Source organism: Onychomys torridus, chromosome 10 (genome assembly GCF_903995425.1).
Source record: "Onychomys torridus chromosome 10, mOncTor1.1, whole genome shotgun sequence".
Lineage (NCBI taxonomy): Eukaryota > Metazoa > Chordata > Mammalia > Rodentia > Cricetidae > Onychomys > Onychomys torridus.
The window spans coordinates 13,851,970-13,912,917 of NC_050452.1; the positions used below are offsets into that span (position 1 = coordinate 13,851,970).

A 60,948-nucleotide genomic window follows, 5' to 3' on the forward strand; every position below is an offset into this window, starting at 1 on the left:
CAACAACAAAATACCTTCTGCAACAACTCATTTCTAGAGACAGACATCATGGTCTTCAGCATGTCATCCACAGCACCCAGGGAGCTCTCCAGGGCTGATAAAGATTCATGAATTTCTACGGGATAGTCCTCATTCATTTCTTCACCTGCCATTTCAACAACTGAAAAAAGAAGTTCTCAGAATTCATACTGGAGACAGAACTTTAGAAAGAAAATAAAAAGTACATTTACTTTTGAGTAAGGTTAGCAAGTGAATCTTGGCAGGCAAGTCTTGAACAGCTACCATCCAGCACCTTTTCCTAAAAGGCGCCTCTTTCCTGGGAAGGAGGAAAAAATCCACCCAGGCCATATCAAGCCCTTGAGATTTTCAAAGCTCTGAAAACATGATTCTAATACAATATATCAATAAGCAAAACCCATGTTCACTCAGATTCAGTGGCACGTGCACTTGGGAAGTGGAGCAAGAGGATGAGGAGATCCAGGTCACCCTCAGCTACAGGTTAAGTTCAAGGCCAGTCTTGCCATCTCAGAAATAAAAATAAATGGGGAAACAAAGCTATATTTTTTAAAAGCATTCTGTTGAAGGCAAATTTATTTAAAGCTGAAAGTCTGATAAACAAATCCTCTAACGTCTGCTGAAGAAATCAACAAAGTGAGTTTCTCTGAAAATTTATTTTATTTAGCTTTTTAAAACTTAGGTGTCAGCCAGGCGGTGGTGGCGCATGCCTTTAATATGCCAGCACTCAGGAGGCAGAAACAGGCAGATCTTTGTGAGTTCGAGGCCAGCCTGGTCTACAGAGCGAGATCCAGGAAAGGTGCAAAGCTACACAGAGAAATCCTGTCTCGAAAAACCAAAACAAACAAACAAAAACTTAGGTGTCATTCTGACAGTTCATTGTACTAAACTTAAAAAACAAATCCTAGATATGAAAAATCTTTATCAACTATCACTAAAATTACTTTTCAAGTTCAAATTTATATGTGTTTATATCCTTAAGCATCTTAATAACAGCTGAATACCAGATTGGTCTGGGGGGGTGGTACCAGGTTGGTTGGGGGGGGGGCACCAGGTTGGTTGGGGGTGGTACCAGGTTGGTTTGGGGGGCAGTACCAGGTTGGTTTAGGGGGGTACCAGTTTGGTTTGGAGGGTGGTACCAGGTTGATTTAGGGGGATAGTACAAGGTTGGTTGTGGGGGGTGACAGCAGGTTGGTTTTGGAGAGGTGGTTCCAGGTTGGTTTGGGGGGTGGCACCAGGTTGGTTGGGGGGTGGTACCAGGTTGGTTGGGGGGGTACCAGGTTGGTTGGGGGGGTACCAGGTTGGTTGGGGGGTGGTACCAGGTTGGTTGGGGGGTGGTACCAGGTTGGTTGGGGGGGTACCAGGTTGGTTGGGTGGCACCAGGTTGGTTGGGGGGGTACCAGGTTGGTTGGGGGGGTGCCAGGTTGGTTGGGGTGGCACCAGGTTGGTTGGGGGGTACCAGGTTGGTTGGGGGGGTGGCACCAGGTTGGTTGGGGGGGTGGCACCAGGTTGGTTGGGGGTACCAGGTTGGTTGGGGGGGTGGCACCAGGTTGGTTGGGGGATGGTACCAGGTTGGTTTGGGGGGGTGGCACCAGGTTGGTGGGGGGGGGTACCAGGTTGGTGGGAGGGGGGTGGAAGCAGACCCTTTAGCTTTCAATGCTGCCTGCTGGAACGCTGACTCTGTTTCCCTGGGGAAATATAAAAAAATCACTAAATCTCTCTGGGCTTCCAATTTTTCATTCATGAAATAATCTAGTTGGTCTAATGATCTGTAAAGTTCATTATCAAAATTATGGATAATTGTGTTGCATATGGAAATGGTATTACAGACATATGATGTCTGTTATTTAAGGACACAAACTGAAGTACATGGTAATTAAAAACATGAAATTACTTTTTAAAAAAGCAGCCTTCATAAATTGAAGAGCACAACAAGGATTTGTGTGGATTATTACAGTGAAGTCAGACAGCAGGCCATCACACACTGAGTCCGGAACAGATTCAGCTGTGCACTGCAGGATGAAGAGAAGTGAGCCAGAGGAGGTGAGCCTGGAACATTCACACAGCTAGCACAGACAGAGGGACAGGCTGGAGGTGCTCACCACACCTGCACAGCTGCTCAACACCACTCACAAATCTGCCACTGTCAACAAAGGCTCGCATTTCACAACATGTGACCATACACAGAATGTCTTTAAGACACTCTAATTTCAGTGGGTAGGACAGGGCAGCTGCTTGGGAACTGAACCAAGGGCCTTAACAATGCTAAGTACACACCCTTCCTCTAAGCTACACCTCCAACCTCAAAATATCACAATTCCTTCTATATTTACCTGATTCTTTAAAATGTATCCATGTGAAAACATACAGATCAATTCTAAATATAATACTAAGGAAACATACCTGACACATAGATCAGGTCTAAGTCCAAATAAAATACTAAAGAAATAACCTGAGCACAACAGGAAACAGAGCCTCTGCGAATCAATTTAAAAACAAGCAGCAATTATACACCACCCCAAAGAAAGTAGACAAAGAAGAAGGCAGGGAGTCTTCACCGCAGTGCCCTAACTAGGTACTGATGTTCAGCCACCCTGAGCCCTGCAATGGCTCCTTACCCCTTCAGGACAAACAGGAAAGCAACTTCAAAGTCTGGCCCTCTCGTCCTTCAGCTCAGAAGAATCTAGATGACTAATAACCAAAGAAAACTACTCAACTTCACCAAGGAAACCACGGAAAACAAGATGTCATTTTTCATGTGTCAAACAGCATCTAATGTAAGCTAAAGTGGCCACCAACAGGCCCTTTTCACCATTAGCAGTTTGATTTAATTAAGCATCTTTTGGATCTGATACTCCATTTCAAAACCATATATGTATGTTCCTTGGCCCAGTAAATTTACTTCTCAGAAATGTACATTTAATTTACATGAAACAAAATGTTAATGTGCATCCACTACAGTATTTCTCAAAACCTTAAAACAACGAACAATATGCATGCCTACTAATAGACTGACTAAATAAATGATGCTGTATCATCCAATAAAGCACTGCGCAGTAGTGAAAAAGCACTGAAGTCCAGTTCAGAAAGAGTTCCAAGGTAAGTCAGGAATGAAAACTGAAAAGCAGCATAAACAATATATCCCACTTACTCCTTTACTTAAGAAACTAGTGTCCATAAGGTGCTTAGTGGTGAGTGCAGATAAAACCACATAATCAAATAATCACAGAAACACAAAGTTACAATAACACGGGGGGATAGCAGACATAACAAGACCTGAGGAAAGCAAACCCGTGTTCAAGAAAGCACCCTTGAGAGTGGAGTCAAGGAGACAAAACCAGCAGAGGACCGTGACAGGAAGGGAGTCTTCACCGCAGTGCCCGAACTAGATATTGATGTTCAGCCTCCCTGAGCCTTGCAATGAGTCCTTACCCTTTCAGGACAAACAGGAAAGCAACTTCAAAGTCTGGCCATCTCGTCCTTCAGCCTTAATTCCTATCTTCCCCTCACACTACCACAATTCCCGAGCTAGACCAGTCATCCAAGACAGAATCAGCTGTGGATCCCAGGAAAGAACGCTTGCTAAAGTACCCTTCAAACAACTGACAGTCAGGGGAGGGGGTGTCTGAGAGGTGTGGAGAGATGGATGGGGATGAGGATGATTAAAATGTACTGGGTGCAAGTATGAAATTCTCAAAGGATTAATGAATATATTAGAAAACACAACTGACTGGGAGAGGTGGCAGGGCGAGAAGGGAAGAGATCAGCAAGTAAAACAATGAAAGTTCTCTGCAGGAGAGGTATCCTCTGGCTTAGGTCTTAACAGGGCCACTCTGGCTGCTGTACAGGACAGAGGAAATCTAGGAGACTATGGAGGTGTTGAACTAGTGTAGATGAAATAACAGCACCAGCTATCTACTTAACTAGGCAGAAGGAACTGAAGGTGGAGAACAGCAGTCCAGTTTGGATTGGATTTTGTAGGAAAAGGTAGCAGAATCCACTTATGGGCTGTTGGTGGGTTGTGAGACTAGGGTAAAACAACCAGAAGAGTGGAGATGCTAAGACGAATGACTCACATGGTGGTGCACACTTAGAATCCCAGCACTTGGAAATCTGAGGAAAGAGGATCCTGAGTTCAATGCCAGCTAGACTAGGTAGTGAGACCTGTTATAAAAAAAAAATCTCCCCTAAATCAAGATGGGCAAGCTTGTGGGAATAGAACAGTATTCAGATGTCTGTCCAAATCAAAGTATTGAGTGGGAAGCTAAGTATAAGGAGTCTAGGGTTGAGGGGAGTAGTCAATGAACAGATGGTATTTAAAGTCATTAAAGGAATAAATGAACAGAAAAACGAAGTTGGTACAAGGCCAGAGTATGAGGTGATGAATATCTCATGTAACTTATTTAAGAAGTACACTCCATATTATGTAATTTACCCTCAAGATCACAAGACTCACTTGAATCTATGCCAATAGTGCTCATCATCATGAGCACCATAACACACATCATTAACGTGCACGCATGCACAGACACAGACACAGACACACAGACACACACACACACACACACACACACAAACTGGGACCCAAGTTTGGAGAATCTTATCATGTCTCAGTTTGGACTTACAGATATTAGAAGTTACTACATGAATTCAGGAGAAAAATATATGGTGATGTATATTTGGAACCTGTTTCCATTGCTAAAGCAATTAGTTCCACATAGTTACATTAGTGAGAGAAGGAAAATCCAACATGTACTTGACTGATGTTTGGAACAAGAGCGCTATTTGCAGGTTGAGTACCATAATTCTACTCCTATAATTATGTTTTATACAGCAGTGCCTTAGAAAATAATGGTGAAACATATATAGAAGTTCTCAATAAATGCTACTGTCTCGGTCATACAGTGATTCTGCCAGTGTTAGCTGTAATTTTCAATAAAATCCAAAAAATATATAAGGCTTCCTTTTCATGACCTCTAAAAACACATCACAGGAGTTAGATAAATGGCTAAGTGGATAAAGCACCTATCCCCGCCCCAAGCCTGAGGGCTGGAATTCAGATCTCCTGCGCCCTCATAAATGTGGGGCAGGTATGGAGGGGGCCCAACACTCAGAAGGCAGAAACAGGGCTCACCTAGCAGCTTAGCTAGACTAGCTGAAGTCAGTCAGTCTCAGGTTCACTAAGAGCCTTGTGGAGTGCCACTCAATGAACAAAGTGGACAACGATGGAGGAAAACATCACACACAAATACACAATCAAAAACTCCAGGAATAAAAAAATCACATGAATTACAAGGCTGAAGAGATGGCTCAGCAGTTAAGAGCACTTGTTTATCTTCCAGAGAATCCAAGTTTGGTTTCCAGCTCCATGGGATCATACACATCAATGAATAGAAAGTTTTTAAACACAATAAGGAAATAGCTTAAGACTGGGGTCACGCTGGAAACAAATTCTATTCAATGCTTACTTCAGTGAGTTCAAAATTAAAGTTAAAAGCAGCAAAAACTACCTTCTCCAAAGCATAGAACTTGTTGATTGCAATTAAAGAAATGATAATAATAAGGTTGTGATGGAGATTAAGTAAGTAATATTGGTAAAACTCTTAAAGCTGCACTCTATTAATACTCAAAACATTAGCTAATAATATTAGTTATTGCTTTATGAAAATGAAAATAACCAAGTTTAATCCAATGTAGAATATATATATATATATATATATATATATATATATATATTATATATATGATTAAATGCTTGGAAACAGTAGCTACTGTTATATGCATAGCAATTTAAAAAGTTAAAAGCAATTAAGAGAAAACTGTATCACTATAGGTATTGGAAAGCATCTACAACATCTCTGATTTGAGGTATCCATTTCTATTACTTTTTTTAAAAGGACTGTTCACACTGTCATCTTATCTTGTAACAAAACAATGCAGCCTGTCGATGCTACCAACCACGAGTAGTGTTCTAAAGTTTAGAAAGGCCTAATTAGTTATTTATAAATAAAAAGTGTATGGTTGATATTTGGTTCTGGGCTGGAGAGATGGCTCAGAAGTTAAGAGCGCCAACTGCTCTTCCAAAGGTCCTGAGTTCAATTCCCAGCACCCACATGGTGGCTCACAGCCATCTGTAATGAGATCTGGTGCCCTCTTCTGCGTACATAATAAATAAATAAATAAATCTTTAAATTAAAAAAAAAAAGATATTTGGTTCTGTGTACTCTTAGCCCAAACAGGTTAATAACTAAACCACAAACATCACACCTGGGCAAATACACCTTTTCCAAGCCAAAAATAAACTGTAGCCAACAAATTTTAAGTCATTAAACCTTTCTTCTAACAGAAATTTGAGTCACGCTGGACTTCTCCCAGACTATAAAGAAAAATTACTTTCTTGACATAATCAACTACAGCAGAAAGTTCTTGGCCAGGCACGGTGGCGGACGCCTTTAATCCCAGCACTTGCGAGTCAGAGAGAGGCGGGACTGAGTTCGAGGCCAGCCTGGACTACAGAGAGACTTCGGACCACCCAGGGCTACACAGAGAAACCCAGTGTCAAAAAGAGAAAAATAAAATTAAGCCGTTCTCTCAAGTGAGCTAACACCGTGCCACCGTAAGCATTCCGATCTTGGGCAGACAGTAAACACTGCGTGGGGGGAAAAAAATCACTCTTTCCACCTTCTCCGTTTAGATTTGAAATTAGCCAGAAACCGATGGCGTTGGGTTTTCAACCCTTAACGGGAAACGTTAACAATCGAAGCAAAAAAGGCAGGACTGAGAGAGCGAGAAACCAGGGTCCAAAGCAAGGCAGGGCCTGAGAGCCGCGCGGACAGGCTCAGCGGACTGCCGGGGCCACGCCAGCGGCGCCGGGGCACGCTGCCTCCTCCCAGTCGGCCACAGGACGGACGCGATCCCGGGGCGCGGGAAGGGGACCGTTAGAGGAGCACGACAATCGCCGGGACCCAGCTTTGCACTATACCTCAGCACCGTGGACGCTCGTCTCCCGGAAGGAGGTCGCACGGTGATGACGCCATGACACTGCCTCCGCCTGCCGCGCGTGCGTGGCTCCGGGTCTGGCGCGTGCGTAGTTCAGGCCCCTGGCTCGCCCCGCCTCCGTCCCGTCGGGAAGCTGAGCGAAGGTTCTAAGTGCTTCTCGCCGGGTGGGAAGTGAGAGGGAGGAGTAGATTAGGCTTCGGCTCTCACCTACCCCAGATGCTAGTTGATGTTCCCGACAGCTTTGTTCAGGTATTTCGCATGACAGAAACTGGGTCCAGAGCTCAGATTAAGCTTTTTGACGAGCTTCCAGATGCCTGGACAATGAAAATACAATTTAAAAAAAAAGTTAATGAGGGTGCGGACATATGCAAAGTACAAGCCCAGATCTTGTTCTTTTGTTTCTGTCTTTGAACGGGTCTCATGTAATATGAATCCGCAACACTTCACGTGTGCTGGGGTTACAGGCTGTGCCACCATTCCTGACTATGCTGAATAGTTTTACGTCAATCACACAAGCTAAAGTGACCTGAGAGCAGGGAACCTCAATTAGTCACCACTCCCTCCTTACCCCAACCATGGCCAACTGCGTGCCCAAAAGGAAAACGTCTCACCCTCCTCCTTTCTGCCCTGTAACTATTCCATGATGCATGAATCTATTTAATCTCATCAATAAAAAACAGGAGTCAAATATCAGGGTAGTGACCTGAAAGATCAGAGAAGCAAAGGAGCAGCCACTAGGACTTCTTATCTCTCTGGATCCTCTGACCGAATAGGGACCGAGAGATCCTGTCTCTACAAGCTTTATATATATTCCTCTCACCACCTCCCAAATTCTTGGATTAAAGGTGTGAGCCACCACCTGGCATCTATGGTTAAATAGTGGCTAGCTCCGCCCTCTGGTCGCCAGGCAAGCTTTATTTGACAGAACACAAACAAAATATTACGCAATTGCAGCTTGTAAGTGGACAGCAAGCTTGGATTTCTACACAAACCTCCTATGCAGGATTTTCCCATGTTTTCTTCCTACTGACATTACAATTATAGAATCCCACTGCACACAACTGATACTCAATTCATACATACTGACCGCATGAGTTCAATATCCAAACTATTTTTTTTTAAGATTTATTTAGTTTGTATGCAGTATTCTGCCTGCATGTGTCCCTGAAGGCCAGAAGAGGACACCAGATCTTATTACAGATGGTTGTGAGTCACACCATGTGGTTGCTGGGAATTGAACTCAGGACCTTTGGAAGAGCAGTGGGTGCTCTTAACCACTGAGCCATCTCTCCAGCCTCTCTAAACTAATCTATAACCTGTTCGTGTCATGTCACTAGTGTTGTAGCAAATGAGAAACTAGAGAGAAAGTTTCTAAATTTCATTCTCAATTTCTAGAACACCATTAACACAGATCAACAATTAATAAATGAGACCTCATGAAACTGAAATGCTTCGGTATGGCAAAGCACACTATCATTCGGATAAGCAGAAGCCTTCAGAATTGGAAAAGATTTTTAACAACTTCACATCTGATAGAGGGATAATGTTCAAAATATAAAAAGAAATCAAAAACTAGAGATCAAGAAAGCAAATAACCCAATTAAAACATTAGGTAGAGATCTAAAAAAAATTACCAAAGGAGGAAACTCAAATGGCTGAGAAATGCTTAAATGTTCAACATTTTTAGCCATCAGGATTCAAAACAAAACTACTTTGAGATTTCATCTTATACTCATCAGAATAACTATGATCAATAATATAGTGACAGCTCATGCTGCAAGGATGTGAAGTAAGGAGAACACTCATCCATTGCTGGTGGGAGTGCACACTTGTACAGCCACTATGGAAACCAGTGTGGCAGTTCCTCAGGAAAAAAAAAATGAGAATTGATATACCTCAAGATCTAGCTATACCATTTCTATTAATTAGGGTTCTCTATAGTAACAAAATTAATAGAGTGAATACATATATGGGATTTATTAGAATGACTTACAGGCTGTGGTCCAGCTAATCCAACAATGGTTGCCTATGAATGGAATATCCAAGAATCCAGTAGTTGTTCAATCCAGGAGGCTGGATGTCTCCCCTGGTTGTCAGTATACACTAGAACCCCAAAGAAGTGGGCTCTAATGCCAGTGGGCTTGCAATTGAGAGCAAGAACAAGCAGGCAAAGAAAAGAACTGTCTTCTATGTCCTTTTATAGGCTGCCAGCAGAAGGTGTGATCCAGGTTAAAGGCGGATCTTCACACCTCAAAAGATCTAGATTCAAGGTTTATCTTCCCAACCTTAAATGATCCCAATTAGAAGTGGGTCTTCCCATTTTGAATGATTAAATTAAGAAAAAAACCAACTGGGTGTGGTGGCACATTCCTTTAATCCCAGCACTTGGGAGGCAGAGGCAGGCAGATCTCTGAGTTTGAGGCCAGCCTGCAGAGTGTGTTTCAAGACAGTCAGGGATACTCAGAGAAACTCTGTCTTGAAAATAAAGTAAAAGATTTTTTAAAAAATAAAAGAAATGTGGTACATTTGCACAAAGAAGTATTACTTAGCTGTTAAAAAATGAAATCATGGAATTTGCAGGTAAATGATACTAGAGAAAAATTATCATAAGTGAGGTATCTCAAGCCCAGAAAGACACACATGGTATGTGTTTCCTTATATGTGGACATTGGCTGTAAAGTCAAGGATAACCAAGCTACAGTCCGTAAAACCACAGAGGGTAGGTAAACAGTAAGGGACTAAGGAGGACAGATAGATCTTTTTAGGAAAGGAAAATAGAACAGATAGTTATGGGTGGGTATTAGGGGCTGGAATGGGAGGGTCAAGAGGGGAGGGGGAGAGAAGAGGGGAAGGAGTGAGGGAATACAGGGAGAGATATCCAAAGTTAAGGGCCATTTGAGGAGATGTATGGAAACCTAATACAGAAGATTCCTAAAATACACACACACACACACACACACACACACACACACACACACACACATACACACACAGTGATCTAAATGAAATCATCAAATAATAGAGAGACAGAATCCCAGCTGACCATCTCTTGTGACCAAATGAGTTTCCAGTACCAAGATTGGATTACATCTAATTGAGTTGTTGGCCAAAGGAATCTCATGGGAATCCCTAAACAACTCAGGCTGTTGCCAAGACTATAGCTTTCTCTCCACAAATTGATGGCAAGGCCTCATTGCTGAAAATGATATCTACACAACTCGTTGGACATCAAGCTGGTGCCTACATAGAGCCTTCACTCCTATGTTGTAGTGTCTTTGGTACAGAAAGGCATTCTGCACACTACCAAAAGGAAATGTTAAACACAAACCCAGCCACAAACCCTTGGATCAACAAGGGTGTCCTGGCCGCAAGACACGTTAATGCAATGGTGGCACAAAGTTCATGCAAGGAACCAACTAATTTCTGGTTTGACTTAAGGCCCACCCATGAGAAGGAACCCATATCTGACACTGCTTGGATGACCAAGAACCTGAGGCTATACAGCCCAGGGACCTATGATAAAACCAAATACTACTGGTCTTTAAAAAAAAAAAAAGTAGCAAGCCAGTCGGTGATGGTGCTAGCCTTTAATCCCAGCACTCAGGAGGCAGAGGCAGGTGGATTTCTGTGAGTTTGAGGCCAGCTATCATCATGGAATGTGTGTGTGTGTTGGTGGGGGGAGGGCAGAATGCTTTTAAGATCCATAGGCAGTGGATGACCGCAATGAAATAATGTTGTCTGCATATGAAAGGCAGTTGCATATGAGTTTACAGTGACTGTGATCAAATGCACATTTCTTTTTCAAGATCAAGCAAGATAAATCCCAGCATGGGAGAAAGAAAGGTCAGGAAATTGCACCCATAGTTAGGGAGCTATGGGCAACTGATGGCTGTGGGAAGGGGAGAGTCCATTTTCTTCAGGTATATGGCCCTTAAGACATTGCCCATGCTCCAGTAGATGGCCTATACTCAATCACATATGGGCAGCACCAACTGGGCTCTGTGGATTTACAAATAAATGTAGCAAGTCTTTCTCTGTCCCACCCGCATTCTCTCTGAAAATCCTGCCTAGCTATTGGCCATTTAGCTTTTTATTAAACTAATCACAGTGACATACTTCACACAGTGTAAAGGAATTTTCCACAGCAAATAAAAGCACAAGAAATTGTGAGGAACAGAAATGAGGGGCAAGAAGGGTGGAATGGGGAGTGGATTTCATCAAAACATTATATGCATGTATGAAGTTCTTTTTTATTTATTTACTTTTAAAACTTTTTAAGTGTTCTTTTTTTGTTTTTATTTGTATAAGTGTTTTGCTTGCATGTTTGTGTACCACATGCATGCCTGATGCCCACAAAAGCTGGGAGAGGGCATCAGTTCCCCTGGATCTAGAGTTACAGGCAGTTGTGAGCTGCCAGGTGGGTACTGGGAATCAAACCCAGGTCCTTTGCAAGAGCAGCAAGTGCTTTTAACTTCATGTATAACATTTTAAACAACAAAAAGAAAAATAATCATTAAAAATAAATATTTTTTACTGCAAAGAAATTGGTTTTAGGGCCTGAGAAGATTGTCCATTTGGTAATATGCTTGCAGACAAAATAAGGACCTGAGTTTCGATACCAGGCACCTGCATGAAACATGTGGCACAGTGGCTCATCCCTGTAATCTCAACACAGGAATGGAGATGGGATCCTCGGGGTTTGCTGATCAGCCATTCTAGTCAATCAGTGAACTCTGGATTCTCTGAGAGTTCTTACTTCTAAAAATAAGAGGTAGGAGGGCTGCCATACTTCTTTTAAAGATCTCATGGGATGGTTCCTACCTAACAACATCCAAAAGCAAAACAAGAAACCATTTGTTGACATCATGAAATAAATATATGTATTAATTAGCACAAACCCTTCTATTTCAAGTGGGTCTATACTATCTTTGCAAATCTGCCATTTCCGTGTCAAGACCACTCTGAATTAACTGAACTGATGCTAAAGAAGAAAAACTGAAAATCCTTATTCCTTATTCCAGGAGATGAAGGTTGCATGTCACCAGCAGTGTGAGCAATGTGCGAGATGCAGCTACATACGCTGTGCCTGAGACTGTAAAATCAGGATGTGTCACCCAACATTACAATGACAAAATGAGAAACTTTTATTTCTGTCAAGGGAACTGTTTTAAAGGGAAATGATGAGTGTGGAAGTACACCAGAAACTGAGAGTACAATGGAGTGGCAGGTATAATGGGACTCACCGGCCCTTAGCCACTGTGTGTTGCTTAGGAATATATGGACTTGTCTTGCTTTGATACTCTTCATGTTAGAAACATTGAGTAAGTCCTCAAAACATGAATATAATTTTCAGGGTTTTTTTATTATTGCAAACAATCCCAATGTTCTCTAAAGTGTGTAAATATGTGATATTTCCAAGACATGGATGGCAGACTGTTTTACAAAACCCTCAGAAGGTACTGAGTATGCCTAAGGGAATCAGGGGCACCCCTTCACTCTAGGTTTTAGTTTCTCTTTAAGCATCCCGTGCCCATGAAAACTCCCCAAGAGCATAAGTGTTTTGTACATGAACCATGACCCTAAAAGAAATCGAGTGGCCAGTGCTGCTGGTGGAAGGGAAGAGGCCGCACAGACGTTTAGTTAAGTGACTGCTTTTAGCATGAAAGCAACTTGTAGGTGAATCTGAAAGTATGGTTTAGACCCCCATGTTGACTTGGACCTAAGATTCATGATAAGTGAGTTCAATTACTTAGAAAGCTTTTATAATTCTAGCGAATACAAAATTTTACTAAATGACATATAACTGTACAATAAAATTGCATATCAATTACTGCTGTAGATATCACTCTGTATAAATAAAGTGCTGATTGGCCAGTACCCACGCAGGAAGGATAGGGTAGGCGAGACAAGGAAGAGGAGGAGGCTGGGAACAGGAAGGCTGGAGGAGACAATGCCAGCCACTGCCATGAGAAGCAACATGTAAAGACAACCGGTAAGCCACAAGCCATGTGGCAAAGTATAGACTAACAGAAATGGGCTAAATATAAGAGTAAGAGCTAGACAATGGTAGGCCTGAGCTAATGGCCAAGCAGTTTAAATAATATAAATGTCTATGTGTTTATTTTACAAGTAGATTGTCGGACTAACAGGGCTTGGTGGCACCTGGAGAGAAGCTCTCCAACTACAAATTACTCTTGAATCCTTCTAAAACATTGTATGTGTCTTATTCAGTTTCCCACCCCACAAATTAGCTTTTTTTCTAGTCCTCACACAAGTGGATTTAGTTCTATATTATCAGTAAGGCTAAAAGGCTAATGTTGGATGGAAGGACTACATTTCTCAGTAATATTTTCCTACACTTTATGCTATAAGGTAGACCATGTATTTTGTAAACTCAAGAATATGAAAACATTTTCACATGTATTCTCTCTCTCTCTCTCTCTCTCTCTCTCTCTCTCTCTCTCTCTCTCTCCTCCCCTGGACAGGGTATTTCTATATAGCCCTAGTTGTCCTGGAACTCTATATTGACCTACTGGCCTTGAACTCATAGAGATCCACCTGATTCTGCTTCCTGACTGCTGAGTTTTAAAGGCATGTGCTTGGATGTTTTAGATTTCTGGGTCTCCCTCTGCCTTGCAGAGGGTCTTTTCTTCTGTATGTCTGCAGCATGCATGCATTTCCTCACCCTCCACAAACACCTTTCTTCAGTTGCTAGATTAATAAATGGCACCTGTATTCATTACAAGGCCCAGTCATAGTGAATCCCCCCACATTTAGGTAACAATACATGTTCAGCTCTTTCAATGACTGTCTTTCACCATGTGACAGATCCTCCCAAGAGGCAGAATGTGTTTTGCAAACCTTTGACTCTGAGTGTGACTACTTGAAATCACAGCGGATAGGGTCCAGGCTTATGAATCAGGGTTGATGTTTTGGGCTGCTATCTTCACCATGAGTAGGACAGGTCCCACTAGTACATTGTGCCAGAGTGGGAAACATGGAAAAGAGTCCAGCTGTCCCCATCTATATCAGCCCAAACTAACAGCTGACTCATAGCCCATCCCCCTAGCTAAATTTGTGAGCCCAGCCACAATGAAGAGGTAGTCCAACTTAGAGAAACATTCTTTCTGAGAAATATACAGATTGTCCTTGACTTATTAAGGAGTTTTGTCCTAATAAAACTAAGTTAATATCCACAATTCAAAAGCCAACCCTCTATCCGTGGGATGTATTAGCCTGCTCAGCCTCAGTAACAGAGGACCATAAAGGGGACGGTTTAAACAACAGAAACTTTTCCCCATACTTTTAGATACTTTCTCCTTTAGAAGTTTAAAGGGGCTGCTGGAGACACTATTTTCTCCCACTTCATGGAACCACCATCCTTTCTATGGGAAAGCCAGGCTGAGTGTAAAGAAAAGCACCGTTCATCTTTTGTTTGACTGAATCATAATCATATCGTAAACTTTGCAAGATCTTAATTAAGGAATGAGAAGCATAGGGTGCTTATGAGGCTTTTGTGACAGACCTGGTGTGCCCAGGGAGAGTTACAAGAGTGAGATCAAGTGCTTCCAGATTGCTCCTGCCTGGGTGTTAATGGCTCAATTAGACAGGCCTCCCAGGAGACTGTTCTTGTTGCACTTATGAGTATTTAACAATTGTTTTGTTTGAGGGAATTGTCCCAGGCTGGGTGCTCTGAAGCCGAAGGATTCTAAAATTAAACACAGGAATATCTGGGAAAGCTTGCCTGGAGATCAGGAACTAGCCACTAGTTAACCATAGAGGTGGTACACACCTTTAATCCTAGCACTTGGGAGGAGGAAGCAGGAAGATCAGGAGTTCAAGGCCACCCTGGGCTACGTGAGATTGATCCAGTCTAAAAGAGAAACAGAGCCCTTCAGTGATTGTGCACGCCTTTAATCCTAGCACTCGGGAGGCTCAAGCCTTTGATCCCAACATTTGGGAGGCTCAAGCCTTTGATCCCAGCACTAGGGAGGTGGAGACAGGATCTAGAGCCCATTCAGTCTGAGGATTCATAGACAGGATGTCCCATTTGGTCTGAAATTCCATAGAGGTAAGAAGTCTCTAGTGGCTGCTGCTCTGCTGCTCTGATCTATCAGCTTTCACCCTCAATATCTGACTCTGGGTTTTATTGAATAAGACTAATTCGGGTCACGCTTCAGACCACAAAGCAGCAATGCCATGTTTTCAACAGCTGTCCTCAGAAGCTTTGTAGTTAGAGAACTGATTATGACAGAACTTGCCAAGGAGGGCCAGGGTCTCACATCACTATTCCAGTGACATTTGTTTCTACCCATCTTTGCTTCTTAAAACACTGACTAAAGTCCAGACAACCACCTGTAGGTGAATGGAGAGCAACCATAGTAGTAGTAGTAGTAGTAGTAGTAGTAGTAGTAGTAGTAGTAGTAAATAAAGCAGCAGGAAATGTAGGTTCATCATCACATAGTTTTAAAAATAAACCTCCTTAATCCCAGCACTTGGGAGGCAGAGCCAGGCGGATCTCTGTGAGTTCAAGGCCAGCCTGGGCTACAGAGTGAGATCCAGGACAGGCACCAAAACAACACAGAGGAAAAACCCTGTATCAAGCCCCCCCCCCCCCCCCCGCAAAGAAAATAGTGTATTCTGGAACGCAGATCGTTTTGATTATATGTATGCATGTGTGCCTACATAGGGATGTATTCATGTAAGTGCAGCTGTCTGATGAGATCAGGAAGGGTGTCTGATCTCTGGGGGCTGGAGTTATAAGTAGTTGTGAGCAGCCCAACATGAATGCTGAAAACTGAACTCAGGTTCTCTGCGACACCAGAGAACGTGTTCATAACCACCAGCCATCTCTCCAGTGCTGATTTTTTTTTTTTAAGATTTATTTATTATATACAGTGTTCTGTCTGCATGTATCCCTGCAGGACAGAAGAGGGCGCCAGATCTCATCACAGATGATTGTGAGCCACCATGTGGTTGCTGGGAATTGAACTTGGGACCTCTGGAAGAGCAGCCAGCGCTATTAAAACTGCGAGCCATCTCTCCAGCCACCAGCCCTAAATTTTTTAACATCCGCTTATTAATTTATTTTATTATGTATGTGTGTTGGTGTAACATGTGTCAAAATGTGACTGTGGGGATCAAAGAGAACGTGTGACAGACGGTTCTCTGCTTCTACCATAAGAATCCTAAGGATTGAACTTGGGTTGTCTGGTCTGAGCCATCCCACAAGCCCTAAGTTCCAGTCTCTAAAATGAGAGTTAGGAAAATAAGAAAAGTCCTCAACAACTTCCATGTTAAGTTTGATAAAGAAAGTAATTACTAACAAGAGTGGGAATCTTGGACTCTCAGACTCCTTGCATTCCAACCCATGTTCTATTAACAGCTTTATGGTCTTGATTGAATCATTTAAACTCTTAATCATCTCTATTCCCTGACCTCTAAAATCCTGACAATATCATTACATGCCTTTGAGGCCCTTCTGAGGATTAGGATTAAGTGTCCATGAAAACGTGCTTAGCACATTTCTCAGGGTGTAGTCTTTCTATATGTCTGTGGCTTTGTTTGATGTGACACAGAGTGGTGTAATGCTATACAGCTCAGACCGGCCCAGAACTCGTGATCTTTTGCTTCTGCCTCCCAAGTTTGAGAATTATAGGCATGCATCACAGTGCCCTGCTTGTGTATATTTTTTAAACATGTATAAACATGAAGCAATGATCCTACAGAGACAGAGTATTATGGTCTTGATCTTAAATGTCCCACCGAAGTTCATGAGTTAAAAGGCTTAGTTCCAGCTGATGATACCATTAGAAACTACTGGAAGCAGAGAGATGACTCAGAGGTTAAGAGCACTGACTGCTCTTCCAGAGGTCCTGAGTTCAATTCCCAGCACCCACATGGTGGCTCACAACCATCTGTAATGAGATCTGGCGCCCCCTTCTGGCCTGCAGGGACACATGCAAACAGAACACTGTATACATAATAAATAAATAAGAAAAAAAGAAAGAAAGAGAGAAAGAAAGAAAGAAAGAGAGAGAGAGAGAGAGAGAGAGAGAGAGAGAGAGAGAAAGAAAGAAAGGAAGGAAGGAAGGAAGGAAGGAAGGAAGGAAGGAAGGAAGGAAGGAAGAATCTATTGGAAGCTTTATGGGGTGGGACCTAGCTGAAGGAAAGAAGTCAATGTTGGAAGTCTTGCGGTAAAGTTCTCCCGAGATGAGACAGACACACTGTCACTGAATCAGCATCAGGACACACAAGCAGCCTTACTCCATTCCTGTGTCCTCAGTGTCTAGTTTAGTCAGTCTTCTATTGCTGTGAAGAGACACATGACTAGGGTAACTCTTACAAAAGAAAGCCCGTAATTGGGATGGCTTACAGTTTCAGAGGTTTAATCCATTGTCATCACTGTGGCACACAGGCAGACATAGTGCTGGAGAAGTAGATGAGAGTTCTACAACCAGATCTGCAGGCAGGAGAGAGAGAGGGCACACACATTACTGGACCTGGCTTGGGCTTTTTTTTTTTTTTTTTTTTTTTTAATTTTTTGGAGCTGAGGATCGAACCCAGGGCCTTGCGCTTGCTAGGCAAGCACTCTACCACTGAGCTAAATCCCCAACCCTGTCTTGGGCTTTTGAAAGCTCAAAACCCAGTGACACACTTCTTCCAACAAGACCATACCGCCTGTGGTGGTTTGAATAAGAATTGCCCCCTATAGGCTCATAAATTTGAATGCTTGGTCACCAGCGAGTGGCACTATTAGGAAGTGTGGCCTTCTTGGAGTAGATGTGACATCTGATGCCACTTTCTAGCTGTATCGGGCAATGGTATTCACAGACACATGCACATACTTAGAAATTTTAAAAATTTTGTATTAAGTTTTTTAAAAATCAAAAAACTGAAAGTCAATAGTTGTCATTTAACTATATTTCAAATTTGTTCTGTATCTCAAAAATTCCATATTTTCTCTTTACATTTGTACTTCATTATAGTGATCCCATATTGTAGGAGTCACTTACTTTGGTTTGTAAATTACTGAAAACACTGTTCTTAGTTTTGTTCAACCTTTCCAGTAGGATCATTATTACTTATAGGAAAGATGAAAGAAACACAGAAACACGAAATGAAAATCATCCATGAGCTAAGTTATCAGAACTGGGAGGATCATGTCTTTAGGAAGCTGCTTTCCTGGTGCCAAGGCTTCAGGCTGCTCTTGCCGTGAGCATTGAGTTTCCTGGAGACATTTGCACTCTGGATGCCTCCACCTTTTAGAGGTTCCTGTTAAACTATCCTGTATAGCCATAGCACCTCCCCAACATTAACCTTTGGGGACACATGTCTGAACCATAATTATCTTTATGGAAGAGATTCTTTTTATTTTTTTATTTATCTATTTATTTTTATTTTTCAAGACAGGATTTCTCTATGTAGCTTTGTGCCTTTCCTGGAACTCGCTTTGGAGACCAGGCTGGCCTCGAACTCACAAAGATCCGCCTGGCTCTGCCTCCCGAGTGCTGGGATTAAAGGCGTGGGCCACCACCAGCTTGGAAGAGATTCTTATTAAGTCTCTCTAGAGAAAGGCCAACAATTTTCCCCTGACTTGACACCTCTGTGGCATGTTCAGCTTCAGTAACCTAAACAGAAGAAAAAAAAAAAAAATGAACGAGAAGCATGTCCTTTCTCCTGTTTACAACTTCACTGAGCAGACCCGGAAGTTTCATTCAGGCTCCAAGTGCTTCCGTAGACTACTGGAGCCTTCCTTAATCTGCCTGCTTAGAGCTGTGTACTGTGATAGCTTGGGAGTCCAGGGTCCCCTTCGCTGGGCAGGCAGAGCTTTAGGCCAGAGCACTGTTCCAGAGTCTTGCTTCAGTCAGGGGTGGGTCTAACCAGGAGTTAACAGGATCCAAATCTCCCTATTACAAGGACAGACACTCTGAGTGTGAATGATATCTCCTACCAGATAAGGGATCAGCAGACCAGACACCTCCTTATCTGTGGGTGGAGAGAGCCAGCGCACTGCTCCTGTTGCTACCTGGCTTATTCACTCCCCTTCTTGCCAGTCAGCTGGCTTTGCTTGTGCACTTTTCTCAGGTTCTACCTACCTGAATCAAGAGGTTCCTGGTTCTCAGAGGGCTAAAGCACACCTCAAAACAATGCAGACCTTCTGAGAGGTCGTGAGATTCAGATCCAGGGTCTGTCTGCAGACATGAACTGGAAGCAGTGTCTCTGAGATATCTTCCAGAGCTGACATCCAACTGGCTACGAACAGCTGAGGTGTGATAAAGAAGGAACAGTGAAGAAGACATGGTACAGATAGATGTGAGTGTCTTCAGCCTCCTGTGGGAGGGAGAACTGTGTCTTTTTGACTACAAGGCTGTTTGTGGGTTTTGTCTGAGCCGAATGGTCCACAGCACTGCAGGGCAAGTTGGGGCTTTTATTCAAGCTTGCTAAAGAATAACGGCTCTCTCCCATGGAAATCTGAAGGAAGAAAGGTGGGGAGAAATCTCAGCGTTTTTCAGGAAGGTAACGGATGGTGTGAAGAAGTCCTTACTTAAGGACATGTCACTAAAAGCAGAACTTCCAAGCAAAGGAGTGGTGGGAGGTGAAGGATATGATACTTATTTTGTAAAACAATTAATTGCTTTGAAATCAAAGCCAAGTCTTTTCCCTGGGAAGAAATCGTTCCTGGTGTGAGAAACCAGAGTGGCTGTAATGATGCAATGATGCGGCTTTTGTTCACTAATCTCATTGCATCCAAACAAGCACGGATGCTATGTACACAGAGGGCTTTTTCATGCGTTTATATTTGGGGGAGAGGTTCTTCTTAAGATAATGTATTTCTTGGGGTTCAGTTTGATTTGTGTGCTTTCTGAGGATTAAACTGCCGATTTTCCCAGCTGGTTTTAAAAGGTCCCAAATCACTTCCTTTTAGTAATCAGGGGTCTGCAATGCAAACATCACCCACGAGGGGGCAATGCACCCTGGGTATTCAGTTAAACTAAAGCCCATCTCTAGGACAGAAGTCACCAGGCACAGATGGTGAAAGGCAGGTCTCAGCACATGAGTATTACTCAATTTCATGTCTCCCAAACACTCGGTGTTGGTCAGAAACTTTTTGGCTGTTCCTAAGGGCAGGTGAGGAATAAAACTGTTTTCTGTTGCATTGTCCTTAGGCTCTGCCAGAAAAAAAAAAAAAAAATCTGTATAGATGCAAAATGTACCCACTTAAGTCATCAACAGAAATGACTTCGGGCAGGTGCTGGCACCCACTGGGACAGGAATGCTCTACCATTGGTTTACGTTTCTTTTTGTGAGTTTGTGCAGAGCTGAGAAGCACTGTGTTCCTTCCATGCTTTGTGCCTGCCTTGGGACTGCCCTACTCACAACAAGTACTTAGGCTTTGAAGGAAATTACTAAGTGAATGTGAATCTCAAGAAGAAAAAGTTTAGGCTAGAAGATCAAGTTTCTTTTTATATTTCTACTGAGCTGGGTTTCCACAAAATAGAATACACATGATCCAAAATGGAAGAAATAAAAGCATGGAACATCTGTGTCTTGTCTGTACCAGATGATAGGAAGGTGATGAAGGAGTACTGGGTACTCCCAGATGATGAGAGAGATGAAGGGAACACTGGGTACTAAACCCCAGATGATGGGAAAGATGAAGAAACAGCATTGGGTACCAAGCCCCAGATAGTGTCTATAAAAGCGTGCGTTGATCACACCCCGATTTTTGCCCCTTGGGTGAACTCAGCCAACAAGCCATGCTTGACTGTCTTGCTTACTGTCGCAGGATCTGTTTGCATCTCCTGATCTCCTCTACCCCACCTGCCTCAGCACCAGAACTTCCGGTTGTCTGCTTCCTGTTTGATTACGCACCAACCTGTCACCTTTTTGAATGCCTACCTCCCAGCTGGAGGCGCCGTGCTGAAAGCTGGAAGAACCTTTAATGGGGTGAGGCTAGTGGAGGTAGCAGTGGGCCCTTTAAGGTATACCTGGCCATTGGTTCTGGTCTCACTGTTTCCTGGACTGCTTCCGTGTAAGCAGCCTCTCGCACATGTTCCTGCTGCCAGGGACTTTTGCTGTTCTGCCTGGTCTTCTCCAGCAAGAGAGTCAAAAACCCTCTGAATTCAGGAGCCAAACTGAGTCCTTCCGCCCTCAAGCTTTGTCTACCAGGCATAGTGAACCCAACAGTGTGCACATAAGTCAGCTATTGTACAAATCGGTCTGTTTTAGTCTCATTACAATGTATATAGCACTATGACCAATATGAAAGCAGAGCGACAGTCTTTCAAACAGCAAGGAGTCTTTTGTCCTTGTTTTCCTACTTTGTTGACGGGGCAGATGTGGGCGCCATGGTGGAAGTATCAGTAGCCATGTTGGGCAGTTAAGGTGAAATACACACAATGAAAAGAAGTGAGAGAGACGAGCTGTTGTGGCAGCCAAACTGCGTGCCCAGGTCTGTAACAAGTGCAAGGAACACCTACAGTTCGGTTTTCAATTATTTACAGCCGAAGGCGACTGTGATGGTCCAGAGTGGTATCAACCAAGAGACAGCCCTCCGGGTCCCTGCAAGGACTGAGTGACGGGGAGCTCCTCAAGAGTGGGCGGCAGCTCGGGTCCAAAGGGGCTGGAGGGAGAGCAGTGCTGCTTTTTACCTGCCGCCTTCGCACCCTGCTAGCATATGCATCTGCTCTGCCGCCGCCGCCGCCGCCGCCACTGAACCCAGCTTCCTTAGCCTTCAAACATGGACTGAAGCCCAGGGATGCCCTAGAAATTCTTCATTCAGGACTTCATTCAGCATCAGATAAGGATAGCCTTGTGACGTGAGTAGCTTCTAGGTTCTCAGTCTCTCCAGCATGAAGGCAGCCGCTGTTAGAGTACTCAACCCTGTTGTGTAAGCTAATCTAATATATCCACTCTGGGATATAAATTCATCCCATCCATTCTCTTCCTCCAGAGAACCCTTATGCAGTGATCCTAATGAGTAAAAATATCTTGAGAAAAACTGGACAGGCATAAATAAAATACGCAGACCTTTCTAATGGCTTATTCTGTGATTTCATCATTTTTCTCCGTCACGGTGTGGAGTCCCTGACGATCAGTCTGTTTTAAAGCGGCTTGAGGTGCAGCTAAGTTGGGTTGTTATACAAAGTTCAATGGTTCGATAATCTTTTACTGACATTGCCCTGTCAGAGTTGTGTAAAGACAGCTGTATTTGGTCGGAGACATGGCTGTAGTTATTTCTAAGTTTTTCTTAGGAGCAGAGGTAGTGTTTACTCTAAACCTTTCTTCATAAATTGTGAAAAAAATCCTACCCCTTCACTCGTGTTGATATTTGCTGCAAAATAAGAACCAATAGCCAGGGCACTCACTGAAAGGATGCCCTGCATCTATGCCTTTCAGGCTGTTCTGAGTAACAAGTGTTTCTCTGCTGCTGGGTTGAGGACAAGCAGGTCCTCTTCTCTCTAGACCAGTGGTTCTCAACCTTTGGGTTGTGATCCCTTTGGAGTCAAACTACCCTTTCACAGGAGTGATATTTCATAAATCCTGCATATCAGATATTTACACTATGATTTATAACAGTAGCAAAATTACAGTTATGAAGTGGCAACAAAGTAGCTTTTTGCTTAGGAACTGTATTAAGGGGCTGCAGCATTTGGAAGGTTGAGAAGTGCTGCTCTAGATGTATTTTAAAAGCAGTGGGAAGGAGTCACACCATATAACAAGGCTCACATGGGAGGTTTGTTGAGGGGAGGGGAGAAAAGGAGCAGAGAAGGGGCAGAGACCGGTCCCTGGGGACCAAAGTGAAGGAAGAGAAAGAGAGATGGGAGGCGTATGACGCCCACCTTCTGTAAGGAAACAACAAATGCACACAGTGGGTGCTCTTAGTGGCTGCAGCTGAGGTATATACTGTCAGGATCCTAACGGCAGGCCAGTACAGATGCCTAAATGCTAACATTCCCACTTCTTGTTTATTATAAAAGGTGCGGAGTTAGAAAGAGGTAGCAGGTGAGGCAGGGTGAGGGCACTGTATCCTGGAGACTGCTTCCTGCTGGCCTGGGGGTGTCGATCATCTGTGGGGGACCTGAGAAAACTAGGGTGCTGGCCACATCCTGGGGTAGCTGGCTGTTCCACTTCACTGTCCAGGCTCTGTGGAACCGTCCAGCACTGCTTGGACCTGGCAAGATGCTGTTCAGATGGATCCAAGTCGACTCCTCACAGCTCACAAGAAATCATGATGAGGTCAAGATGGAGGAGAGCCACATGGTTGCTGTTAATAGATATGTGCACATACACACAGAATTAAACAGGAATTGAGTAAATAGAAAGGGAGAACCAATGTGTGCTGAGCAAGACGAAGCTGGCTTCTCCATCTTTGATTCACATGTTGCCCCAAACAGAGCATTTTGAGAGGGAGAGCAGACAGACACAAACAGGTCTTGGAGCAAAGAGAAAGAAAGTGCATAGTTCTTTCTTGGTTCCCCAACTGCCTGGGCCAAGGAATACTGAGGCCAGTCTCACATCTAGGGGAATGGTCAGAGGTGGGTAGCCCCACCAGAGCCCCAATTGTTGGTACTGAATGGAAGGCAAAACTGTTGGTGAATGAGAAAGCAGATTTGTTGCAGGTGGAAGAGAACGAAACAGAAAACAGATTTGTTACAGTTGGGAGCAAATCTGTGGCCGGTGGAGCAGGCAGGTAGGGTCCCAGCATGAAGTGGGTATCCTTGGCGGGCCCTGCCAAGGTATGTCACTAAACAAATATGCCACATGCAACAAGGTTACTACAAGAGGTTTGAGGGAGGGGGACAGCGAAAGAGAGAAAGGCTGCATCGGAGAAGGGACTTGATCAGAGAAAGCTTGAACTTAGGGTACCCCCTGACATCTATTGGATTGCTGTCAGAAGTTGCAAGGGTCCTGTGAAATACCGGGATATGGGGGACTGGTAAGCGGCCATTTTGATTAGTATTTAAGGAGCATGGGACCAAGTCAGACTGCAAAGGTGGATAAGTTAAGCCCTTAAATCGGGTGCTAGATATGGAGGTAGGTGCATTTTCCAAGAGTGAGGTCGAGAAGGTCCGAGGGCTGGAATCTCTAGCATCTCAGATATTCAGTGAGGACCAATGAGGAGGCACAGGCTGTTCAGTGGACTGTCATCCAAAAAACCCGTAGCCGATATGGGCTAAAAGCCTGAGTGAGACACAGTCACCTGGTACCAGGACTTGGACAAAAGCCGTAAGGAGAGGACTGTGCTAGAGAAACGAAGCCTCATTCGTGAGAAGTGACCAGTAAGTGTGTGTGTGTGTGTGGGGGGGGGTGTTACCAATCATTGGTGTTGGATGGAGAGCCCCAGCAATCCATTAGGTGGGGAAGTAGGGCTGTTGCTGGTGGGCCAGATTCCAGGGTCCAGGCAAGTCTCAGACTGTCGGGAGAGACTATCCCAGTCAGGGCACACAAGGGTCAGGACTTCTGACAGGAGGTCTCAACTGGTCGGAGAGCAACATGGGTCCAAGGTCTCAAGTCTGTTAGAATTAGTATTAGTTCCCATTCCCTATCTTACTGGGACTGCTGCTATAGCCTAACTGGAAGAATTCTGTGCAAATCAGCCCTTGGCAGTCTAATGTCAGGATTAGTGGGGTGACTCTACCCAACACAATGAGTGATCAGACATCCAGGAGTGAGGCTCCCTGGGCAAAAAGAACCAGTGGGTCTCTTTTAAAGTATTGATAAAGGCTAACTGCCTTCACATTTTCTTAAACTGGCCATGGTTCCTGATTACAGAGTGTGGATTATAATATGGTTGCATAAGCCAGGTTTATCTTACATGCTTCCCTTACTTTAGGGAGCAATCTGGGTGATGAAAGAAAAAAGGGAATCTTTTCAAGGCAGCTTTAGCCTGGGAGGTTCTAGCCCCACCACAAGACAGCACCTGGCAATCTCTTGGCTGTTGTGTGATATTTTGTTTGTGTTCTGACAATAAAGTTTGCCTGGATGGAGATCAGAGGGTGGAGTTGGCCACCAGTTAACCACAGAGGCCAGGCAGTAGTGGCTCCTTTAATCCCAGCACTTGGGAGGAGGAAGCAGGAAGATCAGGAGTTCAAGGCTACCTTGGGCTACATGAGATTGAACCAGTCTAAAAGAGAAACAGCTGGGTGGTGGTGGGCATACTTTTAATCCCAGCCCTAGGGAGGTGGAGATAGGAATATAAGGTGGGTGGAGACAGGAACTCGGGGCCCATGTGGTCTGAGAATTTGTAGAGGTAAGAAGTCTCTGGTGGCTGGCTGCTCTGCTTCTCTGATCTTTCAGCTTTCACCCTCAATATCTGATTCTGGGATTTTATTCTTAGAGACTAATTAGGATCGTGCTTCACTCTGCTAAGTGTATAATCCTAATGTGTACAGCGTCTTAGCACCTCCCTCTTCCAATATGAGGCCTTTCAGCTTTATTGAAGTCTGGATAAAGTCCTTCTAACTACTGTCAACATGTCTCCAAATTCACACCCGGGAAACCTTCAGAACCATTACATGCCATGTTGTACAGCAGCATGCACAAGAAGGTGGACCTGTTGCAAAGAAAATCCCTTGGAACTTTCAGGGCTCATTCTAAACCACATATGAAGTTCCAGTTGGGATATCTGTATCTCTGGTTTAGGGCTGGGTTTAAACACGGGGTAGAGTGAGTCTCATGATTTGGAAGCAGTCCTGACAACTGTCATTCTCAGATGTACCCCAAAGTTTGTAGATAAATGACAGTTTATTACAAGGAATTCCTGAAATAGCAGTGGAACAGGAGAACCAGTGTATCACTCATTGTTTGAGTCGCTGCTCTACTGCTGTCAAGTGACACCACGATCACGGCAACTCATAAGGGAATGCATTTAACTGGGAGACTCAGTCCATTACCACCATGGTAGGGAGCATGGTGGTAGGCATGGTGCTGGAGAAGCAGCTGAGAGCTGCATCCTGATCCACAAGCAGCAGACAGAGCGAGAGAGAGGCAGAGAGATATGCTTTTAAAAACCCCAAAGCTCATCCTCAGTGGCACACTTCCTCCAACAGGACACACCTACTCCATCAAGGCCACTCCTCCTAATTCTATTTTCTTGTGACTAAGCATTCAAATCTATGAGCCTATGAGGGCAATTCTTATTCAAACAACCACACCAAAACTTAAAAATTTGTTTTCAATTTTCAGTAATTTGTGTATGTGTGTGAGCGAGTGCATATCATGTGTGTGGATGCCTGCAGAGGCCAGAGGTGTTGGGAGTTACAGGAGGTTGTCAGCTGCCTGAAGTGTGTGCTGGAATCCAACTCAGGACCTCTGCAGGAGCAACACATGCTCTCAGTCATGAGTCATCTCTCTAGCATGCTATTCACAGGGGACAATACAGTAATCATGAATACTAATGGCTCTGAATTTAAAAGGAATTTAGAAAATACTAAGACAAGTTTTCAAAAGAAATAAAGATTTTAAAGCGAGTAAAAGGGTGAGACTCTGGATATTAAGAAATATGAGACCAGGTGTGGTGGCGCACAGCTTTAATCCCAGCACTTGAGAGACAGAGGCAAGCAAATCTGTCAGTTAAGACCAGCCAGGGCTACATAGAAAGAAAAAAGAAATCCCAGGGAGCTGGGCATGATGGCACACAACTGAGGCAGAGGGGGGAGATGAGGAGTTCCAGGAAAGTCTGGGTTCAAAAACATGAACAAGTCTGGCAATGGCTGTGCACACCTTTAATCTTAGCACTCGGGAGGCAGCGGCGGGAGGACCTCTGGCAGACCAGTCTGGTCTACAGAGCCAGTTCTAGATTTCTTGATCTAGAGTTCCAGTACAGCCAGGGCTACACAGAGAAACTATCTTGAAAAACCAAGAAAAAAAGAAAGATGAGGATAATAACTATACCAAGTTGTTTCTGCCTATTTTCCTCAAGATTGCACAATAATAAACATGTACAAATTATAAAACTAGTATCTAATTACTCTCTTGGTTCCCGGACTCTGGACGCTGGAGGTAGACCGAGCAGAGTTCTCCAGAGAACAACGCCGGATTGTGCTATACCCTTGCCAGACCCTGTAACCTACCCCCTCATTTGTAAGTACCCCACAAAATAAACCTCCCTTTTAACTACGTGGAGTGGCCTTAATAATTTCACCAATATCAGGCGCTCACGTGGGGCAAATTCCAAGGGCCTACGTGGCTCCCTCCCTCAGCATCCTCCCTGGCTGGCGGGTACCTAAACCCGCCTGCAAAGTTCCATTTAACCAGGGGACGCCTACACGGTTCCATTCCCGAAAAAGAGAGCAGTTTGTCCTGTCTCAGTTCCCTAGCTTAGCCCCTAGACCAGCGAAAACCGCTGTGAGTGAGGCATTCCCACTCCTCCCTGAGTGCTGGCTTCCCGCCTATACTTCCTGCCTGGCCACTGGCCAATCAGAACTTTATTTACACAGAGCAATATCCATAGCAATAGTATATGCTGAACATGTATGAAGTCTTGGGAACAATGCCTGGTCCTAATATATATATATATATATATATATAAAACAAATACCAATTGATAAGAAAGCAGGGTATCTATGCCATTGGTGGCATTTTTTTTCTCTGTTGTACAAAATAATTCAACTGATGACTCCTTAGATTTAATGTAATACATATATTGTTCTACTTAAACCTCTATATTAACAGTAACAAATATGCTGAGCCAGATTTTCATATATTTTCCATTTTTTCTTTGAAAAATTGGAGGAAAAAATCCAAGCAGGCTTTTTAAAGGTTAGTTTTATTTTTACTTTGATATTATACCCACAACCTTGATCCTTTTAAAATTGATTTGTATTTGTATGTGTGCACGCACATCCTTGCACGGAAGGCACTTAACCCACTGAGCCATCTCCCCAGGCTCTGCTTTACAAAGCATTTGGGGCATAAAGAGTTCCTGAGTTTTGTATATTATGAATGCTATGTTCTTTTGAACAGAGCTGGGGACACAAGGTTTAATGGAAGCATGATCCTCAGTCCTCCTGAGGCTCAGTGTATGACATGGGCCATAGTCAAGGGCACCTCCTGAGAACACAGAGGGGAAGCAAAGCAAGCGGCTGGCTCTCTTACTACTATTAAAGAATCAAAGCTTACAGACTTTAGAAACCTGTTTATTTAAAAAATATATTTTAAAGGTTTTAAAAAAAGCACTCCAGTCTTCAACCGCTCACCATCGCTTACCACGGTCAAAAACAACCAAGTCTCACTCACTCAACATTTGTATTCGAGTAATACAGAGATGGCTGTAAGTCACAGTAGTTTACCAGTTACACTGAGAAACAGGGTCTCCAGTTTGCCCATCAAACAGTGTTTCCAGTACTTTGCAAACCAAATTAAACGAATCACACAATATGGAAACACTAAAATAAGTACAAATGTACAGAGAAAATGTGGAACTTCTGAGATACAGAATAAACTTGAAACACAGTTAAATAACAACTACTGACTTTGGTTTTTTTTTTTTAATTTTTAAAAAATTTAAATATAAAATGTTTGTAAATTTCTAAGTATGTGCATGTGTCTATGAGTACCATTGCCTGATACAGCCAGAAAATGGCATCAGATACCCTGGAGCTGGAGTTCCAGGGGTTGCAGGTCACGCAGCATGGATACTGAGACCCAAACTTGGGTCTTCTGAAAGAGCATCAGGCACTCTCACACCAGTCACCTCTTCAGCGACACCCCCAATGTTTTTAAAGGCAGGGCCTGATTATGCTGCCCAAGCTAGTCCTGATCTGATGGGCTAAATCCATCCTCCTGCCTCAGCCTGTTAAGTAGCTGGGACCAAGACCACAGCACCTGGTTCCACATTCTCTAGTGGAAGAATGGGGAAAAGGAACAAAGCTGGCCCTGGTGTGTGGCACCTTCACCTGCAGCAGCATGCCCGGCAGGCCACCAAACACGCAGAGAAGCTGCAGGATGACTGGCTTCGAGCCGGTGGCTGTCATTCATCCCTCAAATCCAATGTCTTCAAGGAGGCCAGAGGCTGGAGGAGCCAGCTCAAACTCTGTGAGCAGCCCTCTGGAAGATGTCGCGTTGCAAGCGTGGTCAGATGGTCTGGAGCTTCGTAACAATCAGCACTCGCACTGTCTGGTCAAAGGAGCTACAGATGCAGAGCCCCCTTTTGTCAGGACTCCAGTCCAAACTGGAGACGGGCTGAGTAGACAAGGTCACATTCTGCAGAAGGCTGACGGAACCCGCGACTCCCATCTCTACTCCCTCGGAATCTTTCTTTGACCGATGAATAGGGTATTCACTAAAAACAAGATAAACGAGGTAAGAGAGCAATCCCACATTCACCGCTTTATGTTCCTATGTAGGTGTCAAAACTTTTCATTTCTCAGCTGATTACCGAACCAGCACTTATGACTTTCCAATACTGACCTATGTGAGTAAAGACTGCCTCAACCTCATCCCTAGGCCAACACCTAGGGCAGTGAGTACTTTTCCTACAAACTTCTACCCAGCCCCTCTGCCCAGCAGCTGCCCGTGCTTCCTTTTAGATATGAACACTGCAGGGTGGCCTGGGTGGTGCTCTCTGGAATCTTTTATTGAAATTCTTCCCTAAATCCGGATTGCCAGACAGGATGGGCGGTGTGTGGACAAGGGGAAAGCCGTAAGAAGCGTGTAGCAAAGTTCATTTAGCACTTTCACAAAAAGGACTGGCACCGCCCCAACCCCCGAGTCCACCTCACACCCAGCCTGAGACCTTCTCTGTACTATCACTGTGGGGATGCCACTGGGGAGAATTGTAAATCCACTGCACTCACAAGGAGAAAGCAAAACTGAGAACATGGTTTGGTTTTTCTTCCCCCAGAAAGAAATATAAACTTTTAAGCTAAGAAGAGGGAAAGGCTAACAACTAAATAATACCTGACGGATAGGAAAGGTGGGGAAAAAAAGAAGTAAACTTCTCTACAGATGTGGTATAAAGCAGTGGTTCTCAACCTTCCTAATGCTGTGACCCTTTAATACAGCTCCTCATGTTGTGCTGACCCCAACCATAGAATTATGTTTGTTGCTAACTTCATAACTGTAGTTTTGCTACTGTTATGAATTGTAGTGCAATTATCTGATGTGAGACCCTACAAAAGGGTCACTCAACCCCCCAAAGGGGTCATAACCTACAGGTTGAGAACCACTGCTGTAAGGCATAACTCCTCACAGGGCCCTCCAGAACCCACCGTGTATCAATTACAACACTTTGTGAATGCAAACAAACAAACAAAAACCCACAACCAACAAAGCAAGAAAACAAACACGCACGCACACGCACGCACGCACGCACGCACGCACACACACACAAAGACAGACCCAGAGTCTAAGAGACACAAAGGGATCAGACACAGAAGAAATGGAGGAGAAACCATGGGTAGAAAATACTTTCTCTTCCTTTTAGACCCAACAAATTACTTTACTTAAAAGGAACAAAATGTTCACACACACACACACACACACACACACACACTTTACATAAATACTTTCCCCATATTTCTTAGCAAAGTTTGCAGTTATTTAGTATTAAAACTTAGGGGCCATGTGTGGTTCTGCACACCTATAATCCTAGCACTAAGAGGTGGCAGGGCAGGTGTATCTCTACAAGCTACAAGCCTGAGGCCAGGTTAGTCTACATAGCAGGCTGCAGGCCAGCCAGGGTTACACAGAGAGACCTCATCTCAAAAAAAAAAAAAAAAAGGTTCTGTGTTTGTTTTTAGACAAAGTCTGAAAACTGCCCTGCATTCCTTTCTAGGAGTGCCTGGCGAGTGCTCAGTGAATGCTTACCATCTGACTGCCCTCTTAAGGCAGAGCTACATGTGAAAACAAGCTCACTGCACTGTACTTCAGCCACCTCTCTTTGCTAGCACTAGAGAGCGTTACAGCAAAGCTCCAAAGCATTTACAAAGTACATGAGTCACTGGTTGTAATGTCGGTCAGTGCTCACCTTACAATAAATTCCAGGAGGGAAGACTCCTCTGTGGGTAAAGCCTTCCTCCAGGAACGTGAGGACTGGAGTTGGGATCTCCAAGACCACATGAAAGTACAGGCTGCCTTGGTGATCTCAGCCCTCGGGAGGCAGACAGAGCAGGGCAGTCGTCCCTGGGGCAAGTAGGCAGCTAGCCTAGCCTCGATCAGGGAGTTCCCAGTTCAACAAATCAAGTGGAGAGTGATCAAGAAAGACACCTGATGTCAGCCTTGGGCCTCCATTAAGACACACAGTGGTTAATTTTAGGAGAAAGAAAGCCAAGAAAAAAAGTTCCAATGTCTAAGTGAATACAGACCTAGCCTTATTACGATTAAGTAAAGAAAAAATCTAGTTGCCACTGTGCCCACGTGTGGAAAATTGTACTGGCTCCTTTAGTAGTCTCAAGAATTGGGGAGTCGAGAAAAGAGGCACAGCTTAGTTAACGAGACCTGCAAAACCTAACCTGCGGCGAGACTGGGTCAGAACCACCAAAGAATGAAGGGCAAAGCTTCCAGGATCAAATGGTCTAACTACTCAACATCATCCCAGTAACTCATCCTGCACAGGTGGCTGACCTAGCACCCAGTACCCTCGGGAGTGCTGGAACACACATGGTTACAGCTGCCACAGGAACTTATCCTGCCTAGGTGTACAGAAAGGACACTGAGTGGTGAGCAAGCAAGGCTTTATCTGCAGCTCAACCAGGAGCCTCAGGCTGCTTTCAGCTCTACCACAATGAATTCAACGAACTCACTATCCAAGCCTAGGCATTGTAACCCTCTCCCCAACTTCCAAAGGCAATGGTCTGATGACTAGAAGGTAGTAAGTAGTCTTTAACGAAAGTCTTGAATCAAATTTAAAAACAAAAACTAGCAAAAGCTACTCCCCACCACCACCCTTCTCCCTCAGCCCCTCCCTCTTTTATTTATTTTTTCAGACAGGCTCTTGCTCTGTAGCCTAGGCTGACCCAGGACTCATTATGGCGTCCATGCTGGCCTGAAACTCATGGCAATCTTGGCCGTCTCCTGAGTGCTGGGATTATAGGTGTAAACACACTACCTACAATTCCAAATTTATGGGGGGATTCCCAACTTTTTCTATGTCGCTTTCACACACAGAGACATAAGTATGACAAATATATTTATTGTGTTAGGTAAGGACGACTTTTTATCAAATATGAAATAAATACATGAGTAAAAGAAAATATTTAGAAAGTGGGTTACGTAACAACACTGAAAGTGAAAATCATACCAAAATGAATTAAAGCAAGTATTAAAGGAGAAAAAGAAAGGTTCATGGACCCCCACTTCCCACCCACAAGTAACTTAAGAAGACTTACTACTTCCAGAGGTGCAGACTCCCAGCGCCTCCCGCTGTCAGGAAGAGCTCTCTGTTCTGAGGCAGGTGTCGAACTTGCCATATGGTGGATTTATGGGCCTGCTCAGACAAGACACACAGGATGGTTAAAGACTAAACGGCAGCCCCGGGGAGAAGACTCGAAGACAAAGAGCTGTAACCACCTTCACTTCGCTGTTAGAAGAGAAGGTTTTGTTGCTGCTTTAATTCAACAGGCAGCTGTGCTGAGGAGCACGGTGCAGGTGGTGGCGGGCCTGTCCGGGCTTTTCTGACTAAACGTTTCTATCCAACTGTCAGGCACTATCCTGACAGCCTGCCTGTGTAAGTGACCAGCCTTCTGCTTTGCAGCTTCCCGCACCCTTTCCTTTGTCTGTCCCAGTGTTTTAACTACAGTATGTGATGCAAGTTTCTCTTCTCATCCTCTGCTCGCTCGTCTCCAGGCGTTTTGGACTTGGTTGGGGACCTCTTTTCTAGACTTGGAAACTTCCATGGTTTCAGTAAAAATGTACCAAATATTTTGGTACAGTGTTTTCTTTCTCCCTATTCTCTTAATTCCATGATCTGGTCTTTTCATTGTGATCCAGAGCTCCTCATGTTATATATGTGTGTGTATGCATGTGTGTATATATATATATATATATATATATACACAAATACACACACACACACACACACACACATACACACACACAGTTAGTTTATCACTGACCTTTCCTGAATGACCCAATTCCTCTATCTCACCTCCCAGGCCTAATCCTGTTTTTCACCAGATCCATTGTGCGCTGAGGCTTTCCATTGAGTTTTTTCAATGTGGCTTATTGAGTGTTTTATTTCCAGCATCAGTTCAGTTTGGTTTTTCTTCTGCAATTCTCTTTATTGAACTATCCCCATTTACATACAATCCTAGACTTAAAAGACCCTAAAGACTCTATCAGAAAATTCCTAAACTTACATACTTTCAGCAAAATAAAATCAACACACAAAATTCAGCTGCCTTTTAATTTCTAATAACGGTCTTGCAAAAAAGAACTTGGGGCAGAGGAGAGAATCCCATTCACAGAGGGCAGCTTAAAAACAAAAAAATGACCTCTATGGTGAAAACTTAAGACTCTGAAGAGGACACTAATGGATGGAAGGATTTTCCACGCTCATAGACAGAACTATTATTAGTAATGGCTACATTACTTAGGGCTGTACACATTCAAAACATTCCCATTAAACTGACACTGTTCTTCCCAGAACTCCAAAAAACAATCCCAATTCAATGTAAGCACAAAAGAGCTTGAAGAGCCAAAGCAGTAAGAGTATGGCTGGGCATGGTGGTGCATACCTTCAGTCCCCAAACCTGGGAGGCAGAGGATCTTTGTGAGTTCGAGGCCAGCCTAATCTACATAGCAAGCTCCAAGACAGCCAGGACTACATAGAGATAACTGTCTTAAAAAACAAAGAAACAAGGCAGGCAGTGGTGGTGCACGCCTTTAATCCCAGCACTCAGGAGGCAGAGCCAGGCGGATCTCCGTGAGTTTGAGGCCAGCCTGCTCTACAGAGCGAGATCCAGGACAGGCACCAAAACTACGTAGAGAAACTCTGTCTCGAAAAAACAAAACAAGAAAACAAAACAACCCCCCCCCCAAAAAAAAAACCCCAGAAAACACAAAAAACAAAAAACAAACCAACAAACGTAGAGTGATGCTGGGTACTGTAGGTGCAAACTAAGCCATTCTATACCCAAGGTGCCACGAGTTGTACAATGCTAGAACATCAGACACACAGATCAATGAAATGCAATAGTGTTAATGATGTCAAAAGTACACACACACACACACACACAAATAGAACAGCTTCTTCAGCAAACAGAGATAGAAAAACCATGATACAAACATGTATAAGATTAATTTAGACTCCTCTTATCCTGGCCAAAATCAATTTAAAGTAAGTCAAAGACCTTAACATAAGAACAAAAACTATGAAACTTCTGGAAGAAATATAAGCAAACAGCTGAAGATATTGGCATAAGCAAGTCCTCTCTGAAAAGGACTCTAACAGCATACGCCATTTCCTCAGGAGCAGACACAGGATCACTTGCTGATAAAAGCCTCAGACAGCAACGGAGACCACCGCAGAGTGAAGAGAGAGCTTACAGAACAGGAATTAATATTTGCCAACTATGTATCGGGTCAGGACCTCAGAATCCAGAGTTGTAAAACATCAAGTCGTAAAGGAAAAAGCCTCCTGGGCAGATCCAATGGGCAATGTTTTCAAAAGGAGAGATGCAAATGGAGACAGAGCCTTGAACTGTGTTTAGTAACCTCCGCCATGAAGGAAATACAAATTATTAACTGTTTTGAATTTTATTTCACCCCACAGAGACTATCATCCAGAAAGAAACAACCATTTTCTGATTGGATTGAAGACCTGCTCCACCAGATGAGACCCATACCTGGCACCATTAATGGGACCCAAAACCCGTGGCTGGACAGGTCACAGGCCCCAGGGGAGAAACTACTACTATCACTCTGCTAACAGGACACAGCATCCCAATGACTCCTAATGACTCACTGCTATCCCCATGGAGCTCAGCTCTCATCAGGGAAGCTTCTTCAGAGACCTACAACTGGCAACTGTGGTGTGTTCCTCGCTCTCTTCAAAACTCAGGGAATCTTCCTACAAGAGGAGGCAGAAAGTCTGCAGCAGCCAGAGATGGTGGGCAGCTTCAAAGAAACAGTACATCCTGGACACAGCAGGGCAGATGCGCATATGAATTCATATCAGCTATGAGAGCATGCACACACCTGCACAAGTTCAAGCCAGACAAAATCCCAGCATGGTTAGGGACAGGTGGGCAGAAGTCCCAGCTTACCCGAGGAGCATCGATTGCTGCTAAACAAGGGATAGTTTTCTTTAATGATGTGACCTCTAGTAAGGTAACCACACTCCAGGGTAGATCCCAAACTCAAGAGTGCCTGGACCACACAAGCTGAACTCAATGGATGTTCAGAAGTGGGCGGGGAAAAGAAAACAAGAACACGAAGGAGGGTGGATAGGGAGATGGGAGATGTAGGAATTGGGGGAGGGGACGTGAATATGATCAAAACACATCGTATGGAATTCTCAGCTAATAAAAATATTTAAAAAAAGAATAGAAACAAATGATGCAAAGGATGTGAAGAAGAAACCTTTACTGCTGGTGGGAGTGTAAAAATGTAAAGTGGTACAGCCAATAAAGAAGTGAACACGAGATTTCTTAAAAATACTGAAGTAGAATTACTGTGTAACTTGGCTATACCGCTCGTGGAGACAGACCCAGAGGACTCTAAGTCAACACGTTACAGAGAGAACTGCACTCCACTTTTACTGCTAACCTACTCACATAGCCGAGGGACAGGACCTGTCTAGACATTTATCAGCAGATGGATAGGTAAAGAAAATGAGGTCCATACAGTGGAATTCTATTTCCTCATTAAAAAGACAAACACAGGATGTTTTTTCTCAGACACAAAATCTAGGATTAAATTGCTATGTGTCTGTGTGTGTAGATGATGAAAGCCGACAGAGTGGTGTGAGGGAAGGAAGCTTGTATGAATGGGAAGGGGAAGTAGAGTGATGGAGTACACAGGACATGAATGCAGAAGAGGGGGATCTGACAGGAAAAGGGGAGCAGAAAGAGGGAAGCAGGGGCAGGCAGGAGACACTGGGGGAGTAGGCTGAATGATAGCAATGTATAGGGACGTATGTTTCAATATGCTGCATCTGTTTTGTAACTAATACCTTTCATATCTGGATGGCTTTTGATTTTCGTCATTTAAATGTGTTACCATATCCCCTATATTAAAAAAAAAGCAAAATGCATTTTCTTAGGAAAATAAAGATAGACAAGTAGAAAAGGCTAACAGTTTATCAATACCACACTCACAGCAGCAAATCCACTCCAGCACGCTGGTTCACCTTGGGGGTCATGAGGAGTGAGTGCTGAGCACGAGGAGAGATGGGGGAGTAGGCGGACCCAGGAGAGGGCGATACTGCTTGTACAAGCAGTGAAACTGCCACTTAAGCTAGCTTCACTTTTCACACTTCAGTGACTACTAATCTTGAGATTTAATTTTCAATTATGTGTATGAGTGTGGGGGTTGAGGGTGCGGAGTCTGTGCATGAGTGCAGTGCCTGAGGAGGTCAGCAGATGGCATCAGATCCCCTGGACCTGGAGTTACAGGGGCTGTAAGGAGCCTGGCATGGGCGTTGGGAACCTGACTCAAGTCTTTTGGAAGAGCAGCAACCGTTCTCAACTGCCGAGCTATCTCGCCAGTCCCAAATGATGCCTCCACTCTATCATAAGATGACACAAGAACACAAAGGAGGAAGTTCTGTGAAGTCCCACAGCGTCCACAGCGGGAAGGAATCCCACAGTGAGAAGGAATCCACAGTGAGAAGGAATCCACAGTGAGGAGGAATCCACAGTGGGAAGGAATCCACAGTGGGAAGGAATCCACAGCGGGAAGGAATCCACAGCGGGAAGGAATCCACAGTGGGAAGGAATCCACAGCGGGAAGGAATCCACAGCGGGAAGGAATCCACAGCGGGAAGGAATCCACAGTGGGAAGGAATCCACAGCAGGAAGGAATCCACAGTGAGGAGGAATCCCACAGTGAGAAGGAATCCACAGTAAGAAGGAATCCACAGTGGGAAGGAATCCACAGTGAGAAGGAATCCACAGCGGGAAGGAATCCACAGCGTCCACGGTGAGGAAAGAACAGGTTTACTTCCTGAGGAAACTGCACACTTGAGTCTTAAGGAAAGGGCGGACCTGCGGCTGCTTTCCTTCCTGTGTTCACGGAGAGAGGGCCACAGTCCTCACCTGTCTCCTCCAAGGGTCAGGATGTTAACACGGATTTTATGCAGCTGCTTTATTCCAGATATCTTCTCTTCTTTGTGACCAACATTTTCCCTTTGTTTTTCTTCCTTATCTATTTTTCTACGGCTGTAAATCCAAAGCCTTTCCCGCTGAGCTCTCTCAAGGGGAAGCTACAGTCTAATCAAACAGAACATTCCTGAATTTCGATTACATCCCAACCACAGTGTCAGAGAAGAAAACGGGATGAATGGCAGTGAGAGTGTCACTTCCGGGAAGTAATTATTAGTTATTGGTAAGTAACACACTCATGGAAAACACCAGGCTGGGACTTCCTGATCAGTTTCTTGGTATCAGCAAGGCTTCTTTAACTACAAAATAGGATTCCTAACTAAGCAAGATAGTTATCATAATCAAAAACATAAAGCTGGCAACCTTTGAGAAGGTAACCTGCACAAAAGCACCTAAGATCCCACAAGCACACAACAGAGGAAGCCTTGCCTCCTCTATCCACAGAGAATCTCTCACTTACCTTTTCTGTAACGGAAGCAAAGCCTTTGGTGGGATGCTGCGTTCTCATGTCAAAGACGTGGAACTTGCCTTCCAGAGATGTAGCTACTAACTTATTCATACTTATGTCCTTCCTGTCAAACTCCAAGCTACACACCTGAAAGTGGAGGATGTATCTGTTATTGATAGGTTCTTACTTTCTTTACTTTTTAAAAACTGTGTATGAGTGTTTTGCCTGCTTTCATATATCACATTAAGTATGTGCTTGGTACCCAGGGAGGCCAGAAGAGAGGGTCAGAATCCCTGGAACTGGAGCTCCAGGCAGTTCTGAGCCATCATGTGTGTGCCGGGAATCAAACCCCAGTCCTCTGGAAGAGCATTCAGTGCTCTTTACCACTGAGAGTTTCTCCAGATCCTGTTGGCTCTTTGAAGTTATCTGAATGGCTCAAAATGACAAGACCATGTGCTTGAATAGTCATTAAATCTTTTGAAACAATATAGCAAAATATGTTTTTTGTTCATTTGATCAACAAAACCATCTTGGGTTCCCATGCTTAGTAGAAGGTCACAATGTGATTTTTTTATTATTTAGTACACACAGGAAGGTAAGTCAAGGCTACCTTCAGAAATCAGAAAGGAACTAAATTCTTTAACAAATGTGTACAGCTTGAAAACCAAAGTCCAAAGGTGCTTGGTGAAACTTTGCCTACTCCAGCAAGAGAAAGACCAGGTATTTGCTCATTTTGGTATCATCTGTGTGGTCCCCATGGTCCTCAGATGGGCTGTAGGCTCCACTGACTCTATGGACACTATAAAAAGCATATCTGAATATGTGATCACTTTCTTAAAAAAGGATGCATGGCCGCCATTAGATTCAAGATGATTTGGCCCCAAAAGTTTAATTTCTGGTAGAAGACTGAGAGACATGAGTTAAGAGAAAGGACCTGAGGACTTCGTAGTGGCTAGAGGTAGACAGTAGATACAAATACCTCAGAGAGGCTGGACAGCACAGAAAGGCACATTACCCCATTTTTAATGTTCGTCTCCCACCGCAGTGACATGTTTCTGAGATCAAATAGCTTTATGTCCCCATTGTCATAGCCAGCACAGACAACACGTTCCTCTTGATTATAAGCATTGCCTGGAAATCAAGATACATTTCAGGTCTTCATAAATCCATGGTGCAGTCTGCTAAGAAAAACTGTTATGCATATAACTTGGGACAGATGTAAATTTAAAAAATTATACTGGAGAGAATTCCAATCATCAATCCTGACAGCTGATGAGGAGCATTAATTTTTAAAAAATGCTTACTTGAAATTCTGTGGCAAGTCTGCTTGAAAGTGTTTAGAGGATTCTAAATAGAAAGGGAATGCTCTCTCAGGATGAAAATACTGCTCAAGGCTTGTCTAACAGGTGCAAAGCCCTATGATCCATTACAAACCTGTAAAGACAGACCAACTACAGTTCAGATAGCAGGGCCTGGGAAGACACATACAATTATCCTTTTTCATTCCTTGGTGATAATGACATATGAATGCAAATACTGTTTAAAAATTACTTTGCAGAATATATTTTTCTGGTTATTTTCTCTTTGCAGGAAACTTTGTAATAAATTGAAGTGCATTTTTAGTGGTGTAGATGACCATACCTAGATTTTAGAATGTGAAGTTAATTTTTGCATGCTTAGTTCCAGGATGGTTTTCCTGCACAGCTCTTGCTGAACAAAAAATGTGAGGGCAGAGGAAGGTCCCGTCAGTGTATGAGGCTATCTGGACAATGACCCCAATGTCTTCATTCTAAACTACCTCGGCTTCCTATTTATAAACTCCAGGCCTGCATTTCCACTGTGAGCTATTGATGTACCAGTATCTTGCTCTTGCTATGTCTCCAACTGGCCTCACGGTCTCCCTTTACCACTGTGACACTGCTTGTGGAACTTTTCAATGAGCAACATCTTTCCCTCCATGATCAACCACAAAATGTAGTCATCTTGGACAGAATCCTTTTCCTTGGTTCTCATTTTATGGGTACAGACTTGCAAATACTATTTATTCAGTATCTATCATATGAATCATTTTCGTTGCTCCATACCTTCTTTACCTGGAATCCTGCCTAGAACTTCTGAACTCATCTCCACTGTGCCTTTCACCACCCTCTACTGTCAGCAGTGACATCTGAAAGCTCAGACCAGAGACCAGATCTCACTATGCAGAGACCTTCCAAGGCCGACTACTACCTGAGTCCACCCAAACAACAGTGGCTATGGTGGCCATGGCAACCGTGGCTAGTACCAGCTCTGTGGCCACTTTCTCTACCACACCCTTCTAGTGCGCTTTGCAGTTATTCCCTATGTTGAAATTTCTCTCCCAATTTTAGTGATGGAAATTCTATGAATCCTTGGTCTGAGCTCTAATTATCTTCCTCCCTCTGCATGGACAGATGCCTCTCGTGATGCTTCATTACTTCTGTTTTATCTGTGAGTAAAGTGGATGCCAGCCCTTCTTCACTAAACCATATGCTTGAGGGGTCAAATATGACTCAGTTTCAATACTGCATGTCCACAGCAGTTATTAAAAAACAAAACAAAACTCAAGCCAGGCATGGTGGTGTTCATCTGTAGTCCCAGCTATTCAAAAGATTGAAGCAGGAGGGTTACTTGAGTCTAGAAGTTTGAGGCCAGCCTGAACAACATGGTGAGATCTTGTTTCAAAACAACAAAACAAAATAAAAACAAAAAATTCACAAAAGCCAGGTGTGGTGGCACATGCCTTAATCCCAGCACTTGAAAGGCAGAGGCAGGAAGATCTCTGTCATTTTGAGGCCAGCCTGGTCAAAAAGAAAACATAGGCTTAAAAGTAAATATGGAGCTGCAGCCAGCAGTTCATGCTGGTAACTGCAGCTGGCCTGGGCTCTGACCCACATCTTTCACAGTCAGAGACAAGCAACAGCACTGACAGGATCAATATGCAGTGGAAGTGTACTAATAAAGGTTATACTTGTAAGAAATAATTATGTAATGGCACAACTATTTTCTAGAAAATAAATATACTATGTAAAACGCAGTGAGATTTTTTTAGGTTATCATTTGCATTTGAGGCTTCCCTTAGCCTTATTAATAGCATTTGATACCAAATTAGGTCAATATTATCAATTAAACAAAAACCTATCATAATAATAGTAAATGTTTTCAACACTCAATAATCTATGTACATTCTACGACAGTGGTTCTCAACCTTCCTAATGCTGCGACCCTTTAATATTCTTCCTCATGCTATGGTAAATGTCAACCACAAAATTATTTTCATTGCTACTTCCTAACTGTAATTTTGCTACTGTTATGAATCATAATGTATATCTCTGTGTTTTCTGATGGTCTTAGGTGACCCCTGTGAAAGGGTTGTTAGGCCCCCAAAGGGGTTTTGATCCACAGTACTTTAGTGGCATTTGCTCATTGGCTCCTCAACACTGTTAAGCAAATTCTTTTAGCACTACTGTGTCAACACAATAACCAGAAACAGTGAAGTCTGTTGACTTTCTCTAAGGCACACAATAAATAGAACAGTAACGAAGTAAACTCCAGACTGAGAATGACTGACTACTATGATATTTGCCTGGATAACCTCTCAGAATAATCTACAGAACAGACTATTGGGAATTTACTAAAACACAATCTTCAAACGCAATTATTTCTTCAATAACCTACCAAATGCCACAGTCCAACAGTCTCTCTTGTTTTCTCCTTGTGCAGGTTCCATGTTAGCAACAGGATCATCTTTTTGTCTTGGGTCCCACACCTTTACAGTTCCTGTCATGAATAAAAGGGAGTTGGCAAAATTCAACAGTGACTGATCATATTTCCTTTTTGCATTCTTTGTACCAATGGGACATGTGCCAATACTGTAGAAGTGAGAACACTTGTAAACTATTCATGTTTTTCTGGCTTCAAATTGGTTAAGCTGTACTTGATACCAGACATAACCCATATGCTAGTATTAGAAATGATTCCTAAGTTAACAGCTACACGGAGAAAACCAAACAAGTGTTCCTAGGCTATCTGTAAGGTATGACTGACAAGTGTTCCTAGGCTATCTGTAAGGTATGACTGACAAGGCAAAGACAAGGGCACAGTTCAAGCATGCCGTACTTTCTTGTCAGCACTCACTTCCAGTCTGGAAGCGCCATTTTAACTATGCTTTCCTAACTACACATATAACCTCTGGCACTTTTCATACACAGAAGAGTAAGCACTGTTACTACATTCTACATGGGGTTTTAGAATGCCATTCAACGGCTGGGGGAGGCAGTTCACAGCGCAGGGACCAGCATGCATGATCTCTCGGCTTCACTTGTTGGCAGAAGAAACACCACCACCCACTTCACATATAATGAAGCTTAACTTTCTATCACAAAAGAGTGAGGAGAGTTATTAAATAAAATCAGCCTAAATTAAATTTTAACCCTCTTATAGCAATTGATATTAACAGGATTACAAACTAGTGTCACTGCCTATATATAATCAAGATAAATGTATATAATGAGATGGCTAAAAGTCATACATCTGAGCAAGAACTGGGAAGGGCAAAAAAGAGACCAGAAACTTAAGACTTATCTCCAGGGATAGAGCTGGTCATTAAAAAGGCTGCAATCCTTGTGGACTCCCACAAAACTGACAGAGATCACCACTCAGATACAGGGTTTACACAAACTGTTACGATCTACAGTAAGTTTTCCACACTTGAATTAGTGAAGAACATAAAGATGATTCATAACACAAAACTAATTAGTAGAGAAGCATAGACACTAATACAAGTGGAGATGGCGTAAAGTTCTAACCTACAAACTTACAGGAAAGAGACATCTGTGTCAGCCAGTTTAGTCCTCCTCTACCATAGCTGGCCAGCTAAACTGGTAAGATGGGTTACTCAGAAATTCACTTTATAAATCACAATGTATTTATCACCAAGGAGTTACACACATAACAATATCACTTCTTCGTAATTTCACGCCACTCTCCTAAGAATGCCCAGAAAACGTAAGGAAACTGCATGGCTATGGCAGAAGCAGCACAATGCCCGTGGCAGCAGAACGAGCTGCTCGCCATCTTTCCTTCTGCGGTCCACAATGCTTCCGGAAAAGATTTCCAACACACCACGGCCCTTGAGTAACTCCCAGAAAATTATATCTCAGCCAGGTGGTGGCGGCACATGACTTTAATCCCAGCACTTGGAGGCAGATCTCTGTGAGTTGCAGGCCAGCCTGGTCTACAGAGAGAGTTCCAGAATAGACAGAGCTACACACAGAGACACCCGGTCTTGAAAAACCAAAAGAAAAAGGAAAAAAAAAAAAAAAAAGGAAGAAGAAAAAAGAAAATTGCATCTCATTCTTCTTTTAAGGAAACTACTATTATCTCCGTGTGGAGCAACAAAACCTGGGACCCCACAGTGGTCATTCAGACCTGGTCTGTTGGTCACTAGAGCTGGAGGCCAAGCTGTCACCTGTGGAGCTTCCACAGTGTTCAGGGGACAGACCACTGGACATGTCTTCTGGCAGCTGTCAACTCGACATGTTCCTAGTAGTAACTGTTTTCTTAAAAAGAGACTGAAAAGCTGCCAACCACCCATCGTTGGCTGCTTCAGAAACCTGTAGAGACAGTCAGACTTTCAGAATCAGCTCATTATTAGTTGTTGAACTAACTCCACACTGAATATTCAGTGCTATGACTGCCTGGAAATACAGAAGAGCCAGAGACAAATGAAGGCTATGCAATAAAACTTGTTTATTAAAACGCAGATGCTCAAATGGCATAAAGAGCAAAGAGGACTCCATATGGAGAGAATATTCCATGGCACAGAAGTTTCCATTAAACATTTGGGTAATATATAAAATACACTGACTCACCATCCCGGCTGCCAGTCACAATTTCAGGTGCTCCTTCCCCAATTCCAAGTCCACCTATACCATCTATAGTGTTTATAATTTCCTTGTGGCCTTTTACAGAATACACTGGCATCTCTGGAGCTTCCAAATTCCTAAGCAAAAAACACAGCTACTTATCACATGTGGCCTAAAAATCAATTCAAAATAAAATAGAAGCAATTCAAAATGGATCAAAGGCTTGAACCTAAGACAGAGACTCAGAAAATGGTAGAGGCAAACATAAGTAAGACACTGAGTGATACAAGCAAAGGCAAGGATTCTCTGAAAAGGACTTCAACAGCACAGAAATAAACCCGGGAAACACTCATCAAGACATGAATGGATAGTTATACACAATGAAATTTTATTCAGCCATGAAGAAAAATGAAGTCATGACATTTGTAAGAAAATGGACAGAACTGGAAGCTATTACGTTAAGCAAAATAAGTCATTATCAAGAAAACAAATACCATGTTTCCTCTTATATGTGGAAAATAAATTTAAAATTATACACACACACACACACACACACACACACACACGTGTGTGTGTAAATATGCATATTTATGTATGTTTGTATGTAGGTCATAAAACTGGAAAGGTTGGCCAGTAAGATGGATTGGCAGATAAAGGCACTTGCCACCAACCCTGACAACTTGCATTGATTCCCAGATTATTCAAGGTGTAAGAGAAAACAGACACCCAGAAGCTGTCTTCTGCTTTCCACTTGTGTGTACACACACACACAGACACTGACGAAAATGTGAAAAAAATCTAAACAACAAAACAAAACTCGAAAGGGATCAGAAGGGAGGCAGTGGGCAATGGCATACACACACTAAGAATGTATCTAGCTTGGGGTGCTGGGAACAGCTTTAATGCCAGCACTCAGCGGGCAGAGGCAAACAGATCTCTGTGAGTTAGAGGCCAGCCTTTGTGAGCTCCGAGAAGCCAGGGCTGTAGAGAGACCCTGTCTCCAAAAAACAGACAAACAAAAAGGAGTGGTTCTGTGTCTGGAGGGATGAGACCCCCGTCAGGGAGCAGGGATAAGAGGCAGGCAGTAGGAGAGGGAAATGAGTAACAACAAAGTGCATTGACACATACATATATGAAAATGGAGTCATGAAAATCTACCCCTCTGCCAGGCGGTGGTGGCACACGCCTGTAATCCCAGCACTCAGGAGGCAGAGTCAGGCGGATCTCTGTGAGTTCAAGGCCAGCCTGGGCTACAGAGTGAGATCCAGGACAGGCACCAAAACTACACAGAGAAACCCTGTCTCAGAAAACCTACCACTCTACATGCTAAGGCCCCCAAGTCCTCCCAAAATAATGAAAAATACAGAAAATAAGACACCGGCCTCTCTTTCCATTTCTCTGAAATGCTATGAGATGATGAATAATGTGAATTCAGTAGATAAGCAGTTAAGATCAAGGAGAAATACACCAGCTTCATTTTGATGTTCCAATTCTAGATGAAAAAAATGGGGGGGGGTTGAGACAGGGAGCTAGAGGCAGGCAGATCTCCAGTGAGTCTGAGGCCAGCCTGGTCTAGAGTTCCAGGACATCCAGAGCTACACTGTCTCAAAACCAAACAAACCAGTTCAGGGCTAGCCTGGTCTACAAAGTGAGTTCCAGGTCGGCCAGGAATGTTACAGAGAGAAATCCTGTCTTGAAAAAATAAAACAAAACAAAACAACCCCCGCATCCCCCAAAAAAGAGCTAATAAATAAATAAATAAATAAACTGCTATATACTTTAAATGCTGAGAAAAAGATTTTCCTAAAAAGCAATTAAAGAGAAATATGAATTCATTCAACTTTAAATATTAAAAAATAATTCTAAGTAAGACATTATAATAAAGGCAATAGACACAATTGTGATTTTGTTCATTCAAAGCAGGGTTTTATTGAGTTGTTCAATAGACATTTTCCTAGAAAGTTGTGTCTAGGTCTTAAAGCATTAAATACTAACAAAGACTTTAACTGGAAGTTCTACGTGGGAAAAAATAAAATCAGTGTATTGCTCTATAATGCCAGACGTCTTGCTAAAATGGCGTTAATGACTAAGCCTGTGAGTTGGTAAGAACTGGTAACACTGTCAAGTTCTAGAGCTTAGTATCTTTTTAAACTGCTGTCCTTTGACTTTTGAGGTTGTAACACTCACCCCTCCCCAAACCCTCCTACGGGCCCCTCCTTGCTGTCACGTTCATGGCCTGTTTGTTCATTGTTATTACACACACACATACACATCCTTAAATGTAATATGAAGAGCTTAGGAGTTTAAGTGGACTTTAATTTAAATATGGCACAGAAGTGTACTTATTACAACAGTCCTCATGATTTTAGTTACTTCTGGAAGAAATTAAAATATCTGAAAAGAGGTATTTTAAAACTAGAATTCAGAAGAGTAATAAGCCTATCAAAGAGAACACTTATCCCATTGGTGTACTGTTAATAATCTCACCATATATGAAGATTTCCATCAAAATCCCCAGTAGCTAAGTATCTCTGCTGCAAGGACGCGGCACCAAATGTTCCACATTTAATGGGCTTAGCCTTTTCAATCTGGACAGAAAGGAGAGGATACTTTACTTAGGCAAGCAGTTATTTATAAACACAATGTCTACAGCTTTGCTGTAGGGGTTAAATACATTATATAAAAAAGCAATTAAAACGTATTATGAGGGGTTGGGGATTTAGCTCAGTGGTACAGCAAGGCCCTGGGTTCAGACCTCAGCTCTGGAAAAACAACAACAACAACAACAACAACATATTATGAGGAAAATTATTGTACTTTCTTCAGTCAATTTTGAATAATTTAAAAAAGCATATCACTATCAAAAAGAAAGGTTGTTTTGTTTTGAGACAAGATTTTACTGTGTAGCCTTGGCTGGCCTTGAACTTGGAGCTCCTAGGTCACTGTCTCAAGTGCCAGGATAAAAGGCATGCACTACATCTGGCTGTTTTTCTTTTAGGGTGGGGGTGGAGTTTATTTTTATGTGTATGGGTGTTTTGTCCTTATGCAGTCCCCTCAAATGCTGGAAGAGGGCACTAGATCCTCTGGAACTAGAGTTACAGGTGGTTGCCATGTGTGTGCTGGGAATCAATCCCAGAATGTCTGGAAGAGCAGCCAGTGACCTTAACCTTTGAGCAATCTCTCCAGCCAGATAGTCTGAGACACAGTCTCTCACTTTGTTGTCCAAGCCAGATGCGATTCAAACTGGTCTAAAATCCAGAGATCCCTGTGTCAGCATGGGAATACAGGGGAGGAAAAGGGAAGGATTTTTTTGTTGCTGTTCTTATCTCACTGAGATAGGCAAATGCTGCCAACTTAAGTCCCTGGTGTGGTAGCTCATTCCTGTAACCCCAGCACTCCAGATATGGAAGCCGAAGGGCAGTTGTGAGTTCAAGGTCAGTCTAGGCTATACAGCAAATACTAGGCCAGGCTGAGCCACAAAGCAGGACCCTGCTTTAACCTTGCCCTCTGACAATCATCAAACGCTCTAACATCTCTGCTGGTGCACATGTAAAAAGGTTCAATATGTAGTATGTAAGGCTCTCAGCAGAAATGCAAACACAACAGAGACATTATTTCCTGAAGAATACAAGAACAAAAATGTCCCAGAGCCTCTTACAGTCCCACCTACAGGTGTTCAATACTTTCTGAATGAATTTAAGGAAGCCAGCACCAGAGCACTTTCCCTGGTCCTCCCTTTTGGTTCTCTGGGTTTTTATGTGCTGTGTTTGTAAGATGATGTCTGGTGTTAACTGCACACAATCACAGAAACAGTTTCCATACACTAAGCATATGATAACAAACATCATTCTACACACTTTTTCCAGAAAGGACTTTTTTTACCATCCACATAGTCCCGGGATACCATTTTCAAAGTGAGAAGTGATGTCTCTTATTTATAATCAAGAGCCAGGCAGAATTCGAGCTCCCTCTACTAAGGAATGCTGCCTCCAGGCCAGTATGTGATTCCAACAAACATTTTACTACACAGCCCCATTCTGTAAGCCTTAATCAATAGACGTGTCCAAAAAAAGTTCCAGGCCTGGAAAAGTGAACAAACTGGTGGAGGAATGAATTAAAGCTAATTTCAGATTTCTCTACTTCTGTTTTTTTTTAACCCTTATTCATATATATATCTATGTATATATAGGCAAGATAAATATATAGTCTCTTGCTCCCCGTAGGGTTTCTGTTTTTGTATGAAAGAAACAGAAACTTAGCTACTACCAGTTTATTGTTCAAGACTCAAACTCAAAACCCTTCGCGCAGAGAGGCTGAGTTCTGTTGCAGCTGGACTTTGGGCAAGCAGTCACGTTTCTTCCGCTCTCAGACAGTCACAGAAATCAGTAACCGAGGGGACACCACAAGCACACAGACTCATACAGACACAAAAGAACTCTTTTCAACACCGTTAAACATTTTTTCCTATGGAAAGATTAGTAGAATTCAGTGATAACTTTGACAGAATACTAACTGGTTAAAAATAATGATCTATTTGGTTAAAATTATTTCACACAAAAATCAGCATATGAAATTGATAAATATATGATATTGAGCATGACCATCAGTGACAGTTTACTTGACCTAGTTTTGTATATTCTTTGCCAGAAGTTTATGTTAGCATGACTAAAGAAGCCCATGATCAATAATTGCCACAGAGTGAGCTATTTTTGTTCTGCCTGTGGGCGGGTCTACTGCAGCCTGTCAGTATTTCCTCCTCCACATCCTGGCACTACTTAATTAACATTAAAAGGTTTAGTCAGGCAAACGAACAAGCAGTGAATTCAGTAGCACAGGAGCTAAAACACCAAAACTTCACTAGCTCACTACCAACCCTGATTTCACTTTTCAGGGCTGTCTTTGTGTCTGTGGTACCTTTGTGTACATTAGGAAAGTTGATGTCTCAGACAAGGATGATGAAGTTACTCTCGGCTAGACACTGTTATGAGGTCCACCAAACAGTTCAACCCACTTACTCACTTACTGTATGTGTATGGGTGCTGCGCCTGCTATGCGTCTGTACAGTAGAAGCATGACTGGCATGAAGGAAGCTAGCAGATGGCAGCAGAGTCCCTAGAACTGCAGTTACACACAGCTGTGAGCTGCCACCTGGGGTATCTGGAAGAGAAGCCAGTGTGCTTAACCACCCAGTCACCTCTCCAGTCTCTGACCCTCCATTTTTATTTGTTTAATTTTTGTGGTTTGTTTTTTGAGACAAGATCTCACTATTAGCCCTGGCTATTCTGGAACTCACTACATAGACCAGGCTGGTCTCAAGCTTAAAGAGATCCTCCTGCCTCTGTCTCCCAAGTGCTGGGATTAATCATAAGTGCCCAACTGCCCAGCCTCGTGCCCTCTGTTTGAACCCATTCCTTTAGCAATAAGGAAAAGCACAAGAGAGGAAAGAGCCGACTTGCTCCTTTTACATGTACCTTGGGTGCATAGGCTTTGGAGCAAGTCTTGTAGTACTCCAGCATAACAAAATAAGTATGTCTCCTCCTATTGAGGTTAGCTGACTGGCATTTGCTCCTAATGTTTCACTTTAAAGTTTCTGTTATGCCAATGTTTCCCATGTCCAGAGTCCTTAACCCACACACTGACTCGAGATCCATACACCAGTATTTCAAACTCCCAAGTTCATTCATTCCCCGTTCTTTTGATGAATGCACATTGAACGGCTGGTCCTTACAAATCACACTAGAAGTCATAGTCCTTGCTGTCCAGTTTATAATCTAGAGGCATAAGACAGTCTGTTTATTTCTGGCCCAGAAGGTCAGTATTATAGGAGTGCAGATCAGGAAGGACTCCCTATATCAGATAACCTGAACTGGCCACTGGAACAGCAACAGGTGACTGTGAGTCCAGTGACGAAAAAGACAAGGCAATGGAGAAAACCAAGCCGTGTTTAGATTCTCCAGGTTGAATGCCCCACTGTAGAGTGGGAACTAAACCTGAAAACACGCTTTCAGGAAACTCAAGGAGAGATGGTACTTCACATACCTTCTCATGCAAGTTTATTTATCCTCTACCTGCTTTAAACTCATCTCCTTCAAGCCAACTTTTGCGAAGCTTATTGACCCTCAACACCTCACTGAGACTGGTCATTTGTTTTAGTCAACCCAAATCGACAGAAACATATTTTAAAACTATAGCTAACTATAAAACTGTTAGTCACAGCTCAGCACCATAGCACATTGCCTGTAATCCCAGCCCACTGTAGGGGCTGGCATGAGGATTATGAATTTGAGGCCAACTAGATAACACAGAGAACACCCATCTGAAAAAGAAAGAAAGAAAATGAAATGTTAATTGTTTTCATTATTCTGTAATTGGCTCATTGGCAGCCTTTTACAAAACCTGTCAATCTGGTCTTGCATCCTCCTCCTAAAAGTCCTTGAGTGGTGTCCTGTTTTTCTTAAAGGAAAAAGAAGAACAAATCTGTTAAACGTCCTAGAGATCTTGCAAAGGTCCTTACTTATCCCTCTTGTATGTGTATGATCTTTTTGTGACTGCTGTTCAGACAGGGTCTCAAACAGAAATTCTCCTGCTCCTACCTTTTAAGTGCTGGGATTAAAGGTGTGCACCACCACTTCCAGTGTGTTTTTGTTTTTTAAAAGATAATAAGCCATCTCCCACCACTATCAAAGAGCTTTCTCACACGCTGTTTCTTCTGGAAACTTCATATTCTACTCTGAATTTTCCCTAGTTTTTGCTCACCTTAAATATATTTTTACTCTCACAGAACTGCGTATTAGAAAACTCATCTTGATTTATGTATTGTTGGTTTGGTGTTTAACTGACAGTCCCCCCAACAGAAAATAAACTCCATGAGATTCGTAACATTGTCATTGTCACGCCTGGGACTACTGGGCATTCATCTGATACTTCTTGAAAGAAGAGGGTTTTTAGCTGTCTCCAGAAACTTCGTTATAGGTATCCCGGTGCCTCTTTGGCTGTTTGCATGAAACGTGCATGTATTGCATATACGTACTAGCTGACTAAAGGAACTGCAAACAGCCTAAAAGGTCCTTGAACGTAAATATGAAATTTCAACTTCACTTCCCAGAAACCTTACAACAGACTGCACCGAGGGTGGCGGGAGAAGGGGCTGTCAGTGAGAGAAAGCACTGGTTCCCCACTGAGATTTTGGGATGCCAAAGTTTTAAGTCCGAAGTATTTCTCAGTCTGCAATCTCCTTTCTGGTCCTACTGGAGCAAGGCTGTGGCAAAGAGTAATACAGACCCCAGAACATGCTCGCGCGCCCAAACAGCAGCAGTCCAAGCCTGCACCCACCTCCCGCAGCAGCTTCAGGTCCCCGCGCTGGATCTCGTACACCTGGATAACGCCGGTGCCCCGAGCGAAGTTGCCCATCGTCACGAACTTGGCACTGCAGGGCACCCATTTGCAGTCGAACACCGTGTAGTTGAGGCCTTTTTGAATGTGGACGATGATCTGAGGCTTCTCGAAGGTGGTCATGGTGCAGATGCAGACAAACACTAACCTAGAAACCAGACTGCAAACAACGCAGGGGCAGTTTGTCCCTCCCTAGCCGCACTCTACCCGGAACGCGCTAGCAAGTTGGGCTTGGGTGCCTCTGATAAAGCCGGATGAGCTGCTGAGACCGCACCAGATGCTTCTCCACACACGGCACAAGCTGACTTACTGCCTTTACCACGACGTTTTCACAGAGACACATTAGAGGCTGAGAATGCTTCGGCTGCGAGCGCGTAGGGGTACGGCGACACTAACAACCAGGCATATCGCAGGGCAGCCACTCAGACACGCGGACCAATCCCGTCTCAGGCCCCCGGCATGGGCCCCGCCCCAGGAAAGGGGCGGTGCTCTCAAGTTGATTGGCGGAGGCTGGCGCCTGCGCAGTGTCACCACGCACGTGTTCTGCTGGTTGTACTCACCGGGATCGAGTAACATGGCCGAGATGGAGACGCAAAATACCGGGACGGAGGACGGCTTTACTCCCGTCACGCACAGAGGGGGCCGGCGGGCGAAGAAGCGACAGGCCGAGCAGCCGTCAGCGGCGGGACAGGACGGAGACGTCAGCCGCATGGACACGGAGGAGGCGCGGCCTGCGAAGAGGCCGGTCTTCCCGCCGCTCTCGGGCGAGCGGCTCCTGGTGAGGACCGAGGCGGGACCGGGTGGGGACGGGCGTGCTGGTGAAGGGTCCCTGTCGGTATTAAGTCTCGGCCTGCAAGTCTCCAGTCACCTCCTGGATGTGTGTGTGCTTTGTTGCAGACTGGGAAAGAAGAAACGAGAAAGATCCCTGTCCCCGCCAACAGATACACACCATTAAAGGAAAACTGGATGAAGATATTTACTCCGATAGTGGAACACTTGGGACTTCAGATACGCTTTAACCTGAAATCAAGGAATGTCGAAATCAGGGTAAGGAGAAGGGCAGCAGCCTACCGAGTTTTCTCCTTCAGAACTGAACGTGAATGAATGTGTTTTCTTTCATAGAGCCTACTATTCTAGTAAGTGGCTTTCTTCAGGATTCTAGTATAGTGAGTTTGAACTTAACCAAATACCTTCAAAACTATATTCAAAACAGGAATTGACTGCATTCCTAAGTTGGTCATGAGATCACTCCAAAATATTGTCTATCCAGTGACTGCCTTCTCCAGTGGTTGAATTGATGAAAGGTGGAGAAGGGTAATTGGATGTACATTGATAGGTGGTAACTTCAGGTACCCACCTAACAGTATAAGTGCTGTATATTTTCTTGTTTGCTTGTTTGTTTTTCAAGACAGGGTTTCTCTGTTGTTTTGGTGCCTGTCCTAGATCTCGCTCTGTAGACGGTGCTGGCCTCAAACTCATAAGAGATCCGATGCCTGGCTCTGCCTCCCGAGTGCTGGGATTAAAGGCGTGCAGACCGCTGCCTGGTATATTGCTGTATATTTTAATGATACTCTTTTTGGAGGAAATAATGTTTTTTTGTTTTTCATCAAGACTCTCCTTTCTTCAATAGATCTTCTATGCCAAATTAATTTTCCCAGGTCACAGTGCTTCTATGTTGATAGTCTAAAATCCCCGGCATTTCAAAGGGATAAAAGTCAGATGCTTTTATCTTTTCTCACCCCCCCATCCCCACCCACCCCCGCTGGTCCTTGGGTGGCTTTACTCTCTGAAAGAGACCTTTTCTCCATCCTCTTTCGACTTCAGTTCCAGACAGCTTTCAGGGTCTAGCTCAAAACACCTTCTTTAGAAATGTATGCATTTCTACGTTTCCGTTATGCTTGGCCGCCTTGCCTGTTGCAGGATCTTTAGTTGGTAGTTTTAGTATATGTTGATGCCATATATCAGATGCATAGTGTGTTAGCTTGAGGTGAACCACCTCATCCAGTCTTTAAGGTATGATGTAGATGATACACCACCGCCCCAGCCTCCATGCATGCGAGAGGATGAGGCAAGGGAAGTTAAAGGAATTCAGTGCCAGCCAGGCGGTGGTGGCGCACACCTTTAATCCCAGCACTCGGGAGGCAGAGGCAGGGGGATCTCTGTGAGGTCGAGGCCAGCCTGGTCTACAGAGCAAGATCCAGGACAGGACAGCCAGGACTGTTACACAGAGAACCCTGTCTTGAAAAACCAAAGAAGAAAAAGGAAATTCAGTGCCTTGGTCAGAGCCCTCAGTGTAATAATTGAATATTAGTGCTAGAAGGGACCACTAAAGATCTTCTATGCCAACATGTAATTTTATAGATGAAAAAATCCTAGGATATTTATGGGATGTATAGGGTGGGAACCAGAGTCTGGGCTTTGTTGTTTATTTCCTTTTTGGGCTTTTTGAGACAGGGTTTCCCTGTATAGCTTTGCGCCTTTTCTGGATCTCACTCGGTAGCCCAGGCTGGCCTCGAACTCACAGAGATCCGCCTGGCTCTGCCTCCCGAGTGCTGGGATTAAAGGCGTGCGCCACCACTGCGCTTTTATTTCCTTTTTTGAGACTAGGTTTCACTAAGTAGTCCTGGCTGGCCTGAAACTCAGAGGTCTGAAGGGTGCTGGGATTAAAGGTGTATGCTCCCCTACCCTGCTGGGTTCTGTTTTTAAATGTGAAAATCCTGTTAACACAATCCCGTATGCTTTTAAGTTTGTCAAGTGTGTAGTCCCTTCAAATGGATTGTGAATTTGTGTGGGAGACCGGAAGGAATATTTTGGAATTAGACTGTGTCGGGTTTTTAGTACCTTAATTTCCTCATGTCTGATATTACTAAACATTTGAGGTTGTCAAGGTGAGGCTTAGAGCTAGATGTGTAGAGTCCATTATTTACAGTGGTGGGCGTTCTGTGACTAACAGCTCTTCCTGTAGTTCAAGTAACTTGCAGACAGGCTTCCTACTTAAGCTGTACTTGGTTTCCTCGGTACCAGGCATGCAAGGGGTCAGAACTGGAGATGTTGATTTGGGAAACAGCAGCATATAAATGATCTCTAAAAGAGAACGTTAGGTCAGGACTCTGGGGAATACTGCCTTAATGGAGGAGAGAAGAGGACCTGTCTGGACATTTAAAAGAGGACAGAATGGTTGGGGCTTTAGCTCAGTGGTAGAATGCTTGCCTAGCAAGTGCAAGGCCCTGGGTTCAGCCCTTAGCTCCGAGGTAAAAAAAAAAAAAAAAAAAGAGGACAGAATGGCTGTGAGCCCTTGGAGAATGCTAGGGGTGTTGCCACTAACCTCGACAAGTCATAGAGTGTGGTTAGTCATTTGAGCGGGTTTGTGTAGCATCGCCCAGCTTTGGAGCAGAAGGTTCTCTTGTACAAATTGAAGAGAATGCTTAGCTTACTTAAAAGGGGAGTCTTACAATATTGGGGGAGGGTAACAGCTGATGGTGAAGAAAATGATAATAAAAGTATCATTTCTAGTGTTTTTTTTTTAGAATGCTTTCTTTTTCTTCCCCTCCATATGTGTACCTCTTTTTTTCAGACTTGTAAAGACACCAAGGATGTAGCTGCCCTGACAAAAGCAGCCGACTTCGTGAAAGCCTTTGTTCTTGGGTTTCAGGTGGAGGTGAGTAGTCTCAGGGGACTTTGAAATACAGTGTGGACATTTCAGTAGACGGGCCATTTTCCAAATGAGTCTTGTTGTGGTGGTGTCTGGATTTTAGTTGCAAAAATGCTGTCACTGCCAAGTGTCTGCTGAAAAAGGTCTTCATGGTGTTTACTTTTGTTTTGTAGGATGCACTTGCCCTTATCAGGCTGGATGACCTCTTCCTAGAGTCTTTTGAAATAACCGATGGTGAGAGGCGCATGTGGTGGTCTTCTGTGTAAACAGTCAGCCTCTGTGTCTCTGACTGCATTGTCTTGTGACGGGTTTTCTAATAGCTTCGATTGAGCTGTATCACTAGCCCTTTCAGAAAATGTATACTTAGTGTTGTGTAGTAGACAAACTCAGTAGCTAGCTACCTGATGTCTTGTCTTTCTTCCTTAGTTAAGCCCCTAAAAGGAGACCACCTGTCAAGGGCAATAGGACGAATTGCTGGCAAAGGAGGGAAAACGAAATTTACAATAGAGAATGTGACACGGACACGGATTGTTTTGGCAGATGTGTAAGTATCTTGTCTTGAGAAAATTTTCATGATTTATAATTGGTCTTATAGCTGTTATATTTGTTGTAATTTCTTTTTCTTTTTGGTATTGGGGATTGAACCTGGGACCATGTGTGTTCTGGTCAAGTACCATACCACTGCTTTATCATAGTTGCATTTACCTGATGTTCTTGCCATTGTAGGTATGTGGTTCTAGATGAACAGTCACCAAGCTTGAAAGGATGATGAGTTAGTCAAGGAAATTTCAGTAATTGTAGTTTTTTGTTTTTTGGTTTTTTTCCCCTCAGAATAAAAGAAGTACTTAGACTCACTATTAAAATGATTTATCCCAAGGGAAGCTTTAAATTTTATCTTGGGAAAATCCATTTAATCTTCATAAAATTATTTTTAAGGTTGCTTTCTTCTGCTTCTTCTACGTTGTGATGTTCAGGTCTTGCTGTTATAGAAGGGCTAGCTAGGTTCTGGTGGTGCCATATTGCTCTTTATATTGTTGTATGTATTTTTGCACTGGCGTCTTCCCATCTCTTCCTCCAATAGATGCAAGAGGTGCCTGTGTCTGAGCAAGCTGCTATTGGTCCAGTCTGTGCTTGCTGTGTCTGTGTCTCAGGGGGCCCTCTGGGTCCAGTCTTAGCTCTTGGTCTAATTGGAGCTGTGGAGTCTGTGTCTCAGGGAGCTGCTCTGTGTCTCAGCAAGCTGTTCTTGATCTGATCTAAGCTGGCTGATTCTGTGTCTCAGGGAGCCACGTTTGGTCTTATCTGGGCTCTTGGTCCAGTCTCATTAAATCAGTAAGGGAAGTAAGTACAAATAGTGGGTGCTTGAAATGCCGTTGTGAGGCTTTCCTTTAGAATATATATCTATCTATATTTCATGTAGAAGTACACACATGGTTTTCATAACAGGAGGGTGAGTATTGCACATTGAGTAAACAACTGTCAGACACTTATATGTGACTATGAATAAGATGATACAGGCTTATGGCTTATGGCGAGGATGAGGTTCTGGACGTGGAGCTGGGAGTGCCCCTTTTAAGATGGGCATGGGAGTGCATGGATATGAGGCTGGGAGTACCTCTCTGAGGAGAGAGCTGTTCTGTTCCCATGTTGGTGTTACACAGGCAGATGTCTCAGAGCTGATAGGCTATGAAGTTGAAAAATAGCAGTTGGAAGAGAGGGTGAGGATTTCATTTAATACCCTTTTGTTCTAAAGAACATTATTTAGACTATAATGTAGGTATTCTTTATATTTAAGGGTAACTTGTATTGGTGGCCCTCTACTTGAAGCCAGATGTAGTATCATAATTTTGCTCTTCTATGGATTGAGCCTTAAGAGTCTGAAATCTGAGCTTTTTTTTCTACTGGTAATTTCAAAGACATGGAAATAACAATATTCAAAATAGCTGAACCTAGCCTAAAAGTTTTTGTTTTTGTTTTAATGTGGAGCTGAGGATTGAACCCAGGGCCTTGCGCTTGCTAGGCAAGCGCTCTACCACTGAGCTAAATCCCCAACCCCAACCTAAAAGTTTTCGTTAGTTGAGAAAACCAAAGCTAGAACTGACTTGCTAATGAACTTGTGACTGGTTTGTAATTAACTTTATAATCTGCAAATTTACATGTCTTTAAAATTCGCTGTGGATGTTTCAAAAAGGGTATTTTTGGCACAGTTTCCATTGTAAACGGCACTGTCCGTGTAAGGGTTGCCAGCATAGCTGTCCTGTGGCCCTGCCACAGCCGTCCTGCCCATCATCAGAGTTCCCCTGCATCACCTTACCAGCCCTTTACCCCACTGAGTCCCAGCCAGCCTCGGGTCTGCTTCCTGTCACTGCTTTTGCTCATGTAAATGGATGCCCAGTGTGGGTTCATTTAGCACATTGCTTTGAGCTTGTTTTGTTGGGTGCAGCAGTACTTCCCTTTTTTTAAATAGCCAAGTAGCATTCTGTTTACAGTTGATGGACATCTGGGATGGTTCATGTTGGAGCCGTTATGACTAACACTGGTGTAAAAGTACTCCATACATCCTTTGATTAATTTTAAATTAGATTTAAAGTGTGATGATAGTTGTTTGTTGTTACATTTAGACATTTTTTTTGAGATTGTAATTACATTTCTTTCCCACCAAACTCTATTATATGCCCTTCTTTACTTTTTCAAACCTTACGGCTTTTTAAAAATTAATTGTTATTGCCTGCATATATGTTTATTCATATGCATTCCTAAATATAAGCTGTTCAGTCAGCTTAATGTTACTTGTATGTGTGTTTTCAGAGCTGACCATTTGGTGTTGGATGACCAGTTGGTGTGCTCTTCCCTGGGGAAGACCATTTCTCCTCCTGCAGCATTCCTATTACTTGTAATTCTTTCTGTAGGGTTGAGGCCTCTTGGGCTTTTCCCCCATCTACTTTGGCATCCCACTGGGGGTGTCCTTGTTTTCTGCTCATGATTGGGTGGTCATGTTGGTAAGACATTATGAGTGTCGTTTCCGATGTTAGTAGGAGACACAAACTCACAGCAAACCCCTGATCATTAGTGTAAGCTGATGGGCTTCACTTGTGAGTAAAACCTGTGACTTTCCTCCCTTGGCAGCTTGTGTAGCATTGTGTGTCACTATGGAAGCTAGCAAATAGAGGGGAAGCTTCCAGGTAATACCAGCTTGACTTTTCTGTGTCCTCAGCAATAGGGTATTACGATCAAGTCTGGTAGGTAACCAGAAACATTGTCGGTAGCCTGTATAGTTTGGGGGAATGTAGTACCCCAGCCAACAACTCGAAGGTCAGTATCCCACATCTAGCATTGGGCTTTTTATGTAATAGTCATTGGAGTCAGAAAACAGCATTATATTCCCCAAGTATAAAATAACATCTCATTTAATATATATAAACATAGAAGCCTCTAAAATAGTTTTTCATAGCTTTATAAGTTGAAATTGAAAGATGCTATAATTAGTGAATCAGTGTTAAGAGTTCTGGGTATTTAGTGAGCAGCTAAATGGTCTAAGTTTTCTTGATTTCTGTGTCCTTTCCATGTGTGTCCTTTATCCTTTCCCATCCTCATTGCTCAGGATGAAATCCAGGGCCTCACACACAGGGGTGTGTGCCTCTGAGCTACATCCCTAGCCCTAAGTCTCCTGATTTCTTTAAGTTTCTTTCCTCGTATACAATGGGAATAATTCTATCTAGGAAAGGTCCTTTGAGGGTTACAGCAGTGGACTCAGTGGATGAGGACAACTATTGACCAGGAATCCTTTTGTTCTGTTTTGTGTAATTCCTGTTTGAATAGCAGATCATGTGCCATAGCACCTGAACGTAGGTCAGGGATGACCTGTGGGAATTAGTACTCTCCTTCTATCAAGTGGGCCTCAGGGATCAAACTTAGGTTGTCAGGCTAGATGGCAAGTACCTACACACACTGCACCATCTCTCACTGCCTGTAACCAGTAATCTGGGAGTGGTGGCACGTGCCTGTAACCTCAGCACTCAGGAGGCAAATGGGAGGATCATTTTGTGTTTAAGGCCAGCCTGTTAACAATGCAAAACCTGCCCCAAAAAGGTAATTTTAATTTGTTGTTACTTATATTTTTGATAATTTTTTTGTGAGGATATATAATTCCTGTACCACAAGTCACTCATTGTAGAAGTGGTTTTAGAAGATCTTTAAGTTGTCAGTCATCACCCACTGCCCTCGGTTTAGAATATGGATCTCTTTCGATTTCCAGAGTTTTTAGTTCCCCGGGATTTGGTATGGACATGCCTTTTGTGGCTAACCTAACTCATTCATTTCTTTCAGGAAAGTTCACATTCTCGGCTCTTTCCAGAACATCAAGATGGCGAGAACTGCCATTTGCAACCTCATCCTAGGTAATAGCAGCTTATTTCTTTGGGGTTTTCTCTGATTAGGGAACAGAAGAATTAAAGCCATATTTACAAAGCAGCTTTTATATTGTTAAAAGAGTTAGTGAAGGGAAAAACAGGAATATTTTACTTAGATTCCAGTTGTTAGAGGAGAGAAACGTTTATTGGGTAATGTCATTAAATCTCTGTTCCTTTCCCTAAGAAGTACACAGAAAAGCCATTCCAAAGTAACAGTTAAGTTCTACAAAATGGGGGCTGCTAAACACATCTGTCCACAGAGTCATAGCAATTTGCTCAGAGGTTCTCTGGTGTGCAGGTCTGGCTGGCTTCTTTATGAAATACTTTTACAGCTGATTTCTCTTAGAAAAGCAAGATATTTGTCTTCTATGTAGTTCTTTATGTTTGAATATATTTGTATAAATAAGCTGCTTTTTTCTTAAACAGGAAATCCTCCATCAAAGGTTTATGGCAATATCCGAGCTGTGGCCAGCAGATCAGCGGACCGGTTCTGATTCCCCTCCGACTGAGATATTCACATAAAACCATGGGAATATTTCCTAGCCGCCTACAGCTCAGGTTCCTTTTCAGGTCTCAGCCAGAGCAGAAGCAGAAAGAGAAGGAAAGTTTAACCGGACTTGGCACTCCACTGCTTCTAGGATAATTTAAATATCAAAATGTAATACTTTTAATACTTAACACTTTAAGTGTGAATTGCTGTATTTTTTCACTTTAATCACATGTGGCATATTCAGAGTTTAAAATCTTGTCATTTAGAGATGACTTCTTAAGACAGATTTATAACTAAACAAAAGCATTTTTTCCTCTGAAAATTTTAATGAAAATCTCAGAAGACCTGAGAATCACAATCCTTGGTACCGAGCACCATGACTACTTCAGGGATGGGTCATAGCACTGGTCTGTGCCGTTGAGCCTCAGGTGCTCGTCTGTGTGCAATCTATGAAATGAAAGCCCGCATCACAAGGCTAATGAATTGCTTTTCAAGGAAGTAATGAAAGTAAAACAGTTTATTCTTATAACTGGTGTCTGTGTATGTGAATTTGCTCATTTCTTACATTGTTTGGAACCTACTTCATTAAACATGATTTAGATACTGCATTCTTTTGCTTCTCAAAGGCCTTGACCAAACTATTGTGGTGATTGGAGCATCAGGGGATCCATGCAATAACTAAAAGAAGTGCTTTTTAAAATCTTTAACTTTTTAAAAAATGTGATACTTACCTTATGAGTATTTTATACATGTAGGTCTGTTCACCATGTGTGTGTGTGCCTGGTATCCCCAGAAGCCAGAATAGGCGATCAGATCCCTAAACCGAGTTAACAGATAAAGTTGTGAGTCACCATGTTTGCTGGGCCAAGTCTGAAAGGTCAAGTACTCTTTCCCAGTGAGCCAGCTCTAACAAAGAGGGTGTGTGTTTAGAGCTAAGTGTCATTGTGTAGCCCTGGCTAGCTTTGAACCCCCAGAAATTCCTATGCTTCTACCTCCTGAGTGGGAATTCAAGGTATACACCACCACATCCAGCATAAATTTTAGTTTTATTTATGTGAATTTGTGTATGTATGCCTGCCACATTGTATAGGGGTGTGTTCGAGTGAGCGTGCATGCGCACCTGTGCCTGCTATGGGTGTATACGCATTCCCTTGGAGCTGTAGTTACAGAACGTTATAAGCCTGATGTGGTTGCTGGGAATGAAACTCCAGTCTTCTAGAATAACAGCAAGTGCTCTCAACCACTGATCCATCTTTCCAGTTCCTCTTGGGTTTTGAGACAGAATGTGTAGTCCAGATTGGCCTGTAACTCAGAATAGCCCAGCTTGCCTCAGACTTGGGACAGTCTGCTGCCTCAACATTCCATATGCCAGGGTTACAAATGTGTCATCAT

The 60,948-nt window shown here is 43.3% G+C and overlaps 3 protein-coding genes across 4 annotated transcripts in view; 1 reads left to right on the plus strand and 2 right to left on the minus strand.

Annotated features, from left to right (window-relative positions):
• Positions 1–7,080, minus strand: part of C1d (C1D nuclear receptor corepressor) — an 11,768-nt gene extending 4,688 nt beyond the window's left edge. The window contains exons 1-2 of one of the 2 annotated variants that reach the window (XM_036201626.1): positions 6,998–7,080; positions 15–160 (exon numbers count right to left, since the gene is read on the minus strand). In XM_036201626.1, the coding sequence (XP_036057519.1) occupies positions 15–152 (138 nt within the window). In that variant the 5' untranslated portion in view covers positions 153–160; positions 6,998–7,080. Of the gene's footprint in view, positions 1–14; positions 161–1,909; positions 2,445–6,997 lie in introns of those variants that run through there. The other variant, XM_036201625.1, reaches the window with a different exon arrangement.
• A 20,782-nt stretch (positions 7,081–27,862) lies between these two features.
• On the minus strand, positions 27,863–51,311 carry Wdr92 (WD repeat domain 92). The gene is made up of 8 exons (XM_036201529.1): positions 50,949–51,311; positions 46,104–46,204; positions 43,623–43,753; positions 41,428–41,529; positions 38,747–38,862; positions 37,744–37,878; positions 32,349–32,446; positions 27,863–29,302 (listed from the first exon to the last, which is right to left on the minus strand). Exons 1-8 carry the CDS (start codon positions 51,129–51,131, stop codon positions 29,095–29,097), a joined length of 1,074 nt encoding a protein of 357 aa, XP_036057422.1. The 5' UTR covers positions 51,132–51,311; the 3' UTR covers positions 27,863–29,094.
• Positions 51,312–51,526: 215 nt separating this feature from the next.
• Positions 51,527–60,082, plus strand: Pno1 (partner of NOB1 homolog). The gene is made up of 7 exons (XM_036201720.1): positions 51,527–51,786; positions 51,906–52,055; positions 54,583–54,666; positions 54,834–54,894; positions 55,087–55,204; positions 58,984–59,054; positions 59,493–60,082. The coding sequence occupies exons 1-7, from the start codon at positions 51,583–51,585 to the stop codon at positions 59,558–59,560; spliced, it is 756 nt and encodes a 251-aa protein (XP_036057613.1). The 5' UTR covers positions 51,527–51,582; the 3' UTR covers positions 59,561–60,082.
• Positions 60,083–60,948: the final 866 nt, after the last annotated feature.

Coding starts and splice junctions, on each gene's coding strand:
- Pno1 (XM_036201720.1), top strand. CDS start 51,583: ATGGCCGAGATGGAGACGCAAAATACCGGGACGGAGGACGGCTTTACT. Junction 51,787..51,905: donor TCTCGGGCGAGCGGCTCCTG/GTGAGGACCGAG, acceptor GCTTTGTTGCAG/ACTGGGAAAGAAGAAACGAG. Junction 54,667..54,833: donor TTCTTGGGTTTCAGGTGGAG/GTGAGTAGTCTC, acceptor TTTGTTTTGTAG/GATGCACTTGCCCTTATCAG.
- Wdr92 (XM_036201529.1), bottom strand. CDS start 51,131: ATGACCACCTTCGAGAAGCCTCAGATCATCGTCCACATTCAAAAAGGC. Junction 43,754..46,103: donor GATGGAAATCTTCATATATG/GTGAGATTATTA, acceptor TTTTTTGCTTAG/GAATTTGGAAGCTCCAGAGA. Junction 29,303..32,348: donor AGTCTGCACCTCTGGAAGTA/GTAAGTCTTCTT, acceptor TCTTGTTTTTAG/TGAATACCCTATTCATCGGT.